Here is a 61,198-nt window from a genome sequence, read left to right as displayed (position 1 = left end):
TTCATTGACTGAGTTTATATATATGTCGACTGGTTATCAAATGGACCAATAATCAGTAATCTGTCTGTGGACCATTATTGGTCCATTTGATTACATTTGTACACTCTCTGAGTTTGCAACTGGATAAGTTAACACAGAGGTGATTTAGATAGCCCCTTTATAAAAAAAAGTCCTGCGATTTTAATGAAATCTCAGCCATCATCTTTTTTTGTAATCTCTAAGGATAGTCTGTCAGTCCATCTGTCTGTCCGGCTGTCCGTCCGTCTGTCCATCCGTCCGTCCGTCCGTCCGTCCGTCCATCCACCACTTTGGTTCCAATTAAACAATATATATTATTATTATATTATATTATAATATAATCCCTACTCTCCTTCAAAACCGCTCTAAAAGAGCACTTACAGGATATATATATATATATATAAAAAAAATTTCTTCTTTTTTTTCTTTTCTTAGCAGACCTTGTATTGAACTGTACTTTCCTGTGCTTTTTTTTTGCAAACTGCTAAAAACGTTCTCAATCAATTCAATCAATCAATATTCGCAGTGACGAAAATAGTGCACGCCTCAACACAGTATACGCCATTTGACCTGGTCTAAGCAGGCGGGCAGCACATGGTGCATATCATGGTTCTTTTCTCTCAAGACCAGATTCTGCTAACAGCAGCCCTAAACATGTAGTGTTGTTGTTAGTAGGAATAAACACTGGGAACCGGGGTCAGAAGCTGCCTGCCAAAATCCACATACACATACTGTAAACAACAATTAGTTTTCTTCTAAATGGCTTCTAAATGATTCCAGCGTGTTTGTGCTGAAGGGCGGAACCCCACTGCTGTGCTGGCCTTTCCCACTGTTTTGGGATTTTGCACAAACATCCCAAGTAAAATGTCATGTTTCGTGATGTTCAGTATTCAAACAACATGGACAACAGGTCAAGCAACCCTTACCGTAATAAAGGTGCATGTGCATGAGAATCTTTATAAACACACACAGTGCTTGGAAGGGTGCGTTTGATTTATTGTTGTTACCATACTTAATTTTTTTTTTTCACGACCAAACCACACACCCAAATGAAGGTTTTCAATCTAGGGAAACACTTCCCACTGTACTGTACCTCTGGAAATCTGCATGCCTCAGTGTGCCTGCACCAAAACATTGCCCTTAGTCTTCTTAACCCATTAAGACCTGAGGCGATTCTTTAAAAAAATAATTATCAAGTTTTTGGGGGGGAAAAATAGCATTTTTTTCCCCAAGATTTTTCAAAAATAGCAGATCTACAAGCTCATAGCGCGGCACTCGGTGCCGCGCTATGAGCTTGTATATCTGCTATTTTTGAATAGCCAAAGAAATCTAAAGTGACACAGATGCGTTCCAGGTTTCAATTAATGTTCTGTCTCTCTGTAGGGGTGCGTCAGAAACAGGAATACTTTGGCCTGGTGGAGACACAGTATGGCGTTCGACCTAAGTCTCTGATGGGCAGTGCCAAGGATACAAAGGACGTCAATGAGTGGGTTAAACTAGAGACAGGTGGCAAGGTGGACCGCTTCCTGACAAAGCCTCTCCCTCGTACCGTAGGGGTGAATCCAGTGGGCGCTGCCTACTTCAAAGGTAAGTCTAAAAAAGGTAAATGGCAGCAGCCGTAATATCAGAAAACATCTGGTTGACAATATTAGCATGTAAGCTGCTATAAAGCTTGACTTTTCTACACATTTCTATACTGGTATGTATTGTCAATACTGTCCATCTGTGTTTAGGGAAGTGGATGACTCGCTTTGGTCAGAGCGGAGTCATCGAGCCCTTCCAGCTCGATGGTGAGGCTCCCGCTCGCATTCCCATGATGCAACAGGACAACTACCCAATCAAAATGGGAATTGACCCAGACCTGGGTTGCACAGTGAGTATTTGCCTTTCGATTTGAACCAACGGCCAAGGACTGACGCATACCAGGGGTTGTGTGAGGCAGGACAAAATGCAAGCTGAATTCTTTGGAAACACATCAATTACGCATTGAGTAACATCAATTATCCATCTAATTACTTACTTGCACTGCATATGTACTGTATGTAGCTATATGTAACTGTATGAATGTAAAACGGGCTGCTGAAAAAGAACATCATTTGCTCACTAAAACCATACCCTCGATTTATCGAGAAGACATCTTTTTATTCCACCTTGACCCTGGTGTACCTATTTTGGGCAATTTTTCAAAATGTTTCAAGAAATTAAAATATATAAAATAATTTAAAAATGAAAACAATAGTGGATCTACAACCTCAAAATGCATTGTATCGTGTAGATCTGCAATTTTTGCTAATTGTTACACAACCAAGTATATAGCACTTAAGTGATTAAACCCCACATTGACCACCCTCTCTGCACACAGATCGCTCAGATTCAGATGCAGGATGATGTCAGCATGTTCGTGTTCCTTCCTGATGATGTCACTCGGAACATGACCCTGATGGAGGAGAGCCTGACGGCCGAATTCGTCCAGGACCTCTCCCATAACCTTCACCCAGCGCAGGTGTACCTCACTCTGCCTGTCCTGAAATTCAGTTACTCCACAGATCTGCTGCCCTTGCTCACTGACCTGGGTGAGTGGACAATCAGAAAACATTCTCTTCTCTTCTGCTTTTGCCTCTCATTTTCTTTCGTAGATAAAATACAGTAATGCACATACACATAAAAAAGTCCACGTCATCCAGCGTAGAGTAGATACTCTTCACAATAGTACAAGAGGACTAAGGTTAAGAAGCAAGTCAGCCATTTAACCACTTAATTGTTGACACCTGAGGGGTCTATCCTTGCTATCTATCTTTTTTCCCTCTACACCAAAAATAGAAGATCTAGAAGATCACAATGTGTTGTGAGCTTGTAGATCGGCTATTTTTGTTCCTAGCGTTTTGGGCCACCGCACCACCAATCTGACTGATATGCCCATATATGGAGATCTCAGTATCTGTCAGTCCTTGTCCCTTTTATGGCCATATATGGTGCTGAGTAATTTGTTTGCTTTGAGGACAACACACTCCATATTTGGGCCTAGCTGCATTGGGAACTCCTTATATGGTTATGGCTGAGTCATGGTGACATGAACGTGACGTCAGAGGTCCGTCCGACCGGCCCTCCCTTAAGCCAAATGTATTTTATCTACTGCGTAGATATTAGTCTAGAATCTCTGTGTGGAACCTGCATTTCCGAGGGGCAAATAAAAAAAATGCCTCTGGTGATAAACCCACCCCATATTTGCATACTCTGCCCTGATTGGTCCCTCACAACTTCGGAGGGAGAGAAACCCAATCTCTATTTAGAGGGGCCAGACCTAATCTGCCAAGAGCAATTTATTTTGCAATGGCAGATTCGTCTGGAACCAGGCTACGTCACTGTTACTTCTTCCTAATTTGTTTCACCTTTCTCCATCTCCAGGTCTTACTGATTGGCTGGCAGAGACAAACTTGGACAAGATATCAGCACAACCGCTCAAGGTCAGCAGTGTCAATCACAAGGTCGCGATGGAAATGGCCCCTGAGGGAACGCAGTATCCTAGCACCACGGCGCTGCCCAGTCCCCTCTCCTATCGCGTAGATCGACCATTCCTCTACCTGGTCAGGGATGAGCCCTCGGGGGCCCTGCTCTTCATTGGCAAGGTGGTCAGCCCCAAGGACCTGAAGAAATAGGCACAATACACACGCTCACACACACACACACACACACACACACACACACACACACACACACACACACACACACACACACACACACACACACACACACACACACACACACACACACGCACACACGCAGGCAAACACAACCATTGACATGCATAGGCAGAAAAACGTGCAGGTTATCTCACTTGCAGGCACATATTTTAGATAACACACACACTCTTAGCAGGTCCTAGGAGGGAAAACAGCTGTTTGCTTTTGACTAATGAGTGCATATACGTACTAGTAGATGGATGTGCAGCTAGGGGACATTTGACTTTGTATCAAAATGCCATTTCGTTTTTAGACATTATTTAACTGTCAAACTGACGGCCCCTGGAACCTTTTTGTCATTTTATGTGAGAAGAATTTGACGTTTTCATGTTGAAACAAAATGAGTCTGATCATGTTTATCTGATGGGCGTCTAAAGGTACTTTGTACTCACCAAAAGGAACATATTTTTTTTATTTTGTTTTTAAATCAAAAGTCAGTTGTGCTAAAAGAAATAAACATTTAGAAAGAAATGTACCTCGTGTTTTTTGTCATTGTCATCCAGTGAGGACAAAAAATAAGAATGTAAACATATACAACAGTGGAATCATAAACATAAAAATAAACACACAACTGAACAGTGATTATGTTGGTGAATTTAAAGTTTATTACACTGTGATTGGCAAAAGTATGTATGAACCTCTATGACTAGTTAATGTGAAGATATTTTCAGTCACACAAATAAACAACCCAGTTGGCTTGAATTATAGAATTACCAGGGTTCACCATGCATACTAAATGATACATTTTGATGTTGTGATCCTACTCTGGTATGAGACATTAACAGACGGCATAACTCAAAAAGGTGGGCAGGACAAGAATGGGATTCTAACTCACAATATGCCCAACACATCATCAAGTCAAAGGCTTTGACTTGATGATGTGTTGGGCATATTGTGTTCTAGCTTTGACTCAAAGCTAGACAGACAGACAGACAGACAGAAAGAGACAGTAAAATGACAGGTAATTACAAATGCTGACGACTTTGATGGTTGAAAAGTTTAAACATTTGGAGATCGAAACAAGTGTCGGCATCCAGTCTACATTCTTCCAGCCCTAAAACAGATGGCGGTTGTAGAATAGTGGCTCTGCATAATTCCAGTAATCTCCTAAAAAAGTAATTACTATCTTTCCTGTAAATGGCGTCATCTGACCAGTGTTGAATTTCTCACTGGCAAAGATGTCTTGGTCACTGGCTCCCTACATTCAGCTTATTTCCTGTGGCACAGAAGCACCGTCATACTCTCTCCACTAGAGGGAACCAAATATCAACAAGTTCAACATCAACCCCTGTAGGTGTGTTTTCTGAGTACCTACCTCTAGCTCTATGGCATAGGGTAATACTGTACACAGGCAGCAACAAACATTCTGGCTATTTAACCCAGTGCCAGTGCCCCCATATGGTGTACCTTAGGCATGGACCGTGCCACCATTGGCACAGGAGAGGGTAATCACTGGCACACTGGCATTAAGTGTGAGATATATGATTTTTCCTTTAAAATATAAATATATTTTAAAAGAAGAAACCTAGGTCACATGCCAGCTCAAAATGATTGCAATCACCCTGCAGCAGTTCTGGCTCAGAGAATAATGGCAAAAAAAGCAAAGCAAGCTTAAAGGAGTAGTTCACCCCAAAAAATTATTTGATTCCCGTCTCCTACCGGCTAATGTATCCGGTAGGAGACTTTGTGTCTCCTACCGGAAATACACCCGGTCATCAAATTATTGGCTTAGGAATGCCACAAAAACAAAAATATATCCATGAATTCAAGGCTTCATGGGGTGTGCAATTGATAGAAAATAAGTATTTTTTGGGTGAACTCCTCCTTTAAATAGATGTTTGGGCATACCAGCCCTCCAGTGTTTAGTGTCATTTTGAGACATGAGGCGTCTTTCAAAGATCAAACAGACAAAGGCAGAGTCAAACTAATGTCCAGGTATGCAACCTCTGACCCCTGACTGATGAATAAGATACGGTGGGAGTCTAGGAGCAGGGCTGCATTGGTCATGGGACGCTGTAACACGCCCTGCAACCCCCTTTTTTGAGCAGGAGCACGCACACGCACATGCATAGATTTAAAACAACCGTAAATTCACACCTCAACAAAGTTAACAAAGGCTGCCGACTGCCGGTTGTCACACCAACATGAATTAACATAGGATTAAAATAGGAATGAGCCTAGATGCATATCAATTATCCATTGTGTGACCAGGGTTGCCAGATCTGGTTATTATAATTTCCCCGCAAGATTTTATTTGAAAATAGTAATTTCTATTTTCAAATAGCTGATGTATATGTTAAAGTGCTCATGTGGCCCATAGTCGCTTCTTTTGGGCTGGCTTTCCTAGACCTGGTTGCTTGTTTCTCTCACAGAATCTGGCAACACTGTGTGTGACCTGTAGCGTAGGTGTTAGGCGACTGTGCGTAACGTCATTAAAATAGAGTCCCACCCCACTAACAAAATCACCGATACAACAGATAGGTCGGACTATTGCTCTTAGTCTAATGATCATTACAATGTCCTGATGTCATTGTTATGTATTTGGACAATTCAAATATGTTGATGTGGTGTCGTATTTACACTTAATTGTTGATTTGGCACACTGACTATCAAGTAAATAGGCACTTCATGTCAAAAAGGTTGCAGACCCCTGGTGTGCACTTTTGAAGGCATTTTTGTTTACCTGCCACAAAAAATGGAGAGAGACAGGAAAGAGGAATGACACAGAATAAAAAAGTAACAAAAAAACAACAACAGAACATCTATCCAGGCATCTGCATTCAACAGAGGATCAGGGTTACACGTAGCAAAGGTCACAGGCCAGCCCTGGCAGGAACAGTCACGTTTTCAGGTCCGTCTGTCCGACCGTCCCAACCTTGTGAATGAGATATCTCTATTGGTGGAGGTCAAGGTTACTGTGAGCTCATGTTTGTCCCAACCTTGTGAATGCGATATCTCGCAGAGGGCATTTCATGACGTTTGGCAAAAAAACGTCTTCTTTGACTCAAGCATGAACTAATTAGAAGCAGGTGCTCAATGGTTATGGTCACTGTGACCACACAAAACATGTTCATCATGTTCCTTCAAAGTCGTATTCACTAATATAGAAGTCTGGACAAATAAACATGTAGTACTAAAATAAATGTACCTCGTGTTTTTTTGTCATTGTCATCCAGTGTGGACAAAACAGGCTGTAATTTGGTTGGCGGAGGCATACAATTGCGATGCAGTATTTCCAATTTCTAATTTATTTGTTAAGGAAAGTGGTTATGGTCACTGTGACCACACAAAACATGTTCATCATGTTCCTTCAAAGTCTTCATTCACTAATATATGAGTCTGGACAGACACGGCTGTAAAGCAAACAATTGCAATGCAGTATTTCTAATTTCTTTGTTAAGGATTAAGGAAAGTGGTTACGGTACGGAACATTATGTTGCAGAAATCCGCGAAATGGAAACAATAAAGGCTCTCCGTTCCCATTGAAAACCATTGCAAAAACACGGCCACATAGGCAGAATCAAAGTTAGTCGGGACCATACCCTTAAACCCGACTTATTCGACTGGGGTACCCCAGGGCTCTACACTAGGTCTGCTCTTTTAATTCACAGTTGACATTTGTAACCCATCCCAGATTCTTAGTGACCACCCTGGAGACAGAATGTGCTAAACTCAGAATCCCTACCAGCACTGTTATGTGGCTGCATGACCCTGGGTCTACAACCTGCTGGAAAAGGTCATGTGGGAAGACAGCATTACTATCCTTTGAAGATTATTATAATTATTTATTTTGGTGCGGTCATGGCCGGCCCTAGGACGGCCCTAAAGCGAGATTGTTTGTGGCCTCAAAACACTCCCAGCACAACCTCCCAATCACACGCACGCACGCACGCACGCACGCACGCACGCACGCACGCACGCACACACACACACACACACACACACACACACACACACACACACACACACACACACACACACACACACACACACTCTCTCTCTCTCTCACCTGAACCTGTCTGTTTTCTTGAAAATGTTAATTGAATATCCATCTATATGGAAAAACAAATTATCAGTAAGTGATTATTCGATTAATTGTCCATAAATGTGCTGTAAATATACCATAACTACTATACCATTTACTTTTTTATTTTACTCCTCTGCATTTCTAAGACAAATATTATACTGTCTGTTATCAGCTGATACTCCAAAAGTGTACTTACTGTGACTGTCCAAAACTGCATTAAAAGTTTTAATAATTTGACCAGGCTTATAATTCTCACCTGCCATTTGAAGTACCTGTCACAGTCACAGTGACATGTATAGAACATGGGATCACGCTTTTTGATTGCCTGCGAGTTTGGCGTTTCTTTCTGCTCCTGCAGAAACCATAGAAACCTCGACCACATCATCACAAAGTGCTATGCCCAATTTACTTCCCTATAAGTCATCTCCGCAACCTGGCTAGTTCCCGCTGTCTAGTGCCAGGACGCTGTGTTCTTCTTTGGAAATGAATAAAGCTGATCTGCCATCACCAGAAATGACTGAATGGGAGCAGACATCACAGGAAGAAAGAAAGGCCAAGCTTTCTCAAGAGGTGTGATCTTCTGAGGTGCCAACGTTCACAGGTTTCTCAATTAGTATGAACAATTTCTGTGTCTATTACGGGCTCCCCGCCCACATAGTGGTTGCGGCCCTAAGCAACCGCATAGACTGCTTATGCCAGCGGCTGGCCCTGGGTGCGGTCTTGAGATACGATAGAAATGGTCATAAAATGCAGTTCATATGTCACCTCTTCTTACCCCTGAAAGCTTATTTATCATTGCAAAAAAATGAACAATCAATCAGTTAACTACTGGCATCCCAATTTTGGGAATGACATTTGTTTCACTTTTAAATAGCCAATCTATAAGCTCGAAACTCTTTGTGGTTTAGTTTAAGTGGTCAAATTGTTGTGGATAAACCACTGGTGTTTCAAGGTTTGATGACAATGTGGAAAAACTCAAAGGAAAGTGCAAACTAACTACTTAGTGTAACAGAAGTGAAACCAGAGTCGTGGATTCAGATTCTGAACAATCACATGCACATGTTTCCCGGACAAGAGCATGATCATCAGTTATGTGAAAGTGAAAGTAAACTAAAGTAAACTGCTGCTCTGTTGCTGTTCTCCAGAGCTGCTACAACCAACCCTGTGGCCTCAGTGTGTATTTAAACTGACGCCTGCTGTGTAAACCTCTCAAACACACGCTCACATGCACGTACGCACGCACGCACGCACACATGCACACACATTTTTCTGTATGTCTCGGCTATACCCCCCCAAAAAACACACACGCACACACGCTCCACATTCACACTGACAGCGACAAAAGCTACAAAAGTATGGCCGTTGAAGTTTAGGGCGGAGACTCGCCTGGAATGACGTAGTCCGGTCGTCATTTTGGAGTCTAAGTACATTTACTCAAGTACTGTACTTAAGTACAATTTTGAGGTACTTTCACTTTACTGGAGTATTTCCAATTTGCAATACTTTTGCTTCTACTCCACTACAACTCAGAGGCAAATATTGTACTTTTACTCCACTACAATTATTTGAAAACTTTAGTTACTAGTTACTTTGTAGATTTTAATTATTATAAACAAAACATACATTAACCACTTCAGCCCTATTTACACTTTGGTTATTTGAAAATAGCCGATCTACAAGCTCACAAGTTGCTCAAGTAAATTTTGATTACCGGACTTTTACTTGTAACAGAGTATTTCTACATTGCAGTATTGATACTTTACTTACGTTGAAAGTGGGCGGAGTTAACAGAGAATCTTAACTCTGACGTCACTATGCCCGTTCCCTATAGTACAGGATAATAATGGCTTGGCTGATGACGTTTACAAGCAGGAATTATGTGGAAATATTAAGAGAAGGGGAGTGGAAATGGTGAAACAAAAACATATTGATTGACGCTTCACTGCGTCATTAGAGCGCATAAAAAAGTTGGAAACAGCTCAACCTTTTTTTCTCTTTTTTCACTGCAGTGTATACTCAGTGTAGTGTTTTTACTCAAAATCCCCAGTGTAAAAATGTCCCTTTCCTACACTCGAAATTCTCTCTCTCTCTCTCTCTCTCTCTCTCTCTCTCTCTCTCTCTCTCTCTCTCTCTCTCTCTCTCTCTCTCTCTCTCTCTCTCTCTCTCTCTCTCTCTCTCTCTCTCTCTCTCTCTCTCTCTCTCTCTCTCTCTCTCTCCCCCTCCTCTCTCGTCAAGAATCTTAAGTGTGCCAGCTTGTGTTGCAATACAATAACATATGGAGGTTGTTTCAGCTCTGGCCTTGCCAGAGGCAACAGAGGGCTTTTCCTTAATGACTGAAAATGACAGAATTACTGTAAATCCTGGGGTTCATTTTTAACCTGGGATTACCAGATGTATTTAGTTATTTATTTATGGTAGTGAGAAATCAATTACAATAATAATAATAATAAAAATAATAATAATAATTATTATACAGGAGATCATAAGCCATTTTTGTATTTCAGGTCGCGGGAATCTGCCTGTTATAGCCACTATAGGCTTCCATGGCCTAGTGGGAATGTGTGTGCAAAGTTTCACAGCAATCGGTCGCTGCGTTCGTGATTTGAGGTATTTTGTTCAAAACGGACGACACCTGCAAACTTTGAAAGCCAATCTTAGCCAATCAGGATGAAATATGAACAATTTGACAGATTCATCTTGATCACATGACTATTGAGATAATGTGTACTGATTTGCGTCATGTTTGGACAAAATCGGTAGGAGTATTAGCAAAAAATGGACAAAATCAGGACAGATCATTCTAGATGAAACAAAAAAGAAAAGAACGCCTCAAAATAATACCTCCTCACCCAAATTTAAAAGAAATAGCTCATCTACATGCTCACGCGTTGCATCACCATACACTGTGAGTTGTGGATTGGCTATTTTCGCTATGTCGTACACTAAATATATGGGGCTTACGGGTGATATTCTTTGGTTAAAACTAAAAGGTTTCTGTTAAAGTATAGCTCTAGTAGTCTGATAGTAATTATTACTATAGAGTGGCATGGCAGAGTGGGGCGGCAGTGGCTCAGGGGTGGAGTGGACGGGTAGAGTGAGCTGTAAACCGAAAGGTTCCCAGTTCGATCCCGGGCTGGGGGGCTCCCCCAGAGTTACTGTCGAAGTGTCCTTGAGCAAGACGCTGTACCGCTAATTGCTCCCGATGAGCAGGATGGTGCCTTGCATGGTTTCCTCTGCCATGTGTGTGTGAATGGGTGAATGTAATGCACAATCTCTGTAAAGCGCTTTGGATAAAAGCGCTATATGAATGCACCATTTACCATTTAGAGTGTTTGTTCAGTACACAGCCTGGTTTTACTTGTTTCTCCAACTCTTTAGTGAATAGGAGAGAGAACCCATTTATCAGATTATATTTTTGTGTTCCAGCAGCAGTTCCTAAATTGACAGATGATACTGACCATGACTAACCATGATACTGCCATTCACATACACCACTTGTTCCTTGCCCTCCAGATAAGAACTCACCCACTGTAAATATGCACTGTTAAAACCCAACAGAGTTGACCAAAGTGCTGCACATACCAACAATAAAACGTAATGCAATACAAAAAAAACACAATACAAATGAACATTAACACAAATATCAATCAGGGTTTAAAAGCCAAGGAATAAAAATGAGTTTTTAGATGGGTTTTAAAAACAGGTAGTGTGGGAGCCAGCCTGACCTGGTGAGGTAGCTGATTCCACAGTTTGGGAGCTCCTTGCTTAAACCTCGTCTTAGGGACGACAAGCAGAAATTGGTCAGCTGACCTCAGAGATCTCGATGGAACATATACTTTAAGAAGATCCGAGACATAAACTGGTCCTAATCCATTTAAGGATTTATAAACAAACAATACAATCTAAAATGGATCCTAAAACGTACTGGGAGCCAGTGGAGGGAGGCTAGCATGGGGGTGATGTGTTTGTGTTTCCGGGTTCCTGTTAAAAGGCGTGCGGCGGCGTTTTCAACCAGCTGCAGACGAGAGAGGGAGGCTTGGGCGACGATGCCAGCATAGTAAGGGCATTGCAGTAATCGAGGCGAGTCTTAATAAAAACATGTATCACCCTTTAAAAGTTAGTAAAGGATAAAAAGGACTTTGCCTTGGATAAAAGCCGTAATTGGAAAAAGGAGGATCTTATAGCAGCATTTATCTGCTTATCAAAATTTAAAATCACTGTCCATTATGACACCAAGGTTTTTTTGTACTGGGCTTCACATAGGGAGTCAGGGGGCCTAAGTAAGGGCGAGGGAACTTGCCGGTGTAAAAATCATGACCTTGGTTTTCCTTTCATTAAAATTAGAAAAATGTAAGGTCATCCAGGCTTTGATGTCCACATATTCAATAGTGGCTTCAGTGCATTGGCGTCATCTCTTTTCAGAGGTATATATCAGTTGGGAGTCGTCCGCATAAAAATGGAATAATGTGATCTGTTCGATAGTGCAGACAGATGTCTGTAGAATACGATTATCTGAAACCGTATTGAAATTCAAACAGCAAATTGTGTGATGACAAATGACTGTCAAATGTTATACTTGTAAATTGTATACTTTTAACACTGAACATAGAATTGTAACGGTAGTTACCAGGTTCTAATTGGCTGTTGTTGAGGTTTTTGTATCCAATGCGATGCAAGGGTGGGGGCACTAGCTACTACTACTGTATATACAGTATTCTCACCAATTTGAATTACTGAAGAAAATGGCCTTGTTCGATGAACAAGTTTGTTATATAGGCCTACAGTATTATGCAGGGAGCTAAAAATTGGCTACTGCGTTGGAAGGTTTCAGGGCATTGAGCTTTTTCAGTACATCTTTGCAATGTCAGACACTTCCTTAAAAGAAAATATCAGCCTGAACTTCTTTCTGTTGGTAAAAAGACCACTCCATAGCACCCTGATTGACTAGGCTACAATTACTTAAACGGTCTTTCAATTGTCAGATATAACTGTGCCTATCCTATATCCAGGGTCAGGTTGTGTGATTTTGTCACAAACTTCCATAATTTTCACTTATAAGTCACTCTGGATGTGAGAACGAGCCCTTTTGCGGCTGGAAACAGTACAGAGGCGTTTGTAAAGTGCAACCATGAGGTGTGTTTATTCACCGACATCAAACAAGACAATACAGGAGCTCCAACACAGGTGACAGACATGGTGTTGCCTGGCTCTCATTCTACCTTTAACTGAACAGGCTCGTTACTGGCAGCTTTTTATACTCAGCTGGAGCAGCTGAGGCAATTAGGACTCCACCATGTCAAGGGCTAAATCAACAGATATACAAATACAGAAATATATAAATACAGAAATACATATAACATTAACTCATAAAATATCTTAAAACTCCATGAACTACACCACTAATGATTCTCATGCTACAACTTTACACAAGATCCCTCACAATTCCAAATACACATTACAACCCCCCTCTGCCCTTCTGACTTGGTCCAGCCCAATTACACTGGCAAACAGAACAGCCCACTTTGGTACATGTTAAGCTTTCAATCATTACTCAGCATTACCCATATTGCACCTCTCACACATTCCACTTAATCTCTATTGCACTCATATTACACCAATTGCACTTGCCAGATATCACCAAACATGTTGTCTCCATAGGTGGACTAGTTAGCTGAGTGGCCAGCTCAGCTGGACAGGACACAAATCAAATGTTCAGTTAAATGTAATCAACAATAAAATGACTGCATTCCTTTCTATGCAAACTACAATGTGCAAATTATGCCGTGCAAATACTAAAGTGACCATATGCTAATAGCATATGGTCACTTTAGTATTTGCACGGCATAATTTGCATAGCATAATGCTATGCAATTAATCCATCCATAAATAAAGGTTACAATGTACTGTACATGTGCAAATGGCAAGTAACAGAGGACCTCTCTGTTACACTGGATAAAAGTGTCTGCTAAATGCGTAAATTGTAATTGTAAAATCAAATTATTATAAGTCTAATTATTTTGTTTTTATTGTATCTTTATATTCTTATTCTTGCTGCTACGACACCTGCATTTCCCCTCATGGAACAATGAACGTTTATCTTATCTTATTGTAAGAGCATTACATACAAATAAATTAGTAATTAATTATGTTTTTATCCCTTTATTTTACACGTCTGTGTACAAATGTGCTGTTGTGTGTATCTGGGAGCATTTTATGGACACTTACTTAAAAAATATAATCCATTAGTTACTCACTGTAATACGTATACCACCAGAATAATCAAATTATACAGTAGTAATGCGATCTCAATACTTCCTATTTTACTAAAAAAAATCTACCTCCATTGAATTGCAAGTAATAGACTGTATCGTCTTCATTGAAAATGAGTGTCAACCACAATGAAAGAAAGACACCAGGGCTTGTATATGCAAATACAGTGTATTTTATTGACCTGAGTTCACTCAAAGTAGTATTTGGAATGTTGGGCTCAGTGCACATTACATATCCTTTAAATAAATATTACACTTAAATTTTATATATTAGAAACCATGATTTAATCCCATACAGCAACATTCCCCACTATACAATATATACTGTTAGCTGCAGTAAACACATGGAGGCAACACAATTGCTTCATAGTAATTAACAACATCACTAAGCAAATGAGCTATGTAAACTCCATGACAAGTAGACATTAGACTATTTCAGGTGGGCAGGGCCACCAATTCACGGTGGGGTCCCTCTCCACGCACGCACGCACACACACACACACACACACACACACACACACACACACACACACACACACACACACACACACACACACACTTTCTGAGGAGTCCAACTAAACTAAAAAACCCTCATTTCTCAATGACCTTCAGATTCACAGTAACTTAATAGTTCTTTCTTTCATCTGTACTCTGTGTTCCTAGTAGTCTCACGATCCTTCTTCTTCAGTGTATTTTCCGCCCATCTCCTTGCCGTCTCTCAGGTCGTGAGGCTCGGGCGTTGCCTGGAGGACACCTCGCTCTCTCGTCTCTTCTCTCCATTGACCAGCTCATATTCTTTTCCTGTGTCTTGGGACTGAGTTTTTGTCTGCCTCCGGAGGACCGTCATGACCATCAGGAAGCAGACCAGTCCGGCGGAGATAAAGATGGCCTGAACGCCGAAGAACCTACGGACCAGCAACACAGTACAATACCACTGAATTATACCATAAAACTGGTCTAAAATCACTAATCTAGATTAGATGTAAACAGAAAATGCTCAGTGTTCATTTATCTCTGAGAGTGTGCAAAAGTAACCAAACCACTGAGGATTTCACAGTGTAGACATGGATTAGCTATAGACTGAGTTAGTCTCTGTGATAGCGACCTGAGTGCATTGTTGTTCATAACTGTCATTGGAAGTACGATTGTGCAGAGAAGAGATTTGGGATTTAGGACAGTGGTTCTCAACCTTTTCTGGATCAGGGCCCACTTGAAACTTTCAAGCGTGTTCATTTTAATGATCAATCAATTGATTGTGTTCTGGCTTGGATCAATGGAACAAACATACTACACCTACAAAGTATAGTTCCTATTTATTGGTATCACAAAGAAATGGGGATAAAGCAAGAGAGGCGAGGTTGAGATGGTTTGGACGTGTGAAAAGGAGGGATGAGTTGTACATTGGGACAAGGATGCTGAAAATGGAACTTCCAGGTTGGAGGAGAAGAGGAAGGCCAAAGAGGGACTCGGAGTAGAGACGCTGCTCCTTTGCGTGGAAAGGAGCCAGTTGAGGTGGATCTAGAAAGGATGCATCCTGGTCGCCTGCAGGGAGGTTTTACAGGAAAATCCAGCAGGGAGAAGGTCACAGGGCAGACCGAGGACCAGGTCCAGAGATTATATCTCCACACTGGCCTGGGAACGCCTCGGGATCCTCCAGTCAGAGCTGGCTAATGTGGCTAGGGAAATGGATGTCTGGAGTCCCCTTTGAACTGTTACCTCTGCGACCTGACTCCGGATAAGCGGTTGAAGATAGATGGATGGATGGATCTCTTGACAACTTAGTCAACCAAAGCAAAACGTTAACATTGTACATTGTTCAGAAGAGAGCTTGAGTTCACTAGCCAAGCGCGTGCCCACTCCGAGCAGTGCAACTTGAATGACTCAAGTATTTGTGTCACTTGACAAAAATAGTATTTTGAAAATGGATTCAATTTCAAAATCTGTCTAATAAATAAAAGTCATCTTGCACTCAACATTGTATGAATATAAATGTTTCATGTGAATCATGTATGAAATGTACAGTACATAATTGAATACACCATTTATGAAATGTATTAATGAATGCAGGAGGTACCGTACTTGCCTCTGTCTGAAATGGTCCATGTTGTAGTAACGACAGGCAGTCGTCTTGCCACACTTCTCGCCCCACAGGATACAGGCACTGTCTATGACAGTGCCGTACAACACTGGGCCTGGCAAGAACGCTGTATAGAGAGACAACATGTGTGCGTATATGTATGTGTGAGAATGAGAGAGAGAGAGAGAGAGAGAGAGAGAGAGAGAGAGAGAGAGAGAGGGGGGGGGGGGGGGTTATACATTTTTATAGGCTCCATTTTTATACTTTTTTTATAGGCTCCATTTTTATACTTTTACTGTGTGGTGTGAAAGGACTCACCCAAGACCCTGAAAAGCATGTATTGCACTCCAACTGCAAAGGACTTATCTTCTGGATCTACTGTCCTGCAATAAAGAATGAATGTTATACCATGCATACCATGCATACATTTGTATTGGCACCAGTTGACAAATGCTATAGTTATTCTGAACATAACTGTGTACTGTAAGGGATAATGGAATATATTATGTAAAGAGTCAACATACAGTATGTCATGGTGTGTGTGTGTGTGTGTGTGTGTGTGTGTGTGTGTGTGTGTGTGTGTGTGTGTGTGTGTGTGTGTGTGTGTGTGTGTGTGTGTGTGTGTGTGTGTGTGTGTGTGTGTGTGTGTGTGTGTGTGTGTGTGTGTGTGTGTGTGTGTGTGTGTGCAAAGGCAAGGATACTCATGTGTGGTGTGTGGTTCATCAACAACATGTTAAAACACGAGCTCTGCAGCATGCTGCATGAAGCAATGCAAGGCATCAGGACCGTTGGAGGTTGAAAACAGTGTCAATCGCCGCAAGCTGCTGAGGGCTTAGAAGGGAATGTTACACTTGACCTCACAAGGGACACATAGAAAAACAAACCCTACAGCCATGCAAGAGCTGGGAAGCTATGCATGGCAAAAATACACCACGTCATCTAATCTCACAGGTTTTACAGCTGCGCTTTTCTGATGGTCATACTGTATGTGCGACCACACCCAAGTAACACATCGTCGATGTTGGGCAGAAACCTTGCATTTACATATTTCATACTTTTTTTGTTTTTGTTTGTTTCAGAAATTAATTCATTATTTGACACTTAGTTAGTGCCGGGCATTAACATTTATTTATGTATTATTTAATTTGAGAGAAAAAAGGGGGTAAACATACATAGTCGCCATGCGACGCATTGTGAGCTTGTAGATCTGCTATTTTCAAAAGATGTTCATACATTTGAAATCTTGAAATGGGACATTCTGCATAATGACTACGTTTACTTTTGGTACTTTATTTTAGTTTACTCAAGTACATTTTGAATTCCGGACTTTTACTTGTAACGGAGCATTTTCTATATTGCAGTATTGACACTTTTACTTAAGTAATTTTTCACCACTGTACCTGAGTATCATCATGAAGGAGGGGGTCTGGGAGAAGGAGGCGGTGAAGCAGGTGAGAGCAGCGAGCACCAAGAAGGGCAGGAGGAGGTGGGTGCACCAGGTGCCACAGGTCCCTGGCACCGCGGTGCCCAGAATGCCACTTTCTCTGTCCACACACGCACACTGTGTGTAGTTCTGTGGGGAGACAAGTCAAGACATTTTGTTCAGTACAGTTCGGCAGTGGTGGAAAGTAAGTAAGTACTTTTACTTAAGTACAATGGTGAGGTATTTGTTACTTTCCAATTTCCAATACTTTTATCTCTACTCCACTACATCACAGAGGCAAATATTGTACTTTTACTCCACTCCAATTATTTGAAAACTTGAGTTACTAGTTACTTTGCAGATATAAATTATTATATTATAAAACATATATTAACCACATTAGCCCTATTTTATACATAGCTATTTGAAAATAGCCGATCTACAAGTGAGCTTGTAGATCTATTGATACTTTTACTTAAGTAAAAAAAATCAGTACTTTTTCCACCACTGCAGTTCGGACCGCAGTGTAAAGAAATGCCATCTCGGTAGCGGTTTGGCTTGGTGCCATTGGTGCACAATTGCAAGTATAAGCTGGTGTTTTGGCCTCAAGTGTCAACAAAGCGTATGTAAACAGAAGCTGATTTAACGTTATGCTCTGCAACTCTGAACTTATCTAGACATTACCAAAGGGGTATGTACGGTAAGTTAATGTAAATGTCTAAATCAGCTGGACCGGTCATGCAATGGACTTGACACTGCCAGGTCCCTAGTACAAAGTCTGAGTAATGTCTAATTTAACCCATGTGAAAATAATAGACCATTGTCCGGAGAATTGCTTGTCGAGGGGACAAGGAGAGATGAGAAGAGCCTTCCTGAGGAGCTGAGCGAGTACACACAAGTGGATTCTTTTGCGGAAGTGTTTTATCAAGTGTCGTATGAATTTAAATCTATTTAGTTATTGGACAATGATGCAGACCATCCCCTCGGGCTAGGGGATCTAAACTCTATGCTTTCTGGGAGATGGGGTCCAAAAGTCCCAATACATGTACTGCATCTCTGTATTCCCCCTCTGTTCCATTTCACAAATTGCTCCCTTGTCATAAACAATTAAGCTTGTGAAATACACGTACACATTCTCGTTCTCAACCCCCCCCCCCTGCCCCCTCCCAACAGTCTTTCTCTCTCTCTTTCTCTTTCAATTCAGTTCAAAGGGGCTTAATTGGCATGAGAAAACATACATTTACATTGCCAAAGCAAAAGTGGAGCTCTCTCTCTAGTACTGATTGCTAGCCTGACACTCAGCCTAAATTTTCATTTTGTTTCACTCCATTATTCAGTCTGAAAGCCCTCTCAATGCAGCTGATTTCTGAGATGGGGGCGTGGCCAAAGTTTTTTTTCCGAATACTCTTTGGCAATTGGTTCATACTGGATTATCCCGATCCCGATTCGTCGTACAGATTTTCAACCGAGAAACACCCGCCTTCGACAGCGTCACCAGACCCTGAATGCGAGGCAAACGATTCAGGGGGTGGAGCCAGGCTAACTGATTGCCACACTTCCAGCAGAGGGACAAGAAGGAGAAGGAACCCACAGACTTCCACTTCTGACCACAAACTTCCGCACATCTGCCTCCCAAATATGTGTGTCTGTCTTCCGACAGTCTCTCTGAAAGAACCCTGATTTGCAGAATAATTCCTAAACATAAAAGTGAGCTTTTATAATTGTGCCAGTCTTTTGTCTTGGTTAATGAACCTCACCACACAGATTGTACAGTAAAACTATAGCTTCTACTGTTTAGCTCTTCACCTACAGCAACATTGTTCCATTCATTACCCTCGCCCGCAGCCATGCACAGTAGGGTATTGTAATCGCTCCTGTCTGGGTGTGTACCCATGAGCAAGATTATTAGAGAACGGCTGGCCAGATCTTCATGTAACTTGGTGGGAAACATCAGTAGACTTCCCCCGAAGTGATTTTTAACATTTGGAAAAAGTCAAAGGTCAGAGTGACCTGATGGCCGCACACTTAGGGTGCATACCAAATGGGCGCAAAAGGCCTTTCTTCGGCATATCCCTGGTTTGACATCTTTTGAACTACTGTTTGCTGTGTCTCTGCCTTTCCGGTCTTTCTCTCACTGTCGAGGACGCCGGTCAAAGTCACAATTAAGGCCACGCTCAAAATGATTTAATGGTTAATTTCTCAGGAACACAAACATCGTCATTGCGTGCTCCTCCAGGTGCATTTTCAAATTAGACTTTGTAGCCCACAGAATACATAGAGAGAGGATTGTGATGTATGTTACAGTTGTATGATGTTACTTCATAAGTGAAAGCCAGAGGGCAGCACAAACTATGATCTGTGTGATGCAATTATGAAATATGGATTCCCATACAAATGGGACTGTGAGGAGATTTGAAAGAGGAGGAGCTTTTTTTTTAAATTTCATCATCTATTCATTTTCTTATTGCAGAAGGAATACGATTATGTAAGCCACCACCTCTAGATTTACAGTATTTGATCAACTGTAAAAGGCAACCTTCTTCTCTAGTCAACCACCTACTAAAGCCACCCAGCACCCTCCCTGCACCTATACCTGGCCTCATCTGGCCTTCCATTAATAGATGTTTATTAACCACATGTACCCTAGCGTCCCTATTTTGGGCATACAATAATAGACAAACATTCTGTGAAAAAGAAACAAACATTCTGCAAAAAATTGCCTCACAACGTGATGCTTTGTGAGCTTGTAGTTTGACTATTTGCACTATTTTATGTGCAACTAGTGGTTATTTAAACATAAACAAAAATTATAATAACCAAACCAGGACAAAAATGTATAGACCTTATATTAAAGTTTCAACAATTTCTCATTCACTAATATTTACAAAAGTTGTTCTGTATTAGTAAATAACTACTAACTACTTAGTAATAGGTAACTACATATTATCAACTGACTTGTAAAATCAGTCAATTCATTTGTTTGATATGATCATGTTTATCAATTATAGATCTTTAACATAACTAAGAGTGTGTTGGAAATAGACGATTTTAGCATAATGACAACATGCCCAAAATAGCAAAGGCTAGTTGAAAGTGGTTTTACCCTAAAAAAGAATATAGGGTAGCCTATATTTGGCCTCTGTATTGGGAAATGAGTATGCACGTACTGATATAGTAAATTAATCATTCATTCCTGACTTTTAGTATAGTTCTCAAGAGACACCTGGACTTCACAGCACGTCAGTGTGTCTGCCTCAGCACACCGTTTGGTAAAAACGCTCCAAAATAATTTTAAGAGCAAACTAGCAATGTAAAAAGGTAATTGTTCAGAAGATGATTATTCAACATATCAATATGTGTTATTTATTATCCATATGGTTGGTCATGGGTGTCTGACTCTCACAACACCCACTGGAGCACCGCTATGGCTGCATTTCTAATGCGGCTCTGTGCCCTGTGACTGCGGACCACTTGGACATCAAACCTAAACAGTCAAAGCAGAAGTGAAGCCTTTCCTCAAGTCTGATGCCTGCTTCCTGAGCAAATCTGCCATCTACAGCACAAACTTAATCTAAAGGACATTTGCCAACACAAATTTGCCAACTATTTGTCAACAATTTGACATTTGCCAACACATGCCTGCTTCCTGAGCAAATCTGCCATCTACAGCACAAACTTAATCTAAAGGACATTTGCCAACACATGGGTTATGATGTAACCATCCCTTGTGCTCAGTTGAAAGACATCTGGTATATAGATGTTAGAGGACAGGCTGGTGGGAGATATTGGATGTATCTGGAAGAGGCTTTAAGGTAAAACAAAAAAAAAGTTTTGTCGGTTCAACTCTCCCTTGCTCAACTACCCAAGAACTCAACACACTTAAAAATCTAAATTGCATCAGTGAAACTGCTGGCTAATGCTACTCTGGACTGAATCCAAAGTCTGGCAAGCATTCTCTGATCTTGTTGGCATATTAAGCAAAAGATTGAGGCGTGCTCCTCCACTGGTTTATATCCCCATTTGAATCTACAGGCCCTGACACACCAAGCCCAATTAGAAGAACTAACGGCGACTGATCAGATCGCGTTACATCTCCTTCCATAAAAGTTGCGCTGACTACAGCTGACGATCAGCTGATAGCCGACTTGCACGTACATGTTCTGTGCCTGCATAAGAGGAAATAGTTTTCTATACCATGAGCTTGTAGATCTGCTATTTTTGCAAATCTTTGAATATATATTTTTTAAAGAGAACATTTGTAACTCAAATCTTTGCTTCTGGGGGTCCCTGGAACAACATAGTTTGAGATGGGGGTCAAACTTTTCCAAAATTATATGTATTTGGCCACGGACCCTCATCTCAAAAATATTTTGTTCCAGGGACCCCCCAGAACCAAGATTTGATTTAAAAATATTGTTTGGTTTAAAAATATGTATATTCAAAGATTTGCAAAAGATTTCATGATTTTTCAAAAATAGCAGATCTACAAGCTCATAGTGTGGCACTCGGGCGCTATGAGTTTGCATATCTGCTATTTTTTAATAGCCAAAGTATAAAATAATGGTTTAAGTGGTTACACAGATGCATTCCCGGTCTTAATGGGTTAACCACACACAGAGAGAATATATATTCCTTTGCACATGCCACATTTCATGCCCAGAATCTGTGAGTCATAACTGACACAGAGTTAAGAAAGACAAGGATATGAATAGGAAAAACAAGATCATGTACTGTAGCAAGCAGATGACAGTTGTGCTTCAATAGTCACGTCCTGTATACCCAGACCTGCAATATCTTGATGAAAGAGGAAGAAATGTGATGTTTGAAATATACTATAATGCTTGTTTACACAGCTTAGGAGTGAGTAAGTACAGTATGTACTGTATATGTTTAAAGAGAACATTTGTAACTCAAATCTTGGCTTCTGGGGGTCCCTGGAACACATTTTATATTTTTATATTTTTATATTTTTATATTTTTATATTTCTATATTTTTATCGGCCTCAGGTCTTAATGGGTTAAGAGTGTCTGCTTCCTCTGCTAAATGCCTACATTGTAAATAGCCACACTATTGGTCTTTTCGTCCTGTCTCACTCCCCTCTTCCAAAGCAAGCAGACCTACCGTAACTTTCTGGCTCATGTTATCCATCTTCATAGCAAGACAGCCTGCATGACAGGGGGACCTGAACTCTATTCCATCAGAGCCACAGATTGGGTTGAAGGCCTCATTGTTACAATTACATCCAGCGTTACATGACCATGGATCCGCGCTAAAGAGATGCATACAGTACAAGCACAAATGAATACGCTTCTATTAATAAACATTAATACAATACAATATATACACACACACACACACACACACACACACACACACACACACACACACACACACACACACACACACACACACACACACACACACACACACACCATGTAGTTCTTTTTAATTACTTTACCTGGAGGGAAACACACCGGCGACCTTCTGCGTGGGGCAGCCAATCAAGAGCAGCGGTATAGCAGAGAGAATGGACAGCATCACGACGATGCAACACATCCTGCTGGCGCCGATCACAGACAGATTCAACCTTCGCATCACGACTCCACCCAGAACGATGCCCAGCACCGCCAATGGGATAACAACTCCACCTGTACGGAGCAGACAGAGTACATGTCTCTGATACATTGTACTACATAATCCAGGTGCAAATGCAAATACAGTACATGACTTAAGTACAGTTTTGAGGTATTTTTTACTTAACTGGAGTATTTCCAATTTTCTATACTTTTAGCAGAAGAGAGGAACGCTGGAGCAACACGGACAATTTAGGCCTTTTTATTTAATGCGGTGCAAGTAACAAGATAGACTGACGTTTCGGTCTTGCGACCTTCCTCAGAGTCAGTCATGACTCCGTGTTGCTCCAGCGTTCCTCTCTTCTGCTACTATATCATCCCTACTCTTGTGACGCACCGGACTGGCCGTTTAAGGCTGAGGCGCAACGGTAGAATCCCTTTGTTTTCTATACTTTTACTTCTACTCCACAACCTCTCAGAGACGAATTTTTTACTCCACTATAATTGTTTGAAAACCTTTGTTAGTTACTTTGTAGATTTTGATTATTATTACAAAACATACATTAACCACTTCAGCCCTGTATACATTTCAGCCATTTGAAAATAGCTGATCTACAAGCTCACAATGCGCCGCATTGTGAGCTTGCAGATCTGCTATTTTCAAAAGATTTTTATACATTTGGAAAGTTGAAATGGGACATTCTGCATAATGAGTATTTTCTACTTTCGGTACTTTAAGCACATTTTGATATTAATACTTTTGTACTTTTACTCAAGTAAATTTTGAATTCCGGACTTTTACTTGTAACAGAGTATTTCTATATTGCAGTATTTATACTTTTACTTAAGTAAAACATTTGAGTACTTTTCCCACCACTGCAGATATGATGGAGGGCATATACAAGAACTTGGGGCAATGAAGGCCTATAGTTACAGAGACTCTCCTGTAATTGAACGGTGAACCCGTCCGTTTTCATTGCACTTCATGGAGTCCCATTTCATGCTGACTATACTTAAAAATTAAGTGCAGAGCTTGTGTGCTCGCTCACCTATCATCATGTTGGCTATAGAAAAAGACAGGCTGAACTGTCGCTCAATGAACTTGGCCATGAAGGTGGCAACGCCGACCACCAGCGCAGCCATGAACACCTGGGCAAACACCACCAACAGGTAGACGGGGCTCCGGAACGTCCGCAGGGCAATACTAGGGAAACCTGGGGGAACGGAAGGATGAGAATGGGTGAGGATGAGAAGAAGAGGAAGAGAGGGACAAACGCAAGAGGAAGAATGAGACGTGTTGTGGAGATAATATATTTCTTTCATCAATTAACCCATTAAGATTAAGATTAAGATTCTACAAATGTCTTCTAGAGAGCTTTCTGCAAAACGTATGTTTCTATATATCAGTGGTGCTCAAACTTTTTCATGTCAAGGACCCCCAAAATGATATGTATTTGGCCGCCGACCCCCAACTCAAAATGTTTTGTTCCAGGGACCCCCCAGAAGCAAAGATTTGAGTTAAATTGTTCACTTTAAAATAATATATATTCAAAGATTTTCACACATTTTCAAGTTCTTTCAAAAATTTAGATCTATAAGCTCATGGTGCGGTACTCGGTGTCGCGCTATGAGCTTGTATATCTGCTATTTTTGAATAGCCAAAGTGTAAAATAATGCTTTTTAGCTCAAATCAATGAATGAATTTGCTGCAATCATCATTGCCCTTCAGTCACCTGCACCATGCAGCAGACACAACAGGAAAATGGCAAACAGAGGGAGTTGAAAATCTCACTTTTGAGGAACTGAATGAGGGTTTGTTCCTTCTTTGGGTCTGCTGCCTTCTCTGTTCTTGGTTCATCTTCTTCTCCACCATCCTGACCAAAGGACATAGACAAATGGATTAAAATAGAGGACATTAGGTTAGGTTACATGAACATGATGCAATGATGTGTTATACAAACAATATATGTGTAAATACAAAAATAGAGGGTAGACCTGGTTTCTCTCTCATAGTTATTGACCTTGTAAGTAGCCATTTGAAAAAGATACACAATATTGTATGTAAAACAAAAAATATATATAATTTTTTTGTTTGGATGGATGAAACTATCGTACTGCACCTCTTTGGGCATGCGACTGGGGAAGAACATGTAGGGCAGCGCTGCGATGAAGAGGATTATGGAAGCCACCATGAAGCCCATCCACCATGCTCCGACCCAACGCTGATCTTTAGGGTCCAATCGGATCTCATCTGGAGACAGTAGAGAGTCACTCAACAATCAGTGAATTGTTGAAAACAACTTAAAATAAGTCTGTTTGTCTGACTAAATATCTAGGATTACAATGAAACTTACTTTGGACTTTCGTGCTCCCAAGAGGCAGAAACCTATATGTGACTCACATAAACCAAGCCTCTGTCATAAAAACCAACCAGTTCCTTACAGTATATGCTGGAATAACTACTTTGACTAATATCTCTCATTGGCTTCCAGATACCTCTCGTCCCCTAACACTGTCTTTCCTTTATGTCAGACAGAAAACCTCCCACTGCTTCTCTCAGGAAGGGACCGCACACTCCAATGACGATGGACAGGACTCACTTAATGCTTCATTTTTGTTTTATTTTCCGCACCTAAAACAATACCTCTGCCTCGCTGACTGCGTTTTGGATTTTTGACCTTTGCCTGCCCACTGTTTTTGCTCTTGACTGCTCCTTGTCTGTTTTGACATTTTTTGCCCCACTTAAGTGCTGTGTCTGCTTCCGTGCGTGACAGCCTGACTCAAAAAAACATTTTTTAACCACAAAATCAAATTCTCTTGTGAGAACCAGGAAATTTGTCCTTGAAATGTTTAGTTCTCAAAATGTACCATACATTTGGCCCTCGCAAGTATAGTAAAACAAACACACACACACACACACACACACACACACACACACACACACACACACACACACACACACACACACACACACACACACACACACACACACACACACACACACACACACACACACACACACACACCATTTGAACATTTCATTTATCTTGTTCCACAGGTCATGGGTTGAACATGCCTCCAAACCAAACTGTTGATAGTGGAGTGAAAGTGGTAGCATTTTACAGACTCAACCACACACACACACACACACACGCGCACGCGCACGCGCGCACACACACACACACACACACACACACACACACACACACACACACACACACACACACACAGACACACACACACACACACACACACACACACACACACACACACACACACACACACACACACACACACACACACACACACACACACACACACACACACACACACAGAGAGAGCAGGCACAATTATGACTGAGTAATGTCAGAATAAAATCTGTGTCTGCTTCCGTGCGTGACAGCCTGACTCAAAAAATATTTTTTTAGCCACAAAATCAAATTCATAATCAATAATCGTAATCATAATCAATGATAGGAAAATATTTGTAACAGAACACAAATATTTGTAGATTTGTACTCAGGTGTCCTTACCATACACTTCACTGCTTTATGTATGATACGCTCAATTGGTCACCTCATGCTAGGAGACATTTTCATTGGTTGCTTTTTGTTTTTAAATGTATTTATTTTAATTATCCTTTATACCTAAAACAGCTTTTAGTTCCGTTTCAGATCAATATATCCACTAAGACATACTCATCCAACCTTTTTTATTACCTAGAATTCAGAAAGACATTGGGAGATGTTCGTGTAAGTTTAAAGCACCTTCACACTGGAACAATTTACCTACTTTACTTAGATCAATTACTTCATTTCATGTCATCAAATCTACTTGTTCTTGTTTTTGATTCCTGTTTTATATAATATATTTTGACAACTTATTTTGATATATTCTTGTATTTTCTTTTTACTTATTTAATTTTCTTTAGATGACATGCGTAGCAGATGTAGAATGGTCTGGAATACATGCACACGGCGTAGTGTCATCAGTGGGTCGTACCTAGGGGGGCGGAGTCGGCTTGGGGGAAAACACAGATTTCCCCCAGCTGGTATAGACCGAGGGATGTGGGGTTTTCAAACTCATATGCTGTAAAAGTATACCAATTTAAAAAGCAGGCGTCATGGCTTGCCAGATCACAGGCACAACCTTGTTGCCACTCGACAAGGAACGCTACATTAGCAAATTAAACAAGAGTCCGATTGGAATGTTGTCCTGACTGGACATAGGATCCAACACAACACAATGGCCCGAGGTTATCTGATTTAATCGCCTGGTAAGAGACACTATTACATTTTCTATAGATATGATCAATTAAACTTATCATAATATGAAAAAGCAAAAGCCATTCATTCATCAATGATGTTTATAGAACACGTTTTAGTGAATTCCAAGTACAGAAGACATCGACGCCATTACAGTTTGGAAACGCAGTTCAACATGCAGAGATTTGCACACAAAATAAGCCAAACCCGGCTATCCTCGTTTAAAAACCTACAGAAAACACAATTGTAAATCTGGCAATGAACACAGAGCTAAAGCAGTGTGTAAATCCTGCATGATATTAAATGGCGCACTTCGCCAAATGATAATGGCGTCGGTACGTGCCGTTCACAAAACAGTCTCTAAACTGTACTTCAAATTCACTATAAACATTATTGATGACTTAATGGTCGCTCCCTATGGGCCGAAGTCCAGACTGATACCGGGGAGGAATGTGCGAGTGAATCCACGTTATCAGTCTGGCCAATGCCAGGCTACCTCACTGGCAAGTGAGCCAGTAGGACACGACAGCAGTGACAACACAGAAATGTGTGTGGGGAGGAATTAATTGGCATAACGACTAAATTGGGGAGAATAAGGGGTACAAAATAATTGTCTACTCTAAATATAAAATCCATCCTCATGTTCACTCTGCACAAAAAAGAGGATGCAGAGATGGTACAGTACATTCCCTTAAAGCTGATTTTGTGAGACATCCAATTCAAACAAGAATAAGAATCAAATTGACATAAAAAATAATAAAGCAGTTTAGCATGCAGCCAAAGCACGTCAAATAGCTGTCTATGAAAGAAATACAAACTAAAGGGATTGTGACAGGACAAACTTCTGTGTGTTGCACTCCATACAGTAGTGTAGTTCATAGGCTCATGAAATTATCTCAAATTGATTATTTATACATAACTTTAATCAAAGATAGCCCTACAGTGAAAAGAGCCTTTAGGTGACTTTTGTTGTGAATTGGCACTAAACAAAACTGGATATTCAAAGACACACACGCTACCAAGGCACAATTCATCCTCTGTTCACTGAGCTCAACGACAAAAAATGAGGATGCAGAGATGGTGCATTGAAAGTTGATTTTGTGAGGTATCCAATTCAAACAAGAAGCAGAAGAAAGAATCTCTGCCAGGATGCACGCCCTTACCTCCCTCCATCTTGGCCGTGACACACTGAAAGCATCATTGACGTGAGCGCCCTTGACGTGCGTCAAGTTATTACATTCGGCTTCACCACAATTATGAATAATTTGAACTGCACCACACTGACTCATATGAAACGAGGGACGTACGGTACCAAAACACGCACGTATATACGCAAGCACACACGTACACAAACGCACGCTGGGACTGTTGTATGCTACACATCTCTGTTGTTCCATTCGCTCTCTCTCTTTCCCTCTCTCTCTGTTCCGCCTATACTCCGACTGGCATAGCGCTCTTGAACTTGTAACAGGGTTGTAACAGCGTTCTTTTGTACATTGTTCTCCCCACCCATTTAAATCTCTGCCTTCGCCAGCTAAATATGTGCAAAGGGAGATGGGACTGTTGCAGTTTAACAGACAAACCCATCGTTTTTCAGGATTTGAACAGACCATCGTCAGTTCATCTATTTACGGTGATTAGAAACGGATGTGTTTCTCAAAAAGAGAATTTAGAATGGTCAAACTTTACACACTGCAACACAAGTTTGTGCAGTCAATGACTGCAATATAAACATTGCGTCGACACTCCAAAATAGAACCTTGCTCTGGAAGACACGTCAGCAGATTTTGACATGTCCACTTGACACCCCCAGTGTGACTGCAGCCATTGTAAACAATGGGTGTGTTTGATGACGCGAGCGTCTGACGCTTTGAGTGTGTGTCAGGGCGTCAGACCTTGACTATCGGTGTGGTGCATGAGATGACAATGTTTTGGGAGTTGTGGACATCATGCTCACGTTCTGCATGCGCCATCTACTTTATTTCTTTTTTCATGTCGATTTGGACAGATATGGGGCCCACTGTCATTAAAGTACCTGGGCTGATTTGAACAGTGTTAGAATGGTAGAATAGAATGGTAGAATTGTAACAGCGTATTTCTACATTGCGGTATTGATACTTTTACTTAAGTAAAAAATGTGAGTACTTTTTCCACCGCTGGATTTGTATTCTGATCTGGAACAGGAAACGGGTATGCCACCTTCTGAAACCTGGGAACATTATGCACAGAGCCTATTGCTGTGTACTGAGTATCTAGTCAATTTAATCACTTGAAATGTTTCTTGCTTTTGTGATCATCAACACAGGGGTGGAGTAACTACACCTGCAATTTAGTAACATTCAAATCACCTGCAACTCATAATTTGAAATACTGATCTACGATCAGCTGGGAGTTATATCAGAAGGAAAAATATGGAAATGTGGCCGCTCACCTGGTGACAGCTTGTCGATGTCCACATAAAAGCGCAACATGAAGCCACCCATGATGAAACCAAAAGCAGGGCCAATACAGGTTACCGCCAGAAGAATGCCTGCAAAGAGGAGAGAAACCACAGTGAAACTGTTTAATGACGTTAATGTCGTTGCTTTTGGCAGAGAAACGGGCAAATACAAAGTTGACTTGGTGGTTTCAGACTGTCCAGTTACAAGAAGGTCACACTTTTTTTCTTATACATGTGTAACTACTATTTGTCACCTTTTTGTCACCACAAAGGTGACAAATAGTGGCGAAAAAGCGAAGAAAACAGTTCCTGCCTGTGTTCTGTGCCTTCTTTTATACAGTGGCGGCAGCCATCAAGAAAGTCTCCCATTGTGCATCTATCATGCAGCTGGCACCCACAGCAGCCTGCTCCAATTATCCCTGAGGGACAAAAAACCTCTTATTTCCTGTCTTAGTTTATCCCCCACTCAGCAAAGAGGTCAGGGAGCACCGACTTATCTCAGAACAGCACCCAAACGAGGTGGCTCACCAGACTGCATCCTGAAGTTTCAACATTCTGGGATTTAATCCCGTTCATCTGTGAGGCATCTGTCCCTGTCATTCCAAACTTCACTAGCTCATTAAGTAAATTCAAATAAAATGTGAAAAAGCATCCCTGAAACTGGTTTGAGTCTCGTGCAGATACCTTATGCAGAGTAGATACTTAAGGCCAAGGCAGGTTTATAAATGGGATAAAGAACATTCTGGGTGTCCAAAATATTTGACAAACAAACAAACAAACAAACACATAAATAAATAAATACAATTTAGGCTACAAAAGAGTTGTATCAAATCGTTGCTGAAACCAGTTAACTCCATTTTTCCGCTTTTGCTTTTTTCCCCCATAAATATATTGAACCAATGAAAAGTATTAAAAGGCGCTTCTGACAAAACCAGCTAACTCCATTGGATCCTCAAACTTTCTGCTAAACCAGTTAAGTCCACCAAAGGGGGGTGGAGTTAGCTGGTTCCAGGCTCCACCCCCTTTTGACCTCCAACCTCATTGTGAGCTTGGAGGGCCATTCAGCTGTTCTTAACAATGATGAACAAAACCTCCTAACTCCACTTTAGTTAGCTGGTTCCTGCCCGACAGCAGAGATATATAATATTATATTATAATCCACACTTTTTTTTGTTTTACTATACACACTAACGTACCAAGGTATAGTGGTGAGGTCTTCTTGCTGGCGAAGTCATCAATGTAGGAGATACCAAAAGGGTGGATAGGAACAGTGCCAACGCCCAGCAGTAGCTGACCCGTGAGCAGGATAGGGTAGATCCACTGCTCTGCTGTGCTTTCCTCTTCTCCACAGTTCTGATCGGCGAACATTGTGGTGCCAACCGACACTTGGCTCTCTGTCTGGCAGAGGCCAGAGCTGTTGTCAGCATTGGTGACTGGGGAATACAGAGGGAGACAATAAGTTTGAATTTAAGGCGGGTAGGCCCGTACCGCTGGCCTAGCGGTCCGGCCACCTAGGCTCCAATGTCGCCTGACAGCGCGTCGTGGGTTCGAGTCCCGATCCCGACGGCCTTTGCTGCGTGTCACTCCCCATGTCACTCTCCACATTTCCTGTCTACCTACTGTACTATCAATAAAGCTATAAAAAGACCCAAAAAAAGAAGAAGAAAAAAAAGAAAATTAAGGTGGCTAGAGTAGAATAGATTGGAATACAATAAAAAAGAACTGCATAATTGCCTGTCCATGGTCAGAAAATCGATAATTTAATCTTGTCAACATCTGTTACTGTCTATGTGAACGTGTGTGTGTGTGTGTGTGTGTGTGTGTGTGTGTGCGACTCACTGGCGGTATGGTCGGTATATTTGTAGAGTCCACCCAGAAAGTGAGGCATAGCCATGATCAGTGAGGCCACGCTGGCGATCAGAGCTCCTAATCCGATGAACCTGGGACGGTGAACACGGCTCCCGAAGAAACTCACAAACACTATTAGGAAGGTGCTCCCCACCTGCACATTCAGATAACACCCAGGACACAGCCCCGGATAACATATGATGAAGATCACCAATACTGCATTTCCATTCATTTATTTATTTTCAGTACCTGATCCTCAAGTTCACATGACAGGCTACAATATCCCAGTATGCACTTCAGGACTCCCCGAACAGGCATGGGTCAACTCGAAATTGAATTCACACACGCACACACCCAGACACACATGACAGAAGACATGGGGTGTGTCTGCCAAATCCATGGCATTCTCAATCAAATTAATATGTTCATTATTATCATATTATAGGGACTCACCTCATTGAAGGAAGACAGGAGGCCAGATTTCTTGCTGGAGAACCCATAGCGTCTCTCTATGGTGTTGATGGAACTCTTCAGATAACCAGACACTAATAGGAGAGCCAACTGCAGCAGTCCATGGCATAAGACAAAGAACTAAACAGAGTGGGGGAGAGAGAAGTCTTAAAGGACCATCACTGAGGTCTCACATACTTGACATTGTATATTTGTATATTCACACTCGATATTTGTATATAGAATTTGAGGAATACAAGTTGAATAGTGTGAAATAGACATACCTTAATACTGTGGAATGGACTTCTACACCTGCTTGAAGCTCGTGCCACCTGTGCCATCTTTCACACGGATATATAGACTCGTGCTCTGTCCAAAATCTGTAGATCACATACACAATAAGAACATGCTGCTTGAATAAATTTGACTTTGGAAACAATAACAACAACAACAACAACAACAACAACAACAACAATTGACAATGTTTAGGGAAAGGTTTGCACATAAACCTTCTTCTGTTTAATTTAAAAAAAAATCTAACGTGGAATTTCACAGGTTCTCCACTGGGAATTGCAACTGGTAAATGCTGTAGAAGCTCTCTACTCATTTTGGGGTTTTGGTCAAGAATCACTGATCCAGTAAACACTCTTAGAGCGAGTTCCCAAAGGGCTGAGGAGGTTGAGGAGGTGAGGAAGTCGCCATCCCTTTCTGGTAATGTCTAATGTCAGATCTCTTAATAACCTGGATGAAGTCACACTTTGTGTCAGGTATGAGGATATGTGACTTAGAAACCTCATCTGTTTAACCAAGACATGGCTAATCTCTTCACGTTTAACCAATCACATGGCCGTCTCCTTGTTCGGAACAGGGAGAATGAGGTCAGGTTAAGGGGTTGTTTTGAAACCACAGATTGGCAGGTGTTCTTTCACTCCTGCAGGGACCCTCGTGAGATTACATCATATCGTGTAACATTATAATAGCAATTTCTGAGGAGGAATAAGTCAAAGTATTTCCCAACGAGAAAGCGTGTGAATATCTCCACCAGGCTGGATTATCTACCAAGGGCCGTGTAAGTGGAAGAATGTGACTTTGCACGGATGATGTACTAGGCACAGGTGTATATGCAAGGGATAATATAGCCTTTGCCAGTCGTTGTTGATAAATAACCCCCAACATGATGATTAAACACAGAGGTGATGCAGTATCCTGCATTGTCTATTTCTCGCTTCAAATGTTTTCAAAGACATTCTTGAGAGCAACGTTTAGTTGTATATGACATTGTGTGTTTGTTTACATGGCTGTCATGTTGGATACAGTATAAAATTCAAGTTGTGCAGCAGGTGCTCTGAGTCTTTGATTAGACAGCGGTCTGTTATTGAGCTCATCGGTCATTATCCAGAAATAACACACCGCTGAATTCAGCGATTGACCAATCAGAATCAAGCTTTCGGTTGGCCGCTACCTGTCATGGATTAAGCCTTTAAGGCTTTCATACAAGTTTCGGAGTCAAGCTTAGCTGCTGCTTATTCATGCCATGTGCATTATGGTATGTAGATATCTTTGATTTTGGACGTGTTTATTTTTCTCCTTGCTCTCCCTCTCTCTGCCCCCCCCCCCTTTTCTTTCCTGAAAACAGCAAAATGATAGAGCTTGCACAAAAAAATATTTCACCCACTGATTAACACCTGTGTAAACCTGTGATGTGACTATAAAACGGATTCTGATCCTGGTCCCCAGAGACCTAAAGTGCACCGATGCTCTGCTCCGTACTTAACTTGGCACAAACACTGTTCAGGGGTCTGGTATGAAAATAGTAAGAAAATAACTCAAATTGCACACAAAAGGGGCACTGCAGCAGTGTTACAGTGGTGTTTAACACTTCAAATGGCAATAATGCAGTGTTACCCTTCAGGCTGGGATAGAGGGAGTGGTTTAGTTGAGTTTCTCCAATTGCTGACAGCAGGAAAGCGAGATAATTCCTAATCAGTGGAGGAACGTCAACAAATTGAGACATCCTGTAGGGAGTCTGTCGAGATACAAGGGGTAATATCTAGTATCCCCACTGTGGTTAGAAATGTGCCAGTTTTAATTCCCCAGACCAACCGAACAGATGTGGAACTACTAGTTTAATGTTATTTTTAGTTGTTCAGGTATTATAGGCAGTGGTGGATAGTAACTAAGTAACTAAGTAACTAATTTACTCAAGTACTGTACTTAAAGGCATAGTAGGGAAGTTCAGAACTAAACAAACACCGCCACTCCAGCAGTTCTTTTCCCCGACCACCAGGGGGTGACGCAGGAGCGAGTTCCATAGAGCAAGGGTACATTTCAAGGAACCGTGCCCCAAACAGGTTGCTTTATTGGGATACAATATGCGGAAATGCCTGCCCTGCTGGTTCTCTGAATTTTTATTTTTAAATAGGCTCTTTCATGATAAATTGACCACATATATGAAGTTAAACAACTACATTCTATCCACACGCTATCTTAAAAGTAAATTCGGTGCCTCAAAAACTAAGTTTGAGAGCGTTTTAAAACCGAAAGTAAAACGTTCATACGGACACGGACGCGCACGGACGCGCACATGCGTGCGTTAATTTACGTACCGGACATAAACATAGAACACATAAACATTAGGGAAAATACGGATTTCAGAAGGAGGACTGTGTTTCAGTGCATTAAAACACCCCAGCATCATTATATAGTGGCTGATAGAGGGGAAAAAATGCAAAATATATATATATATATATTTTTTTAATTTAGGCTTAATGTTCCCTACAATACCTTTAAGTACAATTTTGAGATAATTTTACTTTACTGGAGTATTTCCAATTTTCCACACTTTTACTTCTACTCCACTGCAATTATTTGTTGTAGTTACTAGTTACTTTGCAGATATACATTATTACATTAAAAAACATATATTAACCACTTTAGTCCTATTTTATACCTAGGCTATTTGAAAATAGCCACTCTACAAGCGTTGTGAGCTTGTAGATCTGCTATTTTCAAACATTTTAGTACTTTTACTTTTGATACTTTAAGTACATTTTGATACCAATACTTTTGTACTTTTACTCAAGTACTTCTACATTGCAGTATTGATACTTTTACTTAAGTAAAACATTTGAGTACTTTTTCCACCACTGCTTATAAGGAAAGCCTTGATGTATAGAAGCTGAAAAGGAGTAGGATGAACAATGCATGGCATAACATGATTTACAAAATGTCTTATTGCTTATTAAAAGACCCATATTAAGCACAATTGAGTCTTGTATGGCTACATCATGAAACATTAGAATTTGGTATCATGTGGAGCTAAATCAAAAGCCAACATTTAAATAGTCTGCAATAACAGCTAGAAATTGTGGAAACACTATCTATAACACAGTTTTGAAATAAAATGTCAGATTTACAGCAGCCGGCATCCGTTATGTTACATCGCTTCCAGTTCTACCTTCTGGAAATAGTCTGTTACTGTTTAATTATGGTTCTTTTTTATTAGGCCACTCAGTCCCACCAGTTAGTATAGGCTGATGTTTACCTGCATGTTAATTGTAGTTTTTATTTCGTTTTTTTGTGAACAACATGCAGTTACTTGTAGTTTTAGACTTAGTTTTATTTAACTATAACATCCCTGCCGACAACTCCCAGTTGGATCTGGGAGGACTGTGATTGTATCTATTAGACCCCAGTATAGACTGGGGAAGATTAAGGTTGAAAATAAAAGAAAGGCTACACAAAGTTGGTGATTGAGCAGTACTGTATAATATTTTACTGACTATTTGCAGTCCTATCTGGTAGCACATACTCCAAAATCAAGTGATTGACAGATTTGTGCTAGTCCTGTCAACATCAAGGATCTCTTCTAAAAAAAAGAGAGACCTGAAACAGCATTGACTAACAAGTGTTAGTCAATTACATTTGTTATTAGATAGAAGCAGCTGGGTACAGTGGCAGATAGAAATACATCTATTTATTGATAGGTTGTACAGCTAATTTGGCTGCACAACCTTAATAAAAGTCACAATTACTGCAGCGGTACTCTAGAAAGAAACAGCTTAATCAGACTCACATTTGCAGCTTGTTGCACAGACACAAGGAGCTGTGTGGTGGTATTGTTTCCCTTTCTTGTTCCTCACTGTGCAGTTGTGCTGTCGAGGATTTCAGAGAGAGTCACCATGGGGGAGTGTGTGACAGCCTTTAAATCACAGGTCCCCCTCCTCCTCCTCCTCCTCTCTCTCTCTCTCTCTCTCTCTCTCTCTCTCTCTCTCTCTCTCTCTCTCTCTCTCTCTCTCTCTCTCTCTCTCTCTCTCTCTCTCTCTCTCTCTCTCTCTCTCTCTCTCTCTCTCTCTCTTACTCACCAGCACGCACAAATTATTCAGAAAAGGGGGCAGGCATCAGCTGTGGAATTTGTTTTGAGTAGTCAGTGGTTTGGAGTCTCTGCTGCAAGTGATGTGACAGAGATGCTGGATTTATGGCTGTGGAAGAGAAAGGAACGGCAGGCGACCATGCACACTGCTGTCAGTGAGTCAGTCAGTCAATCTGTCAGACAGTGTGGCTTGATGAAATGCATGTCCTTCTTGAGAAGTTAATCACTTAAATGTACTTTGTTGTATGTCAAATAGTGAAAATAGCTGATCAACAACCTCACAACGTGTCATAAGGCGTGAGCATGTAGTATCTGTTTTAACACCTGATATACGCTTATTTTTCCAAATGTTCATGTTACATGCCCAGAAACCACTTCCAACCCAGTTCTATGCTGGAAACTGTAAAACTACTGGCATCATGTTGGGCAGTAGTCACATAAACAAGACTGACACGGAATGCCATTTACAGCTTGGCTACCCATGTGTACACAAAATGTGCCTTTTTGTGAATATTGTACTCCCTTCTATTATCCATGCAATTTAATGGAGCTTTATAGGAATGAGAAAACATACGTTTCCTTTTTTTGAAAATCCCAAACACGTTGCATGTGAACATGGTCCGCAGATGAGAACCATGTAGAGCAGTGACAGTGAAGCTCTACTGGGGCCGGATTTGCAGTGAAGACTGCTGCAAGAACCCAAATATGGGTAAATGTTATCTTTGGTGAGTAAATCTCCCATAAGAAAATACAGCTCACTTCATATGTACTTTAATACTAAATTGTATTTAAGTATCAAGTATCACAAGTAAAAGTATAAATACATTTTCATATATTACAAACAAAACACCCAGAAAGGTTGCCCACTTCTACTACTTCTCATTACTTCCAGAATATTGTAGCTTTCAAGTAGTTTGGCAATTAATTTTTCCGCCATGTAGCTGGGTTGCTTGGCAACATCACTACATTTCAGCGGCGCACTAACATACAAGAGCACAACAGATGAGTTCTGAGTGCAGTTCACCCATCACAAACCATGATTTGTAACTATTTCTGGGTCTTGAGTGGATGTTGTCTATTTACACCAAAGAAATAATTCACCTGGATTTTGTCATCTTCTCCATCTTCATTGACTTCAAACACATCATAATTGCTTGTGCTCTTATCAGCCGGGTGCTCAAAACGAAAACCTTTCATTCATACGAACATGTAAACACTTCAGCCAGCCTGCCTCCAATATTCTTACCGCAAAGACACTTGACCCGTTCACAGAACACACTGACAAATCTATCCATTTCCGTAATATCACAATCTAAGCCTGTGCACTATAAAGGACTGGCACAGAAATGATCCAATCAAACATCAAAATGCATGAATGCAGTATGAAGCAGGCCCTAATAAGTTACCATATTGGACATAATGTCCATTGTTGTGTCCTATCACACAACAAACGGTGAAACGGTTAACCATGAACATTTTGGTCATTTCTGTTGTCACGGTGTTGTGGCCCCCGACTTCACGTCATTTTACTATTGTGGCCCCCTGCCCTGCCTAATCTAGTTGAATACCCCTGATATAGAGTCAATCGTCGATTTTACGTTGCATATACAGTACTAACAAACCCTAACCCAAACCCGAAGCCTAACCTCACAAAAAACAATACCTAAACTTAATCTTAAAGCCTAATCTGAAACCCTAACTTAACCATAAACCGAAATGTAACGTACTTAAAATGTAACGTTTTTGTGGTCCAGAAATTGAACATTTCTGTGTACAATGGCAACGTTTCATGGGTTAAAAAAGTCTTAGTTTTTTCTGCCATTTGCTTTCAATTGTAAACGTACATTTCCCATGGCAATAAATGGGAGAGACGGAAAGACAGATATGCCACTGTACCCAGCTGCTTCTATAGAACTGTATTCACAAATGCAGCCTCCAAACAGAAATGTAAATATACTGCAATTGTACTAAGACAAATTATACACACAAAACACAAAAGTAGGAAACTATCACACATCATAAAAAATCAACCAAAAACCAAAGCAAGTTGGAATGGCATTTAATGTTACTTAATACAGTCAAAATGCACTCGACAGCTGAAGGAATACCTGAAACTGTTGACCTGGCCACTGTGAGAATCTGTGCCTTTACAGTCTTTATAGTATACTAGAGGTTCGGCCCTCAGCCTCTCACATCTAGAGTTTGGGCCGCTACACGGCCCTCATACCTACGTTGCACCGCCAATCCGACCGATATGTCTGAGTCATAGTGTTTGTCAGAGTAACCATTGTACCCGCCTGTCTGCATCCCTTTTGTGCCCATATATGGAGATCTCTGTATCTGTCAGTCCTTTTATGCCCATATATAGAGATCTCCTTATCTGTCCGTCCGCTCCGGCAGGGCCATCTGTCGACTCACTATAGTGCGGGTGCAATAAATACCATTAAACCCCAATAAATTGCTGACTCTACCACCTTTTAAGGGGTGATTAAACACTCAAAAAGGCTTCACAGGTTGGTTAAAACTTAGCAAGAGAGCAAACAGTAGAAGGACTGAAAACGGAGGCTAAAAAAGGCTAAAAGGCTAATGTCTTTAATAGCCTGATAAAAAGCCTTGTACAATGTCCTCTAACCTGCAGTAAAAACACAATCACAACAGTGGCGTAGCCAGAACGCTACCATAGGCTGGGCCTAGGCAGAAGCAGGTGGGCACACATGCACGATACCTATATATACAATGTTATCAAAATGGCTGAATATGATATAAAAATAAAATTAAAAAAATGGGTGGGCCCAGGCCTACCTATGCCCACCCGCGGCTACGCCCCGGAATCACAATAGACCCAATAATAATTAAAAATACTAAAGAAATGATCTAACACTCCTAGGGCGCCAACTAACAAACTAAACTAAGCGTTTAAAATGGTACGTGGGGAGGGGAGTCGATGAGGAGAAGTTCAGGTTCATCTGCTCTACACACCAGACACCACACGCTTGGCCAAATAGTGGGGCGGCATAGCTCAAGATATCAGCCCAATCGTTCATTTTGTGATAGAAGCACCAAATTTGGCAGATGTCTTGATAGATATATTAGGAACAAAACTGGATATTGGGTCATCGCAAATTTCTAATTTTCAGTTTTTGTCCTAGGAGGCTGAAATGTTGCAAGAACGTCAAGTGTGTGAGTGTGAAGGTGTGCGCGTGTGTTCATACTAATTGCCTAAAGGAGGGCGTTGCAATAACGTTCATAACTTGCACACAGTGCTGTACTAAAGTAACTAAACAACCGTTGTTTAGTACAGCACTGTGTGCATGTGAGCTGATAGGGGGCCATTTCTCATCAATGGAGTCATCACTCATCAGTAGAGGCTCAATGTCTTTCAGCCAGAGAGAGGTGAAGATTGTCCCGAGCCATAGGCTCTGCTAGTCGGGCACAGTCAAGCCTCTTCTTCCCTGATCTCTGGAGACGGATAGCAGGGCGTACTTCCACTTGGAGCCTGGTTATAATAAGCCAGTGGTCTGTCCAGCACTCTCATTGCTCAAGTTAGTGAGACGTCTTTTATGTCAGAACGTCTCACAATGGTGTAATCTATCAAGTGCCAATGTTTGGAACGGGGGTGCATCCACACACATTTGAAATATTTATTTATGTCCACATAAACAGAAGTACAAGAATGCCTTGTACAAAGGACATAAACACTGCCAGTGCAGTCAGAGAATGGGAAAACAGCCAGTTACAAAGTGCATATAAGGCAGAATAATGTTGGCATACTTGTCAAACACAGCAGACAACAATCATGGGTAAAGGAAACAACGCCTCCTCCAAATTGAGCGGCTTCCTATAATAGCTGATATTGAGCAGTAGGCTACCTTGCTAATTGTTTGGCCCTCCTTTTGGAGAGGCCGGCCATTTGAAGGCCCCTCACAACCAACTTGTGCATGTGCCCTAGGCTACCAAAGATAGAAACCAAAAGTTTACATCTGTAGCCTAGCTGAGAGATGGTCTGCTCTAGCTGATGATATTTTAGCACTTTGGTTAGGAAGGCTTCCTCTTACTGCTCTAAGCTGTAATAAAAAGTACAGCCGACCTCGAGAATGAACACCTCCCTATGGTTTTCATTAACAACAATGACATCAGGGGTGTTAGCTGAAATGTTAGAGAACACAGAATCATCATTACACAGGCACACACACACACACACACACACACACACACACACACACACACACACACACACACACACACACACACACACACACACACACACACACACACACACACACACACACACACACACACCTTACAACTCACACACTTGACCTTACTGTAACATTTCAGCATCCTAGGACAAAAAACGTAGCCACTAGAGGGTGGGTTGGACTTGGCCAGAAGCACCACCGGTGGAAACACCCAGACTGCAATACACAGAAATCCTAAAAAGAGTCGCTACGCATGATGATGATGTCACACGCATATCTCTATTAGAGGATATGCGTGTGACATCATCATCAAACCCGGAAGTTATGCAGGAATGCCTACTGAGTGTCAAAAAAATACTTTCTGGCCTTGACAGCCCATGCATCCAAAGAGAAAAGTCATATCTGATTGCATTAAACAACATTAAACATTGTTAAACTCATTTTGCATGTTGCTTTGCCACTCGATTTGCCACTCGATGTGCCATTCACTTTAAGCATGCGCATATCCTCTATACGGCCAGTGCCAGCCTGACAGCCTAGCTTTTACAAGACATGCTGAAAAAAAACGAAAACCTGTTGGCTCACATAACACGATGTGGTACCAGCAGCTAAAGAGCCATCAAATATATACCATACAAGAGTCTTAAAGCACTATCACGAAGGTCTGGCATGTTTAACTAAACATGCCAGACCTTCGTGATAGTGCTTTAAGTATGGTATGCTGTAGCCCATTGACTAATGACGTACAACACATGAGTTGTACGTCAATGTAGGCCTATGTCAGTGTCAAGTTAAGTACTACTTGTAACAGAATTTATATTCCTGTTTTATTATTTATTAATAGAGCTCAGTTTCAGCTCTATTCTTGTGTGACTGAGTGATCTGTTCTGAGTATATACAGTAGGTGCACATTGTTAAATGTCTGAATGGAGTGTCCTAGCAGAGCAAGTAGGCTAAACAAGACTGATAAGAGGCCATTTGTATACTGCGGCTGATTGTATGCAGTAATGAGAACTGCTTAGCCAATGCTGTATCAGGTCTTTTTGGATCTATTCGTATCCTCGGAGGTTAGATGTGTGCTGTGAGTTTAGGACATGTACGCCAGCACGAGATATGCATCTTGTATCATAAGTGTCAGCATCCCAACCATGCTGTCAACTGTGTTTTGAATTCACAGCTGAGAATGAATCGTCTGGGTCAAGTAGAAAAACAAGCGTTCTCAGCAATATCATAAAAATGTTAAGCTTCACCAACTTTCAGATCAGGTGTCAGACCCGTTGTCTTACGGAAAACGAATGCTGTGCATTTTCTTTTATAACTTTCTTTTAATTTATTCTTATTTCCATTACATTTGTCAATATATCATTGCCATCTGTTATACATTTATCAAATAAATATACTGAAAGACAAAAAAGGCAATTCTTCATTCTCTCACCAAACAATACCATTACTTATCGTTTTCCAAAGAATACTGTGGTTTTTATTTACATTTTTGAGGAATTCATTGGATTATGTTAAGACGTAGAGCCTTTGTTCTACTCCTCCTGCCCAAAACTCTCTGTTGACAGGTGCCACCGCAGCCCGTAGGATTACGTGCAGTGACAATTTTCACCCTCCCTGCCCGGCTTCCCTCCCTCCCCCAAACACGGGCCAATTGTGTTTGTGTAGATGCTCGACAAAGAATGTTTCAATTTTTCGTTGGGTTTGTTGCATTTTAAAGGACAGATTTATTTGAAAAGCCTACCCCAGACAGACTCTGGAGAAAATATTGCTTAAATGAAAGGCAAAGACAACCACAACAGCACAAAGTAAGCATTTAAAAACAAAAGCATCATTTTAGGAAATCAATAACTTCAATAAAGTGATAAATTCAGACCATGTGATCAGAGCTTAAAGCAGCTGAATGTTGCATATCATGATATGATGCCTGAGGGGCACGTGATTTGGCTACAACAAACGGCTATGCTGCTGATACTAACTCAGGCGTGAATCAAGGAATACGCCTTTAACTTATCATTCTTTTGTATTTTGTACTGTATGATAGTATTGTGATAGTACATTCTATTAGCATAGGCTCTATGCACAGCAGCCATATTGGAAAGACATTGGGCCTCGCCTTACTTCCTTAAACAGGTGTTACCAATGATTCTAATGAAGGCTCGGTTCCATTTAGTGCAGCACAGTGGTTCTCAAACCTTTTAATTTCAAGGACCACCCCATAACTCTGAGAGTGTACTGTACAAATGGAACCAAATGAACCTTACGGGTCCATTTGGTTCCATTTGTACACTCTCAGAATTACACACCTGTAAGGTGCCATTTGGAACCCCCTCAAGGAACCATGAGGGTCCCTGGTCCACGCTTTAAGAACCACAGGTGTAGCAGAGTGTCTCCAGTGAGCCAACATGCACAATGTCAGCACCCTGACAACTGTTTGACCAGAATGGAACAGAGCCTTCATTAGTATCATTGGTAACACCTTCGCTTGCATGGGTTACAGCATAGCCCGGTGTATAGCCTGTCTTTTGCTTCCCCCTTGTGGTGAAATGTTGTTATTATACGTTTGATGTGCTGTAACGTTTGTAGTGACGTTATACTTATAGTCATACTCTGGAAGTTCTGTGCTATAAAAAATAATTTGACTTGACTTGGTTCTACTACAAACATTCACAACCACTTGGTGTCGCATTTCAGTCAGCACAATGAATGACACAAGGGCTGTACAAAACATGATTATTCTCATAATCCACATATTGTTGCTGTTGGGCAGAAACCTCTTATCTCTATATTCTAACTTTTTGTGTTTTTGTAAAATCAACTCCCTACTTGATCACAACAGCGTCACACAATAGCATCAAAAGTAGCAGATCCAGATGTATTTTGCCCCCTCCTTTTTCCCCTCTATATCTCTTTGCAGAAGAGCTACAAGCTTCGCATTTGTTTGCAATGTTGCAACGCAGCAAGCTTGTAGATCTGCTCTCGACCACCAAATAGTCGTCTATTTTAGCAAATGTTTGCCTATTGATTTATTGAATACTGTATTAACACGATTTTATTAACAGTAAAGGTAGTGCAGTCAAAGGTTATGCTAGGATAACACAAATATGTGTGTGCACGTGCGTGCACGAGTGCGAGTCAGTATGTGTGTCTGTGTGTTGCAGTGGTAATGTATTGTGTTCTTCCAGATCCCCTGATGCAGGTATAGTGCTTCTAGTGTGTAGTAAATGGTGCATTTATAGCGATTTTATTCAAAGCACTTTACATAGATTGTGCATTACATTCACCCATTCATTCATATGCCGATGGTGGAGGAAACCATGCAAGGCACCAACCTGCTAATCGGGAGCAATTAGGGGTTCAGTGTCTTGCTCAAGGACACTTCGACACTAACTCTGGGGGAACCCGGGATCGAATTGGGAACCTTGCGGCTACCATCCTGGCCACTCTACAGGCCACTCTACCCCTGAGCCACTGCCGCCGCCGAGGTAGTTGTATTATGTTGTTGAAGGTTCAGTGGTTGCTGTAATGTTGACAGCTGAGGGCTTCTCTTACAGTATCTGGCATGCCACCTGCGGTGCCATGCCAATCTGTATCTTTGTTGATTCTACAAGAACACTGCACATAAACCAGTTTACACAAGTATCCAAATGTAAACACATATTGCCCACAATTCACACAATCATACAATCAGAAGTCACAAATCAAACAAACAAGATGGAAATGCTGTCATGACAGAGGCTTTCTCCTGAGTGTGTGTGTGTGTGTGTGTGTGTGTGTGTGTGTGTGTGTGTGCGCGTGTGTGCGTGCGTGCGTGCGTGCGTGCGTGCGTGTGTGTATGATCAGCAATCACCACACAGCCACTACGTGCAGTCACACCCAGCTCAGAGTCCATCACCCACACCACATAGCACCAACCGAAGCTGCCGATCTCTCCGCCAGGCTGGGTTGCCTACCGAGGAGTGTGTCAGTCGTGGGGTGCAAACTACAGCAGGGTAAAAACATGGCAGGCTGCATAACACTGACCTTATAGTACACACACGGAAACTACATTTAAGGAAGGGACGAGCTGGACGCCGGGTATGCGCCATGACGCTCACGGGTTTCAAACTCACACCGGAAGTTCGGTGAAATAACGTTGGAGTCTATGAGAGCAGGTTGGACAGCTTATGAACAAACACTATTTCTGAACGATGACCTTTGTCATATAATCGGTTCAGGAATATAAAAGAAGACGTATCACAGGTTGTTTTCTAATCGCACAGTACATCATTTTATTGAGGCATCTAAACAGCGGCAGGTATTGTTTCTGGCTCGGAGGTATCGCAAGATTTGGTTGCCAGACAAGAAATGGTGGACAGTCTCACGCAACACAAAGCAACACAGCGTAAAACAATGTGTGATATGTCTTCTTTTTTTCTTTCCTGAGCCGAGTATTTTATAAAGGTCTGCTGGATAGATAAAATTATGTTGGCGACCTTTCCTTCAATTTTAGTTTCCTTGCAGGACACGAGGAAGCTGCGTGGGAAATAGTTTGTAGGGCAAATGGTGCAACTTTTCACGTTTGTGGTGGCCCTGTATGGGCAAAAGTGAAAATGCTTTTGGACATGCACTATACTGTACAGAGGCTCCTCATTGTTGGATGTTGCGTTTCATTTGGTATAATCCCGTTTCTGGAACAAACTGACATTTGTAGCATTTGGAAATGGGCATGCTGCTTAAAGGCCTATGGGGAGATATGTCATGTTCCAAGGAAGCCAGGGATTTCTCTTTACAGGTGCACAGGGTAATTCATGGTCAGGGTAATTACAGGGGCAATATAAGCTACTGTTTGTGGAGCTGACCTGTGTGCCATCCCTCCTTTTCCCTGGGCTGGGCTTGTTACAAGACAGCCACAAGGCCCAAATAAAGTGCAAAAGCAGCTGACAATGGTCAAGTAAAGTGCAACAGCAGACATTGCTAACTGAATAAATCCATGCTAAAATAATTATGCAATTCGCTGTTTATTTTTTGATGGAGTTCAGAAGACCCAATGGCTACTGGGACAAAGGATGCCCTAGTTGTCTTATATTTTCCTGCAGGCACCCAGATGTGACAGCCCAAAGACAATATCTAAAGAAATATAATTCTGCAGGTGATCAGAACAATCCATTATGGCGTCGTCCTTCCTGAGAACCTGATAGTAGATGTCCTTAAGCTGAGCTCGACACACTCCAATAGCTTTGAAAGCTGTTTTTTATTTCATGTTTTACTGTAAACAATATTAGATTCTAAACCCAGTGTTCTATTAATGACTGTGCCCAGATATTTGTAAATGTCTACCAAATCAATGTCAGAACCTTTTAATGCAGTCAAAGTGATAGAGTGGAAAGTATGCGGGCACACCCAGCTTAAAGTCCAAATAGTAGGGATTCAGGCCAGGTATGACTAAATACAAAATACTACATATTATTGAACCATGTGAAACTTCAACACTAGACAGCCAGCATTATGATTCCTTTGAAAGTGTCACGGTTTGAGTCAGGACGGAGTGTAGGACCCAAGTGCAGGAGAGACAGAGGCAGAACTGGTCGGTTTCACGGGTTTATTGGGTTTATTAACTCAAACGGTAATAATACAGGCAAGGGACTGAACTCATGATGTAACACACGCAACATAATACAATGAACAAGCAAGGACAGGTTGCAAACACAGGGATTAAATAGACAGGGAAATAATAGGACACAGGTGAACTCAACAGACAATCAACACTGGGATAGGCTGAGGGACTAAGAGGACACAGGAGGAGAACATGACTAATCAACAGGGAGGTGAGACAAGACAGGTAACAATAACTAAGCAGAACAGGAAACAAGACTACAAAATAAGGTACAGAACAAACGCAAAACAATAACAACAGAGTAACAGAATAACCAGACTAGGTACAGAACAGAACAAAGGCCTAATAAGTCCAATACCTTATAAGGGCAGGAAGGTCTAAATAATAAAGTCAGAGTCCGCGGCCCGAGGAGCGGACCGTGACAGGCCTAGAGAGCAGGCCTAAAGTGTCCTCGACCATATAAGGGCAATGAGTCCACGGCCCGCGGAGCGGACCGTGACAGAAAGTAAACTAGTGTTTGGAGTTATATTGCTGTATAAATGTTTGTATCACATGCAGTTCTGTAGTTGCACTGAAAGCTAATGAATATGTACCATTGTATTTGTTGTCAGGGCAATTCACATCAGAGGAATGGACCTCATCATGTACAGTACCTGTGTGATCCACCTGATCCAAAGGTCTGGTAATCTGGTAAGGTTCCAAATCTTGGCAAAGCACTCTAATGTTTTCAACTATTGAGAATGTGGATTAAATGTTAAAATGTGCCCATCCATTGTTTAGTTTTTTCCCCCCAATTGTTAATTCTAATTCATAATGGTGAGAATGAATTAGACTTTCCTACAAACTCTATGTCCTCCCGAAGCTCAAGGTTATATCAGGAGCCCAAGTAGCTAAGGTTTACTTTCCATCAGTCTCTCTGACTGAACCAATGTCTTTTTTGTGCGATTGTGCACTTGCAGTACACCCAACAATGACAGGCAGCAACAGGGACGTGCAGAGAAAATTAGAGGGGCAGGGGCTGAAATGTCCAAAAGGTCTGGCTACTTTGGTCGCTGGCAAAATTCTTTTGACATTTCTAGCCAGATATGGAGGAATGTCTCATTTTAAATTAACACTAGGTTTATTGTTAAGTGTACTGCCATCAGGCATACACTTGTGTCTGTGTTCTCAGTTTTCTTCCCCCTGCTTTTGTCCTCTTGTCTATCATTCATTCCCAGGTCCAGTCCAGGCACTCATCATTCATCATTCAATCAGCATTCAACTCCGCCTCTCAACGCCGGTTGGTCCTCCAGTCATCGTTCCACCAATCACTTCCAGCCATAATTCACCTGTGTGCAGCCATGTTTCTCCACTGAGTCTCTGAGACAGACCTTTTGAACTCTTGGTTCATGTTAATCCGTTTAAATTGTGTCATTTAAGACTTCTGTTGGTAGAGGGAAGGGTAGCTCTAGTTCCGGGGTACCCTGTAGCATGGTACGTTTCTGTTTATTCACACTAGTATAGAGGTGTGCCACGCATTGAAATTTCTGTTTGTTGTTAGAGTAGGGAGGTTTTTGTTTGTCTTTGATTTCAGGTTAGCTCTTTACTTTATTTAGGTAGTTCCTTTTCCCTGTGTTTGTTAAGTTGGCTTTAGCACTTGCATCATTTGTCAGCTCTATGCACTTCAAAGTAAAACACTCAATTCACTCATCCATCCGTTTCTGTTCAAATAGATGATTTATGATTCTGTTCCTATCGGGACATAACTCGGATGGCGCTGAGTTGGCTGAAGCGGACTTCGCCATGTTCGGCACAACGACACACTCGCCCCCAAGCTCGCTCGGCGGTGCCTCTCGTGGCTCAAGTCCGCTTCAGACGGCGCGCCTCCATCGCCTCTGCCGAAAACAAGCGCTCCCTTATGTCTCGCCTCCTACGGAAACAATAATAGCCAGGGGCCCGTCACAAGCTGGTTACATGATATTAGCGATATCAATTAGATTTTAAGTAGCACATCAACATCAAATAGCACAACAGATGATATGGGTTTTGAATGCAATAACAACAAAGACACTTCTCCAACTTGTAGCTTTACACAGTTATATGTTTTATTCAGTCACTCACACTGTTAAATGTATTCAGCCACATTACATTACCAACCACAAATAACTTCAATGTAGCTAGATACTGTATCAGAAGCATGTTCTGTATACTACCCTAGATATACAGTATGTATGCAGCTTTTATGTATGCAGTAGTTATTTAGAGAGGGGAGAAAATGGTGAGGTCTGAGGAACCAGGAGGAGAGGAGTGGAGAAATGGTGAACACAGTTGCACAGTTGAACACAGTTGTAATTCTTTGTTGTTTTATATTTTCTTTCAGTGGATATGACTCAGAACTTCTGCATCATAATCTGAACCGTGACTCCAACTAGCTGCTGACTGACTCTGAGTGAGATTATACGAATATCAACTAAGAGTGAAAAGTCTGCATTTCAGTAGAGACTGTCACTGTGTTACTAGGTTAAATGTAACTAGAAATAACATTTAAAATTAAATGGAATATTATGTTTACTCCTTGCATGAATGCAGTCAAATAAAATGTTCTAAGTAGAACAGCAAAATAATTTGGGTTTGCACAATGACCCCCCCCAAAAAAGAACACTCCAAAAACACCTACAGTAGCTCTGCCCGATATAATCTATAACTGCGTCTCATCTGCATACAAATGCATGCTGCTTTGTGCTAATTTTGTCTTCCTTCTTTACTTCTAATTATTTTCTTCTCCTTGAACTGCAAACGTGAAAGCCTGAATAACTATAATAAATTTAACCTCACTTTTACCTTTTACACTTTTAGCAGATGGAGAACAATAACGATGAAATTAAAAGTGCCACTCCTGATTGGTGCATAAAAAAACACATTCTTGCACAACACAATGAATAGACACACAATAAACATTCATAAAAAGTGCAGTGAAGTTCATCCATGCAGTCAATAAGTCTGTGCGTGCCCTACAGTCATAAAATTCATTCATGCAGTCAGTTAATCAGTGCAGTCATAAATTACGACAGTGCAGTTACCTTTTTAAAGAGTTTAAAGTGCGAATGGCTTAAAAAAAGGTTTTCTATTATGTTGCTATAAATACACTGTCCCAAAACTGATTCGACCACTTCTCGGCGTAAAACCCATGACCCACCTAATTCCAACACGCTTTGCTAGGCTGGATGGTTTAGGGTAGAAGACAGGGTTAAGCATTTAAAAATGGGATTGTTTTTTAAGATAGTCGAAGGGGCATTGCTCTCAATACCCTCATACCTGACTAAGTACTGTACTTCTCCAAAGTGAGTGACACCCACAGCCACAATACTGGAGGCAGTGAAAACTATCTGGTACCACCCAAATATAGAACAGACATGGGAAAATTCACATTCTACTACAGTACTCTGCCACTGAAATGTGGAATGCCCTGACACCATCCATTCAAAATGTTAAATCACTGGATTATTTCAAAACTGTCCTGAAAAATCACCTGGAGACCACAAGGGGGGATAAATGCATTTTCCCAGAAAGGAGGTGTCATTCACTGACACTTTTTTCCTTTTTATGCTTTGTACATGTACTGTAGTATTTTGTGTTTGTTGATGACATGTATTATTGTGTTATTGTTATCCTATGCTGATTAATTGAATACATAGTATACAGTAGGACCACAATGGAAACAAATCCCCAGGACATTTTTGTGTTAGCCTGAATGTCTGACTGTACCTCGTGCTGTTTACATTTTTGACTTAAGTAAAGTATTCAATCAATCGATCAAAAACAGACAGGAGTGGAAAACCTTTGTTGCAGCCCTACATGCCAGCAGCCGGTATCTGTCTACCACTGTGGCATGTGGGCCAAAAACATTTTGTGACAATGTGACAACTGCATAACATGTTGCCAATTTGTTTACTGTTTATAGCTTAGTCGGTAGAGAGACAGTCTGGTAATCACAAGGTCACTGGTTCACCTCCCCGCCCACGGATCTGGCTCAAACACTTAACCCTATAACTGCTCCCCCTTGAGCGCTCTATCGTGACCATCTGAGCACCCATCAGTTAGGTGAAACTGAAACTGAATTTCCCCCTGCAGGATTCATAATGGTCTACCAAAAGAACGTGCACAAAAGGCTACTTACTCGTTTGGAATGCCATGACCATGGAACTGTGTCAACAAGGCGTCGGGCAGGCTTACAAGAACATCTTACGTCAACAATTAATAATTAACTTGAAGGAATTTCATTATCTATCTATCTGTCTGCCTGTCTGTCTGTCTGTCTGTCTGTCTGTATGTCTATACTGTTTGCAGAGACTGAGGGGTGGGCAAACACCTCTTTTTGATCTACAGTACCAAGTGATCAGATTGGGCTATTGAGGTCAGGAGGTTCTGACTCTCCAGATAGTCAGAATGTATCTTACCTTTAGTATTTATATACATGTATTGACTCATTGTTTTATCATAATGTTATTGACTTATTCTATGCTTGTATTAAAGGACAACTTTAGTTTTTTACAACCAAGGTTTATATTTTAGAATGTAATTAAAGTAAATAAAATATGAGTGTAACATTTTTTAAATGTACTGCTTTCTATAGTTTTAGCAATTTTCGCGAATAACCCGGTGTTTTCTTTATTATTATTTACAGTAGCTCTTCTAGCCCCCAATAACTCACATCTGGCCATCAAAGACCACAGGACCTTTTTTATTGTGTAAAAAAGGCATATTTAGCCACCGGACAGAATGCCTCCGCCCACTGTAAAAAATATCGCAAAAATTGCCAAAACTGTAGAAAGCAGTAAATGAAAAAAAAAATAACACTCATCTTTTATGTACTTTAATTACAAGCTAAACTATAACCCTTGGTTGTAAAAAACTAAAGTTGTCCTTTAAATAGCAGTTTATGATAAGACCTAAACGCAATGGTCCACTGTCTAGCACTGGGTGTGATAACGCCAGCATTGTAAAATGACCAAGTGATCATGTGCCCAAAAGGGTTGACCACCCCTGCACCATCACAAACCATATGAGTTCAAATTCCACCACTACACTGTACACATTACAGTACACAACTCCAACGTGAGGAGCTGGAAAGGGAAACAATACCACCACCGGTGTCTCTGCAACAAGGTGAGTCATATTTAGCTGTTTCTTTCTGGTTCTACAATAATTTAGAAAACTTTCATTAGCCTACTGTAGGTTTGTACAGCCACATTAGCTGCGCAACCAATCAAACTTACATTTAATGTCAGCAAATGTACTGTTGTGCCAGCTCAGCTGATAGGACTAGGGGACAGAAAATGGTGTGCTCAGTGAAAATGATAATGTTCATTACAACACACATGGCTTTTTGTACGGTTTGCTGTATGTTTAGCTATGGTGTTATAACAGCATAGCATATGAAAGCTCCCAATGTTCACTGTAAATGACTCTAATGTTTATTCAAGTTTTTGACTTATCCTGTGGCACATTTGATCTCATTGGCTTAACATTTTAACAAGCATAAAAGTGCCAAGAGGAATCTCGGTGGGCACTTGCTCTGACCACCCTGGCCCTGTAACACCTGATCTATACTTTGTTGCACATCATGTCCTGCATCAACAAAAGCTGATCTAGCAGCTCGGCAACATCAGGCTTAGCAGAGGAATGAGAGGATACATCATACATGTGATTCATTTGCTACACATACAGTGTCAGGAGTCTCAGGACATACAGTACAGTGCTAAACCTACCCATGCACGTATGTTACTCAGTGTACCCAGTGGCTCTGTGCATTCAATGTTTAAAGTTTACAATTTACAGTTTAGGCATTTAGCAGACGCTCTTAATCGAGCGATTTACAGTAAGCAAGGACACAAGATAATACACATAATACATCAAATGCATAAAAAACATGGGTCAGGCTTTGAAGATACAGGGGAGCCATACCTTTGGTTGCTTTTTAGGCCAACGTCAGTGTTTTGTACTCTGTGTGCTCTGCACTCTAGCAGAGAGATGCACTCAGCCGTGTCTTGGTGGGCTAACCCGGCCAGAAGGAGCGAGTGCATTTTCCAGCAGCGGAAGCTGCCGCAGAACTGCCGGCGGAGGAGCGGCAGCTGCCGGCAGTGCAGCGGCAGCACGGTCCTACTAATCCTTGTAATAAAATATTACTGAGGTTAGGGTTAGGTTTAGGTATAGTTTTACTGAGGTTAGTGTTAGGGTTAGGTTTAGGCATAGTTTTACTGAGGTTAGGGTTAGGGGTTAGGGTCAGGGGCGCTGGAATGGGAAATGACCTGGGGGGACACATCGGGGGACGCACGCACGCGCAAAAAAAAAAGGTCATTTTTGGGTGGGTTTGTTATTTTTTTGGGGGGTTAATTGGGTTATTTCGGTTAATTCGGTTCAAAAAGTGTTCTCCATGAAGTGTAGATGTCAGAGGTAATTTTGTCTTTCTATTTAAGGGAAAATCAAGGTTGCTATAATGACATTTAGAAGAACCCCATCTCCATGACACATATCATTTAAACAAAAATAAGCACTTTATTTAGGAATAAGGAAGTTGTTGACACCAGTAGAAGTGAAGTTGTCTTCTCGACATTTTGAATTGCAAACTCTTGATTGCAAATTTGCAATAACGTTTCTTTGTCCCAAAAGACCTGGCAGTGTCCTTTTTTGCAACAAATGGTTGAATTGGTAAATCAGAGTCAGTTCAAAAAGGGCAGCATGAATCCACACACATCACGTAGGAGCAGCAGCAGCAGTCCCAGCGAGAGGAGCCTCCTCCTGGGACACTTCTGCATCCAGTCCTGTGGCTGGTGGCATTGCAGTTGCATTCTCTTTATTGGGTGGCAAAGCAGCCCACCGCTCCGCCGTCGGCAGCTCCGCAAAATGCACTCACTGTCCCTCCAAAATCAAAGTAATTGTTTCAAATCTTTTTTATTGTGAAGCACAGGTTATGGTTATACATTTCTGTTCATACATGGATAGCTTCCTTTTTTAAACAAAAACAAACAGCCATATGAAAAAAAAACACTCAAACTTAAGCAAAAAACAAAGGGACCCTCCCGCCTCCCTTCCCCCTTCCAGAAGTGCTGTCCCAGATTACGTGCGACACGGGTCATCCACAAGGATTAGCCTTTCAACCTTTAAGAAAGGAGACTAAAGGCTTTTTCAAAATCTTTCAGTTTGTCTTTGAGTATAAATCTGATTCTTTCTAAATGTAAGGACTCTGTCATCTTGTTGAGCCAGAGTTTGATTGTGGGGGCCTCTTTCTTCTTCCAAAATAAGAGTATCAATTTTTTTGCAGCGAAAAGGCCGAATGAAAGAAGGCGTTGTTGAGATAGTTGTAGTTTCTTCATCCCTTCTGATACTCCCAGGATGACTAACACTGGGTCTGGATCTATCTCTACCTCTAGTACTGTATATTGGAAAATAGTCTGAATATCTCTAAAATCAAAGTAATTGTAACAGATTTTTTTTCTTAACAGACCATTTCTATTAAGTCACCAGAACAACATACTAAAAGTCCTAAGAAATCCTAGTTGCGGAAATATGTTTAATTGACTTTGACTCAGTAATCATTGTACTGTATGGCTTTTTGACAATATTGGTGGACATCTTGGATTGATGCCAATTAAACATACTTCCGCAACTAGGATTTCTTAGGACTTTTAGTATGTTGTTCTGGTCACCTCATTGAAATGATGTATGGTGAAAAAAAATGCTGTTACAATTACTTTGATGTGAAATGCTGCTAGAATATCTGGTAATAACACCCTGAAGTTCTGTTATATTGGTTCAAAAATGGCTAAAGTATTTTTTGAATTCCTCACCTGAAAATGTAATTGGAAGTAAATTGAAATCTCAGACAAATGAAAATTGGACTCATAATCATTTTATATGGCTTTTTGACAATAACTGATGGCCATTTTGGATTGATGCCAATTAAACATATTTCCGCAACTAGGATTTCTTAGGGCTTTTAGCATGTTGTTCTGGTGACTTCATAGAAATGGTCTGTGAAGAAAAAAGATTAAGTTACAATTACCTTGACGTGAAACGCTAGTTTGCCTGGACTATAAACTGACCGTACCCAAATGCGGATCAGAGAGATATAGGAGATCACCAATCATAGGGAACATTTTTTATCTAAAACCTGCTGTAATTTAGGTGTGCTTTTTGATTAGATTTTAGTCTAGATATTTGGTGTACTTTGACTTGTTTGCTTATTTACAAATGGACATTTGTATTGAATGATAACAGTTTGCATAAACCTGCGATGATGCTGAAAGGTGAAGGAAAGTACAAAACAATAAATATGTCGACTTTAATGAGTATGACAGGGGCTGTAATATGTGTTATATATTACATGTTATCTCTAAGGTATCTACCATGACACATTGAAAACCTCTGAATAAGGACCATAAAAGTGATAATAATTCATTAATTACTACTTGATTTATAATAAGTATTAATATTATTTGGTCTCTACTCCTTTGGAGTATTTGTTGAGCTGCTAGCATGCTTGTCTGGGGTTTCCATAATGTATTTTCCATCTTATTCATAGTCCATGAGGCCCAAAGCCCCTTCCTTTTTATTTTTAATGGGACTTACTTTTTATTTATGAATTTATTGTGAACACTGCCAGTTGGCAAAGGCAGTCAACCTTTTTCAAATCAGCCTCATAGTGGCGCAATACCAGCCCATTTTACATTTTGGTCTATTGATAGGCAATTAGCCAAATTCTGATTCGCTCTTTTCAGCTTGTCGCCCCCTCTGTCCTGCCAGGGGTGTGCTGTGGATGTTTTAGCTAGTGGAGTGCGTACACGCACACGTGAGCGATCGCCTATTGAAATAACCTATTTAATATGTAGGCTTGCCGCTTATGTATTAACCCACAATATACTGTATATCAAATGTTATTCTATTTACGTACTTGTATAATGGGGAAACTTAAGTGTCGTCATTATGTATTTACCTTGCAGACGTCACCTCTGTAATTTAAGTTGTTCATGAATCCATCAGCCACTGCTGTTATCCAACTCTTTTGACTGCTTCAGACAGAACATCTGACACCTACAGTAGGCTACTTAGCAGGTCACACACCTTGACATGAATCGAACCAGGTCGGTCATTCCTGTTCATTCAAGCTGTGACACTCAGCGTCGATCGGCAGGTTTTGTTAGCGAAGTGCGGAAACTGCGAATGGTGCATGTGCGGCGTGCGTGCTGTGCTCCACTAGGCTCCACCGGCAGCCCACTCCTGCCTACTGCCATGACCTGGAAATCTGGGGAAGGGAAATCAGATTTCTCTCCAAATTGGAGTCGGATTGGTTGTCTTCACAGGCTAGGAATGTTATTCAAATCTGATTTGGGAAAATCAGTTTCCATGTGTTTTTTTGCTGTTCAGACTTGATAAAACCATTCAAATTTCAATCTAAGATGTAAGGAAATGACACGTAAGGATCATGTATTCCTTGCTTCTTTCCATTTAGACATATTAGACAGTGCAGTGCCCATTGCCGTTAACCTTTCAGCAGCCAGACAGACGGGAGGGAGAAGGACGCAGATTGTTGTTAGATTATGTAACATTACATTACACTGTAATGTAATGTTACATAATCTAACAACAATCAGCCTGTAATGATTACAGGCAATAATATAATTACTGCCATCCAATGCTGCTTACGTCAAACACTAATCAAACATTGCCTCTGTCATAGGCCGAGCTTTACGCCCCAATATTACAACACCTAATCTAATAAATACACACTATCAACACATATCAAAGATCAAAGAACACGTGCCAATCCGTGGTTTCAAAGCAACCCCTTAAACTGCCCTCATTCTCCCTGTTCCATGAAAGGTGATGGCCATGTGATTGGCCTTGAGATTAGCCATGTCTTGGTCAAACAGATGAGGTTATTATGTCACAATGCTGTATCATCATACTTGACACAAAAGTGTCACTTCATCCAGGTTATTGGGATCTGACATTAGAAAGGGGGGAAATCTGTATTTGCATGTTTCCAGGAGCTTTTATGTGCAAATCTTTCCCTCAACATTGAGAGAAAAAAGGTTAATTTCAGTGTCACACGCTGAAACAAGGTTCATTACCTACAGAATAAGTAGTAGCATATTCTTATTGTGTATGTCATCGACAGATTTCGGACAAAGCACATCTATTTGTGTGACAGATGGCCAGGTGTCGCAGTCCATCCAAGAGCCTTGAGGTATGTTTAATTCACACTATACAACTTGCATTCCTCATACTGTATAAGATAAAGATGTTTGTCAACTTATGGGTATTTAGAACAACATGATATATTTATAATCTATATCATCAATATCATAGAAGAATGTCCTGTTCTTCCAAAAACTATAGGGTTAAATGATTTTTCAGATTGCATTCCAATTGTCTACTATTGGCTTTCAAAGTTTGGGAATTGCTGTGAAACTTCTCCACCGCCAATTTTTGGTGGAGCTATAATAGCCCACTTGTTTTACCCTATCTGTAACTCTCCTGCAATCAAAGTCTTTTCCCCCCTGGATTCCTTGCATGATAACGCAACTCAGACTAGAGTTTCCACCATTTTGCATTTTCTTCAAAACACAGGCAATTATGCGGGCTGCGGATGAGCGGGTCAGCTGCTCTCACACGCAAAAAATAAATAAAAAATCACATGCTCTTGTTTTGTCTTTATTCCTAATAAGAATAAGAATAATAACAATAAAACAGTTTGAATACACTTGGGGATTATTTTCTAACCATGATTTTACAGAATTAAAAAATAATCGCGGGTCGCGGGGCGGGTTGAGCCATAGATTTATATATGGGTTCGTGGGGTGGGTTGAGGCGGGTTGGTTTCCGTTGCGGGGCGGGGCGGGGCGGGTCATGAAAAAACCCGACCCGCGCATCACTAACACACACAGTACACTGACATTAAAATGACAAATTGACTCAAAACAGACTACACATGGGAGTTTAAATTGACCCAGAACTAACAGGACACATGTGAATCAACTGACAATCAACACAGGGATAGGCTGGGGCAAACAGGACACAGGTGACTAGGGTTGATAATCAGGGCCGAGAGACAAGACATGTAATAGCTGGTGGGAGTCAGACTGTTGACTCCCACAATTTCCAAATGCTTCAGTATGGTGGAAGCACTGAAAATGATCCCGAGGTAAAACGGATGTCCCGCCTCCCCCCCTTAGATTTGGAGCAGTGCTTCCATGGTTTTGTTTACAACTTTATTCTGGGAATTGCTGTTCTAAAAGTTTATTACATCATAGACAGATGATGTAATGACAACAGATCTACAGAGGTGCTGCCAAAACACACACAAATGAATGTTATCCTAAGACTTCTCTCTCCCCCACTTTGTTTAGTTCTTTGTCTTCTGCCATGGACTGCTGCAGTTGGCTCTGCTGTTAGTGTCTGGTTTCATGAAGGGTGGCATTCCCACCTTAGAGAGACGCTATGGGTTCTCCAGCACGGAATCTGGCCTCCTGTCTGGTTTCAATGAGGTGAGCCCTATGGTTACAGTATCTCCACACTTCACTAGCCCACACATTAATGAGAAGCCTTTACTCTTTGAATATTACGAGCGAGATGTCTCGGTTATGGGACAGCACTCTCTGGCACTTCACAGAAGCATTTTTTTTTAAAACTCCACACAATTCCATTGACAAGGTCATGTTCATGCCATGTCAGCAGGGACCACCCCCTTATATAGCCCCTTTCGGGACCCTGTTTACCCTTTTTATATTTGGGAGGGCGGTATCCAGGGTCCCTTGTCGCTCAAAGCACTCTCTCGAAGTCGCGGGTACCACTGTCTCGTCTCGGGCTAATAGCTCGTCGCTTAGAAGTTGCAGAGATTTCTCAAAGGTACCAAAAAGAGCAATACTAACGCGCGGTTAATCTGCATTAATGCGCTCGGATCGGCGATGCCGTTTAACATTTTTAATAATTTAGTAAAACTTAAGCTCCTCTCTCACACTCTGTTCCACTTCCCATGTCCCGCCTCCCCGCGGTGACTGACAAACTGCGCGTCCTACGCATACCTCTATGGTCCTATGGTACTGCCTCTGATTGGCGAGCTCCTATATGCTTGCATGACAATCACAACGCGGGGAGGCGGGACATGGGAAGTGGAGCGGAGTGTGAGAGAGGAGCTTAAGCTTTACTAAATTATTAAAAATGTTAAACGGCATCGCCGATCCGAGCGCATTAATGCAGATTAACCGCGCGTTAGTATTGCTCTTTTTGGTACCTTTGAGAAATCTAGCCCGAGACGAGACAGTGGTACCCGCGACTTCGAGAGAGAGTGCTTTGAGCGACAAGGGACCCTGGATACCGCCTTCCCAAATATAAAAAAGGTAAACAGGGTCCCGAAAGGGGCTACCCCTTATACTACATAAGGCCCTGCTTGTAGCTGAACCAGCATTCAATTTCCCTTCTCGCCTTCACAGAGCATACAATATCTCTCTGTCAAGTACAGTAGCGTATAAGCTCAATTGGACAGGAAGCGATCAAATCGTGGACCGGCAGATACAGATTTTCTGGGATATAGCAGTGTTGCAAAAGCCTTAAAAGGACCCCTGGCTAATAAGGCCAATATGCCTTAATACACTACAATTGCCCTCTTTAACTAAAATATAAATAAATAAATAAAAAACTTTCACTCATGCGGGGCAATAATGCCCTCGCAAGTTGATGATGTCATTTGTCCATGTGTGGTCAAGCCCTATGGGATTCATGGAATGGATGTGCAAAAAGAACACATTTAAATTATTGATTTGAATGAATGGGAGTGCAAATGATCTAATCTTTTCCGGGCTGTGTCCTGCATGCTATGTGAATGTGCAGGTGGGGAGCCTATTGCTGTTAGTGTTTGTGAGTTTCTTGGGGAGCCGTGTTCACCGTCCCAGGTTCATCGGAGGAGGAGCTCTGATTTGCAGCCTGGCCTCCCTGCTCATCACTCTGCCTCACTTCCTGGGAGAACGCTACACATACACTGACCACATCGGCTGTGAGTCGCACACACGCATGTTCACACATACATGCTACAGTGGTGGAAACTAACTAAGTGCATTTACTCTTAGTACTACTGTACTTAAGTAACATTTTTGAGGTGTTTTTTACTTTACTGGAGTATTTCCAAATTTCAGTGCCATTTGAAAATAGCCTATCTACAATTGAAAACTTGTGTAGATCTGCTATTTTCAAAGGATTTTTTATACATTTGAAAACAACGTCAAATGGAATATTCAGCATAATAAGCACTTTTACTTTTGTACTTTAATTATTTTGATACCAATACTTTTGTACTTTTACTCAAGTACATTTTGAATTCCGGACTTCTACTTGTAAAAAAAATGTAGTACTTTTTTCCACCACTGCATACTGTACATATGAACGCCCACTTACAAAAAGTAACACACGTGATGAAATGATCTATACATTTTCTGGCTGTGGACACAGGTGATTCTAATCCATCTACCTGCTGTCTCTCTCTGTGTTCCCCATGCAGCAAACAGCTCTGGCCTCTGCCAAACAGGGAACAGCACGCTGCTACCCGATGAGGGTTGCACATCACAGGAAAGCACAGCAGAGCAGTGGATCTACCCTCTCATGCTCGTGGCTCAGCTACTGCTGGGCATTGGCACCGTTCCTATCCAGCCCTTTGGCATCTCCTACATCGATGACTTTGCCAGCAAAAAGTCCTCACCGCTATACCTTGGTACGCTAGTGTGCACTAAACACATTTTGATTACTGGGAAGGGAGAGTGGAAGTGTAGACCAGTGAAAGACCCATAGAGCAGGGGTCTTCAACAGGGAGTCCAGGACCCCTAGGGGATCCTCAGAGTTACTACAGGGGGTCAGCCAAATCTTTGTGTGATATGAATTTTTTAGATTAACCACTTGAACCCTAGCATCCCTTTTCTGAGGAGAACTTAAGCCAAAAATAGCCTGAGCTTGTAGATCGGCTTGTAGATCGAGCTTGTAGATCGGCTATTTTTGGCAAAGAGTTGTAGGTGTAGAGGGAAAAAAGAGCAGCAAAGGTTTATCTGAAACACAATTTTATACAATATAGAGGGGGTCCCTGCTTCATCTCTCTCTCAGCTAGGGGGTCCTTGGCCTGAAAACGTTGAAGACCCCTTCCATAGAGGAATATAATATAATATAATATAATATAATATAATATAATATAATATAATATAATGTAATGTAATGTAATGTAATGTAATGTAATGTAATGTAATGTAATGTAATGATGTAATATAAAATGTAATTTGTACATTTTGGGGGGTTTGTTCTTTGGGGGCGTCCCTTATTTCTCCACATAGAGGTTTGCAATCCTTGTAGTGGTCTGTGGGAGCCAGCTGCATGATAGATTCACAATTAGGTGTTGAAGCACAGGAACTGTTTTCTCAAAGGTCACCTTTGTGTATAAATGTTTCTCTGCCAAAAGCAACTGAATTGATGTTTCACTTGGCTGCGGTTTCTCTTCTCTGCAGGTGTTCTTCTGGCGGTGAGTTGTTTTGGGCCCGCTTTTGGTTTCCTTGTGGGTGGCTTCACGCTAAGCTATTACGTGGACTTCGACAAGCTGTCGGCGGGTGAGCAGAGGATTTGTCATTATGATAAGTGATAACCCCTAGCTGTTTGTAGATACGTACGAATATAAAGGAAGGAAGAGGAAGTGGTTCACAGTAGGGTGAAGCGTAGGGGGACATGTTTTCCCAGGGTCCTTTACACCAGTTCAATATTCTGTTAATACACACACAACGTCCGCCCGGCCCTTTTAAACCATATCCGTGGTCATATTGGGGACATACATGCAAAAACAAGGAACATTTTATTTCTTGTGTTGTGTATTTTTACAGCCTAATCTTGATCTG

At 41.2% G+C, this 61,198-nt stretch overlaps 3 protein-coding genes across 3 annotated transcripts in view; 2 read left to right on the top strand and 1 right to left on the bottom strand.

Moving 5' to 3' along the window:
• The window catches only part of serpinf1 (serpin peptidase inhibitor, clade F (alpha-2 antiplasmin, pigment epithelium derived factor), member 1), a 7,549-nt gene extending 3,320 nt beyond the window's left edge, over window positions 1-4,229 (top strand). Inside the window, exons 5-8 of the mRNA XM_084074443.1 lie at window positions 1,402-1,605; window positions 1,752-1,891; window positions 2,381-2,591; window positions 3,424-4,229. Of these exons, the coding sequence (XP_083930569.1) occupies window positions 1,402-1,605; window positions 1,752-1,891; window positions 2,381-2,591; window positions 3,424-3,674 (806 nt within the window). The 3' untranslated portion in view covers window positions 3,675-4,229. The remainder of the gene's footprint in view (window positions 1-1,401; window positions 1,606-1,751; window positions 1,892-2,380; window positions 2,592-3,423) is intronic.
• A 10,035-nt stretch (window positions 4,230-14,264) lies between these two features.
• LOC311056974 (solute carrier organic anion transporter family member 2B1-like) lies at window positions 14,265-36,299 on the bottom strand. The gene is made up of 15 exons (XM_084073841.1): window positions 36,207-36,299; window positions 32,416-32,511; window positions 32,135-32,272; window positions 31,673-31,835; window positions 31,030-31,266; window positions 29,825-29,923; window positions 25,249-25,379; window positions 24,921-25,002; window positions 24,178-24,342; window positions 23,014-23,203; window positions 22,677-22,824; window positions 17,532-17,704; window positions 16,450-16,514; window positions 16,138-16,258; window positions 14,265-14,959 (listed from the first exon to the last, which is right to left on the bottom strand). Exons 2-15 carry the CDS (start codon window positions 32,470-32,472, stop codon window positions 14,773-14,775), a joined length of 1,956 nt encoding a protein of 651 aa, XP_083929967.1. The 5' UTR covers window positions 32,473-32,511; window positions 36,207-36,299; the 3' UTR covers window positions 14,265-14,772.
• Window positions 36,300-51,380: 15,081 nt separating this feature from the next.
• The window catches only part of LOC311057208 (solute carrier organic anion transporter family member 2B1-like), a gene marked incomplete at its 3' end in the record, with an annotated part of 17,524 nt that continues 7,706 nt past the window's right edge, over window positions 51,381-61,198 (top strand). Inside the window, exons 1-6 of the mRNA XM_084074157.1 lie at window positions 51,381-51,443; window positions 56,455-56,523; window positions 57,686-57,823; window positions 59,166-59,328; window positions 59,830-60,039; window positions 60,818-60,916. Coding sequence (XP_083930283.1) covers window positions 56,488-56,523; window positions 57,686-57,823; window positions 59,166-59,328; window positions 59,830-60,039; window positions 60,818-60,916 — 646 coding nt within the window. The 5' untranslated portion in view covers window positions 51,381-51,443; window positions 56,455-56,487. The remainder of the gene's footprint in view (window positions 51,444-56,454; window positions 56,524-57,685; window positions 57,824-59,165; window positions 59,329-59,829; window positions 60,040-60,817; window positions 60,917-61,198) is intronic.

The sequence above is a fragment of the Gymnoscopelus microlampas genome (genome assembly GCF_963454915.1).
Source record: "Gymnoscopelus microlampas genome assembly, chromosome: 12".
In the NCBI taxonomy this organism is placed as follows: domain Eukaryota; kingdom Metazoa; phylum Chordata; class Actinopteri; order Myctophiformes; family Myctophidae; genus Gymnoscopelus; species Gymnoscopelus microlampas.
Note: the sequence above shows the minus strand (reverse complement) of the source record. Positions and strands in the feature narration are given on the sequence as shown.

Excerpts from the sequence above, each read along its gene's own strand:
- LOC311056974 (XM_084073841.1), bottom strand. The coding sequence starts at position 32,472 with ATGGCACAGGTGGCACGAGCTTCAAGCAGGTGTAGAAGTCCATTCCAC. Across the intron at positions 32,273-32,415 it reads GTCCATTCCACAGTATTAAG|TTCTTTGTCTTATGCCATGG; the intron begins GTATGTCTATTT and ends CACTCTGTTTAG. Across the intron at positions 16,259-16,449 it reads CATGCTTTTCAGGGTCTTGG|CGTTCTTGCCAGGCCCAGTG; the intron begins GTGAGTCCTTTC and ends CTCTCTATACAG.